At 48.6% G+C, this 68,933-nt stretch overlaps 4 protein-coding genes across 7 annotated transcripts in view; 3 read left to right on the top strand and 1 right to left on the bottom strand.

The window, feature by feature from the left end:
* The first annotated feature begins 16,701 nt into the window (after positions 1-16,701).
* Positions 16,702-26,556, top strand: HTR2C (5-hydroxytryptamine receptor 2C). The gene is made up of 3 exons (XM_070951935.1): positions 16,702-17,083; positions 23,664-23,864; positions 25,727-26,556. Exons 1-3 carry the CDS (start codon positions 16,702-16,704, stop codon positions 26,554-26,556), a joined length of 1,413 nt encoding a protein of 470 aa, XP_070808036.1.
* Positions 26,557-28,926: 2,370 nt separating this feature from the next.
* LRCH2 (leucine rich repeats and calponin homology domain containing 2) lies at positions 28,927-59,869 on the bottom strand. Of its 3 annotated transcripts, XR_011600876.1 has the most exons (23): positions 59,658-59,869; positions 51,713-51,857; positions 50,716-50,842; positions 49,848-49,953; positions 49,480-49,616; positions 48,930-49,063; positions 47,440-47,527; positions 46,238-46,349; positions 45,991-46,088; positions 45,781-45,848; positions 45,405-45,509; positions 44,921-44,998; positions 43,698-43,766; positions 42,587-42,635; positions 41,304-41,420; positions 38,823-38,867; positions 37,850-37,900; positions 37,268-37,325; positions 36,121-36,230; positions 35,752-35,889; positions 35,300-35,377; positions 34,349-34,998; positions 28,927-29,157 (listed from the first exon to the last, which is right to left on the bottom strand). XR_011600876.1 is itself a non-coding variant. In XM_070952062.1 (22 exons), the coding sequence occupies exons 1-22, from the start codon at positions 59,854-59,856 to the stop codon at positions 34,879-34,881; spliced, it is 2,232 nt and encodes a 743-aa protein (XP_070808163.1). In that variant the 5' UTR covers positions 59,857-59,869; the 3' UTR covers positions 33,654-34,878. The 3 variants fall into 3 exon arrangements, 2 of the variants coding, with proteins under 2 accessions (XP_070808163.1, XP_070808164.1); XM_070952062.1 differs by lacking the exon at positions 28,927-29,157 and having other exon boundaries at positions 33,654-34,998; XM_070952063.1 differs by lacking the exons at positions 28,927-29,157; positions 44,921-44,998 and having other exon boundaries at positions 33,654-34,998.
* Positions 59,870-63,217: 3,348 nt separating this feature from the next.
* On the top strand, positions 63,218-68,017 carry LOC139322820 (zinc finger protein RFP-like). The gene is made up of 7 exons (XM_070952067.1): positions 63,218-63,634; positions 64,361-64,456; positions 64,550-64,768; positions 65,406-65,428; positions 65,918-66,033; positions 67,085-67,117; positions 67,524-68,017. Exons 1-7 carry the CDS (start codon positions 63,218-63,220, stop codon positions 68,015-68,017), a joined length of 1,398 nt encoding a protein of 465 aa, XP_070808168.1.
* Positions 68,018-68,722: 705 nt separating this feature from the next.
* FYTTD1 (forty-two-three domain containing 1) overlaps positions 68,723-68,933 on the top strand; it is a 6,560-nt gene continuing 6,349 nt past the window's right edge. For both annotated transcript variants that reach the window (XM_070952005.1, XM_070952004.1), the window contains exon 1: positions 68,723-68,858. In XM_070952005.1, the coding sequence (XP_070808106.1) occupies positions 68,783-68,858 (76 nt within the window). In that variant the 5' untranslated portion in view covers positions 68,723-68,782. The remainder of the gene's footprint in view (positions 68,859-68,933) is intronic.

Below are 68,933 nucleotides of genomic sequence, written 5' to 3'. Positions count from 1 at the left end.
AGAAATATTTCTATTCTCACGTTTCTATTTCAAACAGCCAAAGTGGTATATCATAAATAAAGCCCCACCCAAGGATTTAAAAATAGCACAGGATCCTAACATCCCAGGGAAAGCTGCTAAGGTACTCTTAAACCCCAGTCTCCATTTGCTAGAGCTGGCTAACCAACCGGAAGGATTTGGGTACTGTCTTCAAAATGTCGCAGGCGAATTCCTGGACAATTTTTTGTGTAAGTGGAGCCCAGCTCAGAAAGCTAAATTAGCTTGAACTTGAGACCGACCAGCTGTAAATTTGGAATGCAGACCCTCCTTTTCTCCCGCCAAAACAGCTGTCTGTAGAGATAAAGACCACTGCGTTGTACATGAGCTACATGGGATTTTAGAAAAGCTGGTTTTGATTTTTAATCTTTTTTTCCCCTGTCCTCACAGTTGGATTGGAGATTGAAAATCATCTTAGGTAAATTGCTTTCGGGAGCACTTTAAAGCTATGCTGCTTCCCAGCAAATTCATTTAATGGAAACTTATTTGTAGGAATCATTTTCGGGAGGAGAGCTATGAGACAACGAGCAGGTGGGCGGAAGGAGAAACAGGAGGAGTGGCAGCTTCCTCAAAATGACATCATCATTTGGGCAATGACATCATGACGCACCGAGATGATGTCACTGTGGCTTCTTCTGGACACCAGCTCTTCCCAGTCCAAAAATGGATACTGACTATACTATTTGCAAGGGGTATTCCCAAGTTCACTCCCTCGGCAGTGACCAGTTTAGTGGTCTCTTGAATATTTAGGCCAGAATTCTCTCAGAAAAAGGGAAAAAATAAAGAAAAATAATCTCACTAGCCAGAATATATCTCAGCTCAGTTTTATTCAGTGCACCATATCCATTAAGGGGTGAGGGGACAAAACCCCCTCCTGTGTTTTCTGTTGTCATATTTAATCACACTTCTAGCCAGAGTCAAATGTGGGCTTTCCAAGACTTTATTATTATTATTATTATTTTGGGGGAGCTCTTTAGATAATTATGAATCAGGAATCTGGACTCTCTGTAGTTTACTCCAACTTGATAAACATTAATCGAATGAAAATGTGATGACAGATGATGCCAAAGATGGGAGCAATGGTTGTTCGGTCTGAAGGACTATTGATGAGTTTATTTTATTCCCTGAATGGTAACCTTTAGATTACAACTCTCAGAAGACCTGGGGTATTATGGTCACTGCATTCCAACAGAACCAAAAGGTGAAAATTGGAGAATAGCGTCTGATTATGGAAGTCCAATGGCTCAGCTTGCCCTTTGAGCCAACAGGGGCCTCCTGTCTTTCCTCTTGCATTGTTTTGCTCTGCAACCCAAGCAAGGGACTCCTTCATTAACCTTCCCTCTTGCTAGAGTGAGAAATCGCTGGCGGGCTAAACCTTCTTGGGGGAGACATGCGAAGGAACAGTCCTGAATGCTAATTAACACCCAGGCGATGTCACTGTCTCTGGAGCCCAGGAGAGGGGGCCTTCGGGGGGGGGGCTGTTTGCATTGGCAGAGAAATAACAGGAGAACCTCCATGGGAGGAGGAAGAGTGGAAGCTAATTGAAGATTGATTCCAGCCTGGAGCCATTCTAGAATCAGTGGCTTATCCGAACTACGGGGAAAATAAACACATGCCTTTAATTCATCCTCTGTGAACGATGCTCACTTAGGAGGGATCTGGGTATCACGGTTAAAGAGAAATATAAATAAGCTTCCTATTTCATTGTTCATCCTTCCTCTCCGAAAGAGGCAACTGAAGAACCCTTTGCATGGAAGGCTGCTCCATTTCCAGCTGTGATTATTTTTTTTAAAGAAAAGATTATTATGTCTGATTGTGTGGTATCACAATATGATGGGGCTGAACCACCAGGAAGTAAAATTCAGGTAGAACTCACCCAGGATGTCTGAATGGAGAACTTTTAAAGTTTTGAAAGCAATGGCAATCATGTTGGTCCATGGAGAAGCAGGAACCTGTTGTTGGAAACTCCTTCGTTTGGCCCAATCAAACTGGAGCAAACAAGGATGCAGATTTTGTTCCACTAGGACAATCTTAAACAACCAAAGAGCCATTTGGACCCATTTCCCACAGAAAAGAAAACACCAGGAGCCACAAAATCCTTCCCGTGCCTGACTATTTCTTGAGCGGCCACAAAACTAGCATATGTAGTTGAATTAAATGTTCTGTTTTCTTCTGAATTTTTTGGATTTATCCATGGTTAGCCTACTGGGGGTTGAACAGCTCAATAAATTGCGTGCCGGCAAGGTGTCGCACATTGGTGGTTGTGACGCATATTTTGAGTGACAGGGAGCTGCAGCAGAGGGGTGAAAGAGCCACATGTGGCTCCAGAGCCGCAGGTTGCTGATTCCCGGTCTAGGATGAAGCAGCCTTGAGATTGTAGCCTGGATGCCTTTGGAAAAGGCAGGAGATTCCCCAACTATTTTTGAGGAGCTGTCCAGCAGTTCAGGACTTAAGTGGTCAAAGCTTCAGAGGAGCTGTCCAGCAAGAGCCTAACCAGGATAAGACATCATCTGCCACCATAGAAGCTATGACTGTCCTGATGTGGCCATTTTGGGTTGTCATCAGAACCTGAATCTTGAACAATGCTCAGTCATAGCTTCACTCAAGGAAAATGTTCCACAGCCAGATGGGCAATGAAGTACTGACCAATATATTGATTCTGCTTCCAAGGTCTTAAAGGTGATCAGGAGGCGAAATACTTGTAATCAAGAACCAGTAAAGGTGTCCTGGCCCAGACTCCCCAATTTGATCAACTGCAAAGGGGTGGATATCAGCTTCTGGAATTCTCCAACCATTATGGTCTTTTGGGAGAATTCTAGGAAAGGGTTAGCAGTGGAGTCTTCCTTTTCCTAAGGAAATCCCACTGGATTGAATATAGCCCAGAGGAATAAGGATAGAGTGGTGGAATCTCCATCTGCAGCCTGCCTTGTCTTCTGGTCTTCAGGTGGTGAGAGAGAGATTTTGTGAGCAAGCTTTCTGGATTGACTCCATTATTTTTTCCTGGCCCAGTTCTTGTTTTCAGGCAAAAGTCATCCTTCCATCTGCTTATTAGATGTTCTTTAGACAAGTGAGACTTACTCTCTTCATTTCCAGGGGCCAAATACCAAAAAGGCTTTTATTGGGCACAAAATAAGATGATGCGACATGCACCAATGCTCATTTTGCGAACTGCCACTGTGATATTTTCCCCCCTAGTTAAATCCTTTCTCAGATCCTAGATATTCCTGGAGTTCAGCCAGGAGTTACATTAGCGTATTAAGTGTTGAATTAAAGAGGTGCAATCTGCCTTAATAGAAGTTGCCCTCATTAAAGAACGTGTATTGTTCTGATTTCCATCCCTGAGTTTGGGACACTTCATTTGTCTGCCTTGTTCTCCAACCAGGCATGGGGTAGATTCTAATTACCCACATCCTGCTCGGCGGTTGTTGAGGAGAACTGGAATCCAACCAGCTTCAGGCCTGATTGGAAAACATCTCTGAAACACTCCAAGAAGCACGAGGATCCCTGGGAAGGGGGAGTGAGCCATTTCATCTGCATGGATCCCTCCCCTACCAAGTTCCACATCACTTCCTAACTCCACTAGAGTAGAATTGGACAGCTCAAAGAGAGAAGGATGGAGCATCACTGCAAGGCTTTTGTGGAGAGAGAGAGATGATCAAGAGCAGTAGTGGTTTTCACTTACCTTCGCTACCGGCGCTTTGCTCAAGCGCATGCACAGAGTGTCCGTGATGATGTCTGGGTGGGTGGATGGAGCCTCCCACTGCTGCCACTACAGTTTGCCCGAATCGGGGCAAACTGGTAGAAACCCACCACTGACCAAGAGAACATAAAGACGGGCACCAGATGGGTTAATTTTGCAAAGATGGGTCAATCCTATCTACTTCCTTGCCAATGCTTACTTTATGCCCCAATCCTTTGGCAGCCTGTCCTGAAGGCTCTGCACAGGGCACTTCTCCTGAGACCTGACAATCAAACTGAAGGCTTAAGCCAGGGGTCTGCAACCTTAAGCACTCTAAGAGCCATTTGGACCCGTTTCCCACAGAAAAGAAAACACCGGGAGCCACAAAACCCTTCCTGTGCCTAACTATTTCCTGAGCGGCCACAAAACTAGCATATGTAGTTGAATTAAATGTTCTGTTTTCTTCTGAAACTTTTCTTTTCTTGGCCTACCAGGGGTTGAAAAGCTCAATAAATCGTGTGCCGGCGGGTGTTGCACATTGGCGATTGTGACGCATATTTTGAGTGACAGGGAGCTGCAGCAGAGGGGTGAAAGAGTCACATGCGGCTCCAGAGCTGACCCCTGGCTTAACCTCTGCCAGCAGCAGTAGATTAAAACCAACGTAAGCAATCAGTAGCCTCTCATTTGTCATTCTGGGGCTATTTTTCTATTCAGCCCTATTGGAACACACAAGCACACAATTTCAATTTCATTTGAACATCTTATTTATCTATTAAATTTGTATGCCACCCAGCTCACTCTGGGAAAGGGCTCTGAATTAAGGTCACGGATCAGGTGCAGTTGACATTAATTTGAATATTGGTGGAATTTGCTTCTCAAAATGGATTAGAGCCGGGGTGGAGATGCTGACATGAATGGGCTGATCACTTGAGAAAGCCACCAGGAATTAACGCAAGAGATTTGCTTTTGAGGAATAAAGTTGAGAACTGTGTCCTTGGCTCCTCTTTCCCACTAAGGAAAGCTTTCTTGAGGGTCGTTTGGGAATGAAATGTTGCCTCCTGGGTCAGAATCACAGCTAGGAGCCCCAGAGACGTTCTGAGATGTTTGAAGTCATTGGAAAGTCTGCTCTGAGTTACATTGCTCCACGTGCCATAAATTGTGGAATGACATAGAATGATCACCGTCTGGATTTTGCTGTAGGACTCCAGATTCCCAAAGAATTATACAATCCCACTGTAAGCTGTGTATTTTTAAATGTGAGGCGTTATAAATGTCTTTCAAAGCATGATATTTCAACTTGTCTTTTGATGAATGGAGGGCTTGGGAAGGGATTTATGGCTGAACACGGGCCAAATTCCCAGAGCTAAAAAGAGAGCCTGCTTTGTCTATATTTTAAAAGAGATGGGTATATTTTATATAATGGCTGATACAGTCACAATATGACGCAGATGAAACTTCTTTGATTTAACTTTGTCATCCTGCAGACTATTTATTGCAATTCAGCTTGTTCCTTGCTTCCTTTTCTATAAAAAGCATCCACAGTCAAAATAGATAGCTGATCTTTTTAAAAGCTAACAATCAGTAATTATCAATAAAAGTATAAAGAATAAAAGTATACTGGAAAGGAAGAGATTAAAGTGAACAACAATTTTTTTTTTTAAAAAAACCAGCAACTCAGAGATAAAAATCAAAAACCTCGATCTTGAGTACTACTGATTACTGCTGATCAGTAGTAACACAATTTCCATTTTTCTGCGGAGCTGAGACACCTGGAAGAAGATGTCAGCAGTGGCTGGGTATTCAACCTTTCCTGTTCTCCCCTCTTTCTCAGAATCCTTTGTTGGCCTTTGCTTAAGTCATGCCAACACCTTATGGTTATGTGGGCATGGCTTGATGGGCGTGGTGTGGCTTGGTGGGTGTGGCAAGGGAAGGATACTGCAAAAGCTCCATTCCCACCCCACTCCAAGGGAAGGATACTGCAAAATCCCCATTCCTTCCCCACTCCTGGAAGAAGGATATTGCAAAATCTCCATTCCCACCCCACTCCAGGGGGAGGATACTGCAAAATCCCCATTCCTTCCTCACTCCTGGAAGAAGGATATTGCAAAATCTCCATTCCCACCCCACTCCAGGGGAAGGATACTGCAAAATCCCCATTCCTTCCCCATTCCTGAAGGAAGGATATTGCAAAATCTCCATTCCCACCCCACTCCAGGGGGAGGATACTGCAAAATCCCCATTCCTTCCTCACTCCTGGAAGAAGGATATTGCAAAATCTCCATTCCCACCCCACTCCAGGGGAAGGATACTGCAAAATCCCCATTCCTTCCCCATTCCTGAAGGAAGGATATTGCAAAATCTCCATTCCCACCCCACTCCAGGGGGAGGATACTGCAAAATCTCCATTCCTTCCTCACTCCTGGAAGAAGGATATTGCAAAATCTCCATTCCCACCCCACTCCAGGGGAAGGATACTGCAAAATCCCCATTCCTTCCCCATTCCTGAAGGAAGGATATTACAAAATCTCCATTCCCACCCCACTCTGGAGCCAGCCAGAGGTGGCATTTGCCGGTTCTCCGAACTACTCAAAATTTCCGCTACCGGTTCTCCAGAACCTGTCAGAACCTGCTGGATTTCATCTCTGAGATGAATGGCTTCCTTGCCTTAAATGTCTTAGGTCGGGTTGCCTCGCATTTTTCTACATCCCTCTCTGATATCAATTGCAGCAATTTTATCTGATTAAAGACTTCATTGGTCTCTATTGTGTTGGACTTTTAATTACCTTCCCTGTTATTGCCTGACTTATTTATGATTTATAGTTGGCTTGCCTCCGCCTCACCTGTTTAAAGTTTAAATAAGAATACTTGTGATAGTTTTTGCTAAAAATAGCCCATGTTCTCCTGTGGACTTTTGCTGTCCTGACTTCTCTGCGATGCTTCATTAGGCCCTGAGACCCAAAACAAACACATTTGCAGTCGGATTAGGAGCTGAGAGGGATGAACCACATAGGATGCGTCATATTTTGTGCAATGGGAAAACTGGGAGCAAACATAAAAATCCCATTTTAGGCTCCATTTTCGTTTGTTGGCCTTTCCAACATTTAAACATAATTTGATCGAATTGCTGCTACTAAAGGGGAGGTAAGTGAGTTTCAGTACACTGCACTGAACGCCACTTTCTCTGGCAGTAGATTGCTACCAATAAACAAATTGATTAACTTAATGAGATGCATGCAAATGTCCAAGAGCAATTGGAGCGAAGTTCAGCAGCAAAGCAATATCTTTCTGTGATTAAAATCCTGGAGACCTCTTTACATTCCCTCTGAGTAAAAAGTTGCTGAAACGTTGTGCCTTTGGTCCTGAAAACTCTGCGGCCTGCATCTCAGTCCGTCAGAAAAACGCTTTAAACCTTTCCCTGAAAGGCCCCAAGCTCAGTTATGCTGGGTTCCTCTAGGCTAGCCCATAAGAATGCTTTGCTGCTTCGTTCATAATTCATTGGGAGTCTTTCCCCACACCCTACTCTGTAAACCATGAGTCACAGAACCACAAAATCAAAGGAAGGCAAAATGTAGAGCTTCGCATATTGTGTAAAGCCAGCCTCTGAGGACACACGAGGGTCTCAGTTATGGACGGGACTGTCACCACCACCTCCTCTGGTCTGACAGAGCCTCCTGTTAGGCACAAATTTCTACCCGTGTTTGCTGTTTGTGGAATCAACTGCTGAGGGAGTCGGGTAGGTTTCCCTGCCTTCTTTCGTGGAGTTTAGGGCTAGGGTTAAAAGCTTGTTTATTTTCCCAGGCCTCTAAAAAAGTTTTATTGTTCATGTTTGTTTTCATCTGTGGTCCTTTTTATTGAAGATTTCATAACATTTTTGTAATGCACCCAAGCCCATAAAGAGACTGGATGGGAAATAAATTTCTGAAATAAAAGAACTCCACAAATTCTCCCCCGAGGTAATAAATGTTTTGCTTATGGCTACCCTGAGTAATTGTTTATGCAGCAGATAGTTGCCTTCAGAAAGATTGGATGGCTCTGCAGACATGTGGATTCCACCAACGTACTCTGGGGGTCCCCGCTTCCAGGGCAGGGGTCTTATTTTCATGCTGCCCCCACCGTATCCATGTTTGGCTGCAAGGGATACTGGCTGGGGGTACCAGTTGCCCCCAACCACCTTCTGGAACTCCAACAGCTTTCCCAAGATGGAGGGAGGGAGGGAGGGAGGGAGAGAGAGATTAGATATGGATAGATCAGGGGTCCTCAAACTATGGCCCACAGGCCGGATACGGCCCACCGAAGCCATTAATCTGGCCCACGCGGGACCACCAGGCTGCCCCGCCCACATTGCCCTGCCTACCCACCGGCCCCCACCTGCCTTCTGGACACGTGGAGGCTTCGGGTGGCCAAAAACAGGACCGTTTTTGGGCAGCAGAATGCTACTGGAGGCTGGGGAGGCCAAAAATGGGATGTGCAGAGGCCTCGAGAGGCCAGAGAGAGAGAGCGGGAGGGAGAGAGGGAGACACACACATACACACACACACACACACAGAAGTCCCTCATACACACCCCAAGGCAGCCACATACCTTCACTAACCCACTTTCCACCCCCAGGAATCTAACAAATTAAAGTTTAATTTGTGTGTATTGTTTGAACTGATAAATTGGCCATGCCCACCCAGTCACATGACCACCTAGCCACACCTACTCAGCCAATCTGGCCCCCCAACAGTCCGAGGGACCGTGAATTGGCCCCCTGTTTAAAAAGTTTAAGGACCCCTGGATTAGATAGAGAGATAGAGAGATAGAGATAGAGATAGAGATAGAGATAGAGATAGAGATAGAGATAGAGATAGAGATAGAGATAGAGATAGAGATAGAGATAGAGATAGATAGAGATAGAGATAGAGATAGAGATAGAGATAGGGATGGATGGATGGATAGATAGATAGATAGATAGATAGATCAGTGTTCCTCAACCTAACATTAAGCTGTTTGGACCTCAACTCCCAAAATTCTCTAGGTAGGTGGAATTCTGGCAGTTGAAGTCCACACAGCTCAAAAGTTGCTAGGATTGAGAAATACTGCAATGGATTGTGGGATTTCAAAATCTCTGAGCTGTTTTTGAGAGTCTTTTCTCTTCTGGCTTTCTCGCATCCAAATAGCATCTGACAGGTTCCTCAGGCGCCTCTCCAGCCGCAACAGCTTTTGCAATGGCTCTACCTGTTGAATGCTCCTCGCTTTGCAGAAGCTTCGGGTTGCACATCTCTGCATTGGATGGGAGCCAAAGTCTCCCTTCGCTCCCTGCCTCTCCCTTAGCCAGCACAAATTATCTCCAAGATTGGTTTTTCTGCCAATTTGTATTGTTTGGCATCTGTCAAAAGCAAATAAGTCTCCACAGCCCCTGTTGTTGACATTGTCCAGAGGAGGTTCCATGCTGGACCTTAATTTCCCCAAAGCCTTTTTCCTCCCAGATAATAGAATTTGTCATTTTTTAAAACAACAACAACAAATAAATAAATAAAATGATGCTTTGCTTAATTCATGCCTGAATTAAAAGGAAATGACTCTGTAAATGCATTTTCCTGCCAATTTGTGTCTCCCCTGCTAATAATATGTCGTTCCTTGAATAGATTAAAATTTGGGGGAATTAGTCACCAATTGAACTCACGTAATGGTTTAATGAAGAGGGAGATTTGCTGTTGTAATTGGGCGAATTGTTCCTGGCCAACCTGATTTTTCGGCTTCCGTGGTTGGTTGGTTGGCTGGCCTGCCCTGGTAGGGTTATGGAATCTGCAAACTTGGAAATAAGGAGAAATTTCCTGATAGTGAGAACAATGAATTGGTGGAATGCCTCCAGAAGTTATGGATGCTCCATCAATGGAGGTTTTTAAGAAGAGACTGGAAAACATTTGTTGGAAATGTTATAGGGCCCTTGCTTAAGCAGAGGGTTGGACTAGAAGACCTCTGAGGTCCCTTCCAACCAGGGGTGAAATCCAGCAGGTTCTGACAGGTTCTGGAAAACCGGTAGTGGAAATTTTGAGCAGTTTGGAGAACCGGCAAATACCACCTCTGGCTGGCCCCAGAGTGGGATGGGAATGGAGATTTTGCAATATCCTTCCCCCAGGAGTGGGGAGGGTTATGGGGATTTTGCAGTATCCTTCCCCTAGAGTGTGGTGGGAATGGGGATTTTGCAGTATCCTTCCCCTGCCATGCCCACCAAGTGACGCCCACCAAGCCACACCCACAGAACCAGTAGTAAAAAAAATTGGATTTCACCATTGCTTCCAAACTAGTTATTCTGTTAAAATCAAGCCCTCCTACCCCCAGGCTGTGGAGCAGGTACTACTTGAAGTATCTCCCTCCCTCTGCCTGAGGATCCAGGCTCTTCTGTAACAGGCGACGGTGTCCCGAGGGGCATTACTGAATGGGCAAGTAGTGTGGCTTGAGAGACGGGCCCCTTTGAATTTTGGGGAGGATGAGATTCTGGCCCAGAATCACATCTTGCCTTGGGGGTGGTTCCTCCCTCCCTCTGCTCTTAAGCTCCCAAGGAAGCCTCCCTACAAACTGCCCTCAGGTTATATGGCCCTTTCCCCAACTTCCCTCTGTGGAAAGGCAGATGGAGCCCAGTTGGAAACATGCCTGATTTGTCCTGGCAAATTAGCCTTGCATTTCCTGGTTCCCAGAGACAATTGGGGGAGAAGGTGGAGGGGGTGGTAAAAGCAGGCATCCCCTCCCCCAACTCCTGAAAACTTTTAACCTCCGGAGATAGTAACAGAGTCCAGGCTCCGGGTTCCTTCTATCTGACCAGGGTTTTGGTAGCACCTCTTCCTCCTGTTCCCCAAGGCCACCCCCTCTGCCCATTCCGTCAGTCCATTTCCCCGTGGATGTGGGGAGGTGGGAGTCCCCAGCAGGAGGAAACAGAGGGGGACGTGGCTGACCACGCAGCAGAGAGCTGACTGAAGCGAGCATGTCCATGGAAACTTGCTGACATCTGCTTTGATGAGGAATCATTTGAGGACAAGAAGGCCAATGGATCTGTAAGACTTGGGCGAGATGAGGTGGAGACATTGTTGAGCAGGCAAGAGGAAGTTCTGCTCTTGTTGGGGTCAACAAAGACAATTCTGGAGAAAAAGGAGGAGAACTGTCTCCAGGGTCCTTGACTGGTTGCACTTTTTGTGGCGAAGTGTTTCAGGGAAATCTTCCATGTTTGGTGAAGAGTTTCTGAGGAGGAAGAGCAGTTTCTCCTCCTGGCCCTTTGTGTGCTCAGCTGGCTTAGAACAGGACGCAGGACGATGGATCAGGTAGATTTGGTCTGATCCAGGGAGGATCTTTCTGCATGCTTCTAAATCCAAGAGGTTGAAGGGCTCTGAAGAGCCTTTCTGGGGCTCATCCAAATTGTGAACAAAAAGGAGGAACTATTTCCCTCGTGAGTTATGCAGGTCACCTGGCTGGGCCTGGCTGGCAAATCTCAAAATGAGAAAGTGCTTCATCTGGGAAACGGGCTGCTTAGTTTCATCTGTTCTTTGACAAAATAAATGCTGGTGTTAACAAAACAGGCCTTGTTGTTTCTGGGCCCATTGCCAAAACTGCAGCCTTTGGAACTCCCTGACACTCTTGAACAGACCGATGCCACGATGATTCGGTGGCTGGGCCCTGGCTCTGGTCCCCTTCAGAAGAGCTCCTGGTCGGAGCCCGGTGTGGGATGGCCCTGGATGTTCCTTTCCACACCTGGAAGTGCGACGGGGGTCTCCAGGTGATGGCCTGGGCTGTTCTCGAGGGAGGGGGAGGGGACGCTGAGAACCCCCCTGCTGATTTCTGGGGAGAGATTCAGCTGTCAGATTCTTCAGGAAAGCCGGGTGGATGGACAGCGTGAGGAGGAGGAGAAGCGACAGGAGTGTGAGGAAAGCAGCTTCATTGAGGATTCACACAGCCTGGCAGCACCCAGGGAGCATCTTCACAACCCCTGTTTGTCTGCCGTAGAATGAGGACCTCAGTGCTGGCTTTAAGGGGCCGGCAGCTGTTGGGAGTGTTAAAGCCAAGCCAGTCCAGCTGCAGGGAGAAGCAGTTGGAGGAAGGGGGTGAAGCCCCCATTGGAGCTGCCGAAGGGAAGGAAGAAAACAGCTTCAGTTCTTGAGTCATCGTCGCAACTTGTGGAGCGCTGATTCATGCCACAACTGGGAGCACCACGTTCCAAGTTTGGCTCTGCCGTCTTCGCTGTCGTCAGAGGCAGCCAACAATAGCTCAGGCGGGGAGTGGGGGGGGCACCTGCAGCCACCAGAAAGCGAGGGAGTTGAGCTCTCTCGGACGGTCAGGGATGAATGGACCCCCTCCTGGGATGCTGAGAATGGCTGAGTGGGGTAGCCTAAGGGGACTCAGGCTGCAATCCTGCCTGTTTGAAGCTGGCGTTTGGGGTGGCGGCGGCGGGGGGGGGCTCAGTGATCGTGGCTGCAGTTGAGCCTCATGAGAGTGTTAAGTGCTTGGTTCCTCTGTAGTTTCATACTTATCCCTGGTCTGTTTTGGAGACCAAGCCAAGAGTAGATCAATCAATCAGAATAGAGGTGGAAGGGGCCTTGGAGGACCCTACAGCATCTCAGACAGGTGTCTGTCCAGGCTCTTCTTAAAAATCTCCAGTGACGAAGAACCCACAGATCCTGAAGGCAATCCGTTCCACTGGTTGATTGCCCTCACGGTTAGGAAGTTTCCCCTTAATTCCAGGTTGCTTCTCTCCATGATTAGTTTCCACACATAGTTTCTTGTCTTGCCTTCAGGTGCTTTGAAAAATAAGTTGACCCCCTCTTCTTTGTGGCAGCCCCTCAAATACTGGAATACTGCTATCATGTCCCGTCCCCCCCCCAAGGCCTTCTTTTCTCTAGATATCTGGTACATACCACAAGATGACCACATGACGGGACAAACGATGGGCATGAAATAATTTGTTGTCATATATGACACAGTTCATATCATTAGCACCATGTTGTCACCTGCCAATGAGTCAAGTTCAGGAGAAACTGCTGTGGAAAGCATAAGCAGGAGACTTAGCTCTGTTGAAGGCAGCTTCTTTGTTGGGCAAGTCCTGGTGGAACATGGACAAGTCATAAAGTTGCCAAGATTGGAGACTCCAGTTCTAAAAGCCTTGGAGAGCAAAGTTTTGGAAGTCACCTGTGACTTGGAGTCTGTTTCCAAGCTGTTTTGTGTATTTGCAGTAGAATAGAATAGAATAGAATAGAATAGAATAGAATAGAATAGAATAGAATAGAATAGAATAGAATAGAATAGAATAGAATAGAATTCTTTATTGGCCAAGTGTGATTGGACACACAAGGAATTTGTCTCCGGTGCATAAGCTCTCAGTGTACATAAAAGAAAAGATACGTTCGTCAAGAATCATAAGGTACAAGACTTAATGATAGTCATAGGGTACAAATAAGCAATCAAATCATACTAGGAAACAATCGATATAAATCGTAAGGATACAAGCAACAAGGTTACAGTCCTACAGTCATAAGTGGGAGGAGATGGGTGATGGGAATGATGAGAAGATTAATAGTAGTGCTATAGGAAGAGAGATCTGAACTGTGCCAAAAAGGGGAACAAAAATGTGATGTTTCAGTGGTGATTCCCAGGATTGAAAGGGATGGAGAATCGATTCCCCAGAATGCTGTCTCAACCTTTCCTTCTGCAGGTCAAAGGTCTTAATTTTTTTAAAAAATGACAGAATCATTCTCGGATAACAACAGTTCTTTGAGACTCAGTTCTGAGAAAGCCACTGCAGGGAATGTGTGGAACAAAGTTTGATGTACTGGCCTTGTGTCCCCCCCCACTTTTCAAGACATTCTTTCCCCCTAAAATCAACACATGTGTGCACTCCAGCATGTCAAGAAAGATCAAAGCTGGATCATCCTGACATAATAACTGGGGTTCTACCAATTACAAACCAAAGTGAATTACAAGCCATTAAGCTGAAAATTAACTAAGGAAAAGGAGAAAAAGGTTCTGAGGGTGGACGAGAGGCTTTAAACTTCACAACTAAGGTTGGCAAAGTGGACATAATTTGCGCGTTTATTGCAAGAATATTGCATTCCTCTTTCCTTTAATGTAGTGATGTCAGCCCATTTTAATGAGCTAAGAACAGAGCTTTGCCTCTGCAGAAATGAAGGTGCAGTGAAGACGATGTTGTTGGCCACCCAGTGGTGAAATCCATTTTTTTTAACTACCGGTTCTGTGGGCATAGCTTGGTGGGCATGGTGTGGCTTGGTGAGTGTGGCTTGGTGGGCGTGGCAGGGGAAGGATACTGCAAAATCTCCATTCCCACCCTACTCCAGGGGAAGGATACTGCAAAATCCCCATTCCCTCCCCACTCTGGGGCCTACCAGAGATGGTATTTGCCAGTTGTCCAAACTACTCAAAATTTCCGCTGTTGGTTCTCCAGAACCTGTCAGAATCTGCTGGATTTCACCCCTGTGGCCACCCCATCTTAAAAGGTTCGACCTGTCACTCAACCAGATTCTAGAACGTGCTGACTTGAAATGAGAATATTTTCAAGAGATTTGAATTTGTTTGCTCTCCTTGTTCTTCATTCTGTTGACGGAGGAGCCTTCGGCTCTTGAGATTATGGCTGAAAGTATTTGGGAAAGCAGGATCTGACCCAGGTCACTTTCAGATGGTTCTTAACCTGGCTGGCCCAGCAATTGAAAAAAAGAAAAAAAAAACCCACCTTGGTGCAGAGTTAAAGAGAGGCGGTCAAGCTTAATGTGTCAGCTTTCCGAGTAACCCATCCATTGAAATCAGAACTCTGAAGCAGGTAAATTCCTCAGTGAACAGGTTTACTGGATCAGGGGTGAAATGCTCCCGGTTCGGACCGGATCGGGCGATCCGGTAGTGATTGTGGCAGATGGTTCGGAGAACCGGTAGCGATGGCAGCCACCCATCCGATTGTTGTTACTTCCAGGTTTTAACCAGGAAGTAATGTGTTTTTTACCCTCTGCGCATGTGCAGAGGGTCTGCGTGTGTATGTGATGCGCATGTGTGAGCAAAGCAAGTGTGTGCGCACGGCGTGTGTACTTCCAAACCGGTAAGGAAGGTAAGTAGATTTCACCCCTGTACTGGATACATCATATCAGCACAGCCGGTGAAAACTGACTCTGAAAATTCCTGCGGTTTTCACCTAATTAAAAGAGTAAACCTCTCGCCCCTCCTCAGTGTCATCGGTCCCATTGTCCAATGAATATAGCTAGCTGGTTCCTCTCCTCCTTCTGCAGCCACCTGTGACAATGGTTTCCTTGGTTCCGACAGGAAAACTTTTCATTTTGACTATAAGCTTGGGAAGTCGAAAGTGGTCCCTGGGCTGTGGCTTTTCTGGGTACGGCTGGGGCTCCTCCTCCTGAGCATATCCCTAGGCGAGTCCTTTGGAGGAGGCCCTCGGCCCAGGCTCCCTTCCAAAAGTCAGCTAAATTCACGAAGCCGTTTTTAGAAGAGCAGATCAAACCATCCAATTATGGAGAAAAGCCTTCGGTTAGGAAACTAAAAATAGCAACCGGAGAAAGTTTGAAAGCCAGCGAAGAGGCTGAATAGATGGAGGGGCTTTTGAAAAGATGGGGCCCTCGGAAGATCATTCCCAAGGTAGGGGGCCACCACCAAAAAGGCTTCCAAGGAAACGGGGAAAGTCAAAACATTATTCGGAGATTTGCAACCCATCATTTAGTTACTTTTCAGTCTTACAACAATACTGAAAAAGATGACTTCGGACCGGTCCTTGCACTCTTCCCACTGCATCCCAATGGTCACGGGATAAAAATTCAGACCTTTTGCAGCCAGCAGGTAGAACCTGCAGAACCAGTGGTGAAATCCATTTTTTTTTTACTACTGGTTAGGTGGGCGTGGCTTAGGGGGCGTGGCATGGCTGGTGGGCGTGGCAGGGGAAGGATACTGTAAAATCTCCATTCCCATCCCACTCCAGTGGAAGGTTACTACAAAATCCCCATTTTCTCCTGATCAGCTGGGACTCGGGAGGCAGAGAATAGATGGGGGAGGGGGGGCAGTCAGAGGTGGTATTTACTGGTTCTCCGAACTACTCAAAATTTCCGTTACCGGTTCTCCAGAACTGGTCAGAACCTGCTGAAACCCAGCTCTGGTTTGTGGAGGAGATGTGATGGCCATGTCCCCCCCGCCTCTCCTCCTCCCTTTGCTGCTCTGTTGTCTTGTGGGATGGCCAACCCGTCTCTGGAATTAGACTTGCAGCCGACTTTTTTAGCCAAAAAAGAAATTCTCCCCCTTCCTGAATGGCTGTGCTGTTTCCTCCTCAAGTTCTTTCCAAATGTTTCCATTTAGGGCAATGATTCCTTCCTGGCTTTCTTTGGCCTCTTGGAAGTGGCGAGGCTGAGCTTTCCCCTGGGGCAAGAGCCACGTTCCGTCTGCGGCAGGAAAGACGCAGAAAGTTTTGGGGTGTCTTGAAAGATTGCAGAAACCAAGCTTTTCTGGGCCAGACTGAGCTCTTTGCTGATGGAGAGCCCCTTCTTTGGGATGCTTAATTCTTCCGCTGTGGGGCGCTGTTCATGAGACAAACAGGACAAGGCTTGGAAGCCCACCAGGGACTTCTTCTAACAGGCTTGACCGGTGGAGAGGCTTCTGGGAATAGAGCTGGTGGGACAACCACACATCTGATTTTGCCCCAGTGGCTGCATAAGTGAAGGTGCCTCTTTCTTTCTTTCTGTCTTTCACAGAATGCTGGCCTTGAGGACATGCTGGATATTGCTGCCAAGATCACATTGCTCTTCACCAGCTGACCTTTCCAAGCTCTGGGCTCTGGCCTGCATGGCACCCTGGAAGAACATCACTCTGGCTTCAACAAGCTTCCATCCACTATGGAAGGTCAAGCACCTTTGTTGTGCCAATGCTGGGCCATCCAGTGGCTGCCTTCCGTCTTCTCCCCTCTGAGAAAGGGATTGATTTGCAGGTGCTCCTGAGGAGAGGAAGCCACCTGTGTGCAAAGGATGAGTGCCCTCAGTGGGGGAGGGATTCTTGGCTTGACAACCGTATCCATCACTCTGGACTTCAGCCTGCACAGCAGCTTGATGGCTTGGCCACTGAGTCACAACTTGACTGGGAATCACAGTTTGCCAACAACAGATCCTCTGAATTCCTCCATGGGGGCAGACATCTCTCGGAAGCCCATCAATGAGAAGAACTGGCCAGCCCTCCTGATTCTGGTCATCATCATCTTAACTATTGGTGGAAATATTTTGGTTATCATGGCGGTCTCCTTGGAGAAGAAGCTCCAAAATGCCACCAACTACTTCCTGATGTCCTTGGCTGTGGCGGACATGCTGGTGGGCATTCTGGTGATGCCAGTATCTCTGATCACTATTCTCTATGGTAAGTGCACTCTTGTTAGTGTCAATAAGAGGGCTGTAGCACCTTGAAACAAGTGGCTTTCAAAGAAAGCATGAGAAGAGTGCAATATTTTTTTCACTGCTCTTCCCACAGCCCCTCTGGTCAACCTGGGAACAGAGGGGCACTCAGTTTGAGGTGGGACCTGCTCTCTCCCTCTCCCTAGGGGCACTGTTTTGCATGTGCACTGGCTTGTGGTATCCACAGGAGGAGGAGCTCCAGAGCCAGGAGTCTTCAGGAGACAGTCTACAGATCTGTGGGTCTTCAAAGGGACCAGTGATACTAATGCTGAGATGATGGGATCCTTGTGGGCATCAGGAGAGAAGTGGAGCTTTGTAGCATCTCTTACTTCTGTTCAGTGTTTCCCAACCTGAGCCATTTGAAGATGAATGGCTCCCAGAATTCCCAGAATTCAACTCCCAGAATTCCATGCTGGATGTGGAATTCTGGGAGCTGAAGTCCACCCATCTTCAAGTGGCCCAGGTTGGGAAACACTGAACCAATCGATGCACGCGACTGAGATCTAGGAAATCATTGCAAAAGCAGTACTTTGTGGCTGAACATCCTGCACCAAGGGTGTTGGCCAAGAGAAGGGTGAGGAGATGGGTGGAGCAGCAATCCAGAGGTTTAGACTCCTGTCCCCCTTATTCTGCTTCCAATCTCGGGAGATGATTTCTTGGGGCAATTGCAAAGCTTAGAAGGGCATTCCAGAGGAGAAAAAGCTGCTTGGATCAATTGGCCTTGCTTTGCCCTGCCCATCAGGTGCCCTTCAGTAGGATAGGAGGACCACCACTCTACTATTCTGCACAGAGGAAGGGAAATGTGGTCCTGCAGAACAGCTGCACCAGCTGCAGGTCATGGGGTGGAAGATGGGCATGTCTGGAGATTTCCTGGTTTGAGAGCTACTTGTATAGTTTCCCTCAGTTCTTGAAACAACTGTTCATTCTTTAAAAAAGCTGACATCTTCTCTTTCCCCAAGTGGCTCTTCCCTGCCTCCCTTCATCTCTTCCTCAGCCACCTACTTAGAAGTCAGGATGCAAAACCCCCATGAGATCTTCATTTCTCAGGCCAACTTTTGCCTGGCTGCAGAGCCTTTGAAAGAGGCTGCCAGGTCCATCTGGTGGGAGAAGTTGGAGCAAAGGTGTGAAGCCTTCCCTAGTTCATCTTCCTCTCATGTCTTATTCATGGCCAACTGTTATATTTTACAACAGGACGATCCTGAAGGACTAATTAAAAATCTGTGCTAATTAATACAAGCCAAGGTGGAGACACATGATAAAAACTGTTGAGCTTGAACTCCTGGAAAGCAAAATCGGAGTGTGAAATCTCAGGAACAAGAAAGCAGGCCCAGCCCCTTAAGGAAGGAACATTGTGCGTTTTCTTGGCAAACCATTCTTCAGTCTTTCTCACATATTAGGGCAGAATGTTCTTCAGTCTTCAAATGATCTTGACTTTCTGGAAGAACATGCAAGAACACGGATAATAGCAACAGGATGTTGCAATATCTCTAGTTAGTTGGGTTAAAAAATTGGCAGTCCTCACCTAGCCTCAGAGGTTAAGCAGGGTTTAATACTAACTCTTACCTGGATGAGAGTCCACCAGAAATCTGAAGCTTATCCTGGAAGTTGAAAAAACATCCTGGAGAAAGAGAAAGATGAACTGCTTCCATAATGTTGCCAAGAGAATGTCATGGATGTTTTTCTGTGGAGTTCCCAGGATTTGAATTTTGACTCCAGGAATCTTCTTGGCTTGAGTGCTGTACCTTCTGTGGGAATCGTAGCAGAAGAACAGGGAGAAATGGAGGGCAGAGTAAAACAGGTCATCAGTTTAGAATCTCAGCATTGCCACAAGAGACCCAAGTCCAGCCCACTCTTGAATTTCGTTGACCTTCTCTAGTGCCAATTTAGTGCTGATGGTTAGTGGAACACATTCTTGTGTATAGGCTTCAATTCATCATTCATGCTGTGACCTACACGGATGGTCCAGATTTTTTGGCACCTGATAGGAATGTAGGAATCCGATTTTTAATTTGACTGGAGATCTGCCTCCCTGCCTTTCTTTCACTGAGTTTGTACGATGTGGAAGACCAAAATGTGCTTGGCTAAATGTTGGGGTCAAGAGGTAAATCCAATCTGGTTGGGTAGACTACACTTCAGTGGGTTGTGCTAACTGGTTAAATTATTAGCTAATTTTTTATCTTACCTTTCCTGCAGGAGCTCAAGGCAGTGTCGATAGCTCCTTCCACCCCACAATAACAGCTTTGGGGTTGGAGAAAGAGGGTCGTCCATGGCTGAAGGTGGACTGGAAGACAGTCCCAACCCAAAAGCAAGGAAATGCCCCCTTTAATCCCCTCCGGCCTCATATTTCTCCGCCTTTTGTCTTTAGCTGTTTCACTTGACTTCATGCTGCTCTTTTTATTGCTCTCTTGTGTTTATTGATCATCATTTTCTTTTTAAATGTTGAAACGGCCGAGATTCTTCCCAAGCAAAAGAGCAGGTTGGAGTCACTCCAAAAATACCCAATTACCTCTCTGGCTCTGCAAGGCAGAATATCCTCTGCAAACGTTTTCGCTTTTCAAAACAAACTTTGCGCAGATCACCTGGGGCCTGTTTATGTTGAAGGCAACGGCAAGTGAAGGCTGACTCCACAAAAAGAAGGTTTTGTGCTCTAAATTGGAGCTGGGCTTTTCTTCTTTTTCACCTTTGCTTCTTGCATCTCCTGAATTTCCTCTTGAGAATAGATGCAGAGCTTTAAAATGCCAGGTATCTCCAGATATTTTGCTGATAAACTGATTCACACGCAGAGTCCCTCCCTGTTCATCGTGTAACTTTAGCATTTCCCAAACCTTGGCAACTTTTAGCGGTGTCGATTTCGACTCCCAGAATCCCCCAGCCAGCATAGTAGGCAGAATCCTGGGAGTGAAAGTCCACATAGCTTGAGAAAAGTTGCTTAAGAAATGATCATCTTTCTGATCTGTCTCTTTGGATTGGGGCTAAGATGCCATCTCAGCTCAGGCTGCCAAGGGAGGCGAGCAGAACTGCAGAAGGAAACAGCTTGGCTGAAGCGAAGGGATATTTCCAGGTCAGGCAGCTCCTTAAGACAGATGGCCCTGCTTCTCCCCCAAGGGGACACGATAGCCTGCCCTCTCTTCTCTTGGAGGGACTGAAGCAGTGGTGGGTTTCAAAATTTTTCACTACCAGTTCTGTGGGCGTGGCTTGGTGGGCGTGGCAGGGGAAGGATACTGTAAAATCTCCATTCCCTCCCCACTCCAGGGGAAGGATACTGTAAAATCTCCATTCCCTCCCCACTCCAGGGGAAGGATACTGTAAAATCTCCATTCCCTCCCCACTCCAGGGGAAGGATACTGTAAAATCCCCATTTCCTCCCAATCAGCTGGGACTCGGGAGGCAGAGAATAGATGGGGGCGGGGCCAGTCAGAGGTGGTATTTAGTGGTTCTCCGAACTACTCAAAATTTCTGCTACCGGTTCTCCAGAACTGGTCAGAACCTGCTGAAACCCACCTCTGGACTGAAATGCCACCTTGTGCATTTGTGCCGTGGTGAAAGACTGGGGGAGGGCCAGCTGAGGAGAAAAGTTTGTGGCTAATAACCCAGAGGCGAAAACCTTGAGAGAAAACAGGCAAGGAGAAGGGATCGAGCAGAAAAGTCCCATTCCGTGGCTGGGGCATTTGGTGAGATGAAGTCCACGCATCTTAAAATGGCAGAAATTGAGAAGCACCCAGGGAGAAGTTTTCCCTGTGTGGACGCAGGAATGAACCCAACTCCCAGGGAATAAAAGGCATAGACATTTCCCTTTTTCTTTTAAAAAAAAAACCCCAAGCACTGCTAAGTAGTAAAGACAGGAAATTAAACAGGGCTGGATTATTTCTAGCAGCAGGTCCACAGACGTGTCACTTTGCTCTGAGGGATAAAAGATGAAACACCTGAGTTGTAGAACATCTGCTCCTTCTCCAGGATTTCCAGGCAGGTTTGCTCAACTGGTTCCCTTGAAACCCTGCAGAGCAATCACCACACGGAGCATGGTGGAGCTTCATAATAGGGCATCCTCTTGGCTCAGTCCCTGGTCTGCGGAGAAATGGGATCTGGGATCTTATTTAGGCTTGGGAAAAATCTGCAGCCTTGGAGAGCCACCAACTACCAAAGAAGACAATCCAGGGCTGACGGGAGAAGGAGACACTGTCTTCCATGAGTGAGGCTACCCTTTAGTGAGAAGGGAGAGCTTCAGTCTAGCAGGTGAGCATCTTCTTCAATTTGTAAGAGAATCCATATTTGAACTGAGGAGAAGCTGGAGTCACTGTGGATCTGCTGGGATCAGAAGTGGGTTTCAGAGGTTCTGACCAGTTCTGAAGAACTGGTAGCAGAAATTTTGAGTAGTTCAGAGAACCGGTAGTAAAAATTCTGACTGGCCCCATTTATTCTCTGCCTCCCAAGTCCCAGCTGATCGGGAGGGAATGGGGATTTTGCAGTAACCTTCTCTGGATTGGGGAGGGAATGGAGATTTAACAGTATCCTTCCCCTGCCACGCCCACCAAGCCATGCCCACAGAATCGGTAGTAAAAAGATTTGCAACCCACCACTGGCTGGGATCCTCTGTCTGCCACCTCTTGGCAGTCTGAAACCCTCCTCTGATGCTTCCTCATGAAGCCTTGTTGGGTTAGTTCTTCTCAAGGGCTTCCATCTGGAATTGCCTCCCTTCTCAGTGTGGTTACACCCTTGACAGCTTGGCCTCGCCCTGTGCCAAAAGCAGATATGGGCCAGAGCAAATCGGAGGGAAAGAAGACTGAAAGCCACAACAAATAACCCAGGAGTAATTAGGGTTATTATGTACAAAAAGGAAATGACGGAGTCTGGGACACCTGAGCAACCTGCACGGCACACGCGCCTGGCCGTAACGCTTCAGGGGTGTTGAGAAATGCAAATGGGAGCTGAAGTTCATCCGTCTGTCAACTGCCAGGCTGCGGCGTGCGCTCTTTGCCGCTGGGGAGGACCCATCAGTCCGTCTGCAGGTTCTCGCCAGTCGACTTTTCAACCTTGTCAGGAAAGTGAAATGTCATTAAGGAGGCCAGGCTCTGAGTTCAGCTGGAAAATTAATCCATTACTTCCTCTGAAAAGTTCAGGAGGGCCCTTTGGAGGCTGGAAAGCAGGGCGCCTTAAAATTGAAGCGAGGAACCCCCCCCCCCCCCCGACAAGGGCTTAATTTTCCATAGCCTTAAACAATTTCCTATTTCTGGCGCTTTGATTGACAGCTACCGGTTGCTGTTTTCATCGCAGCTTCTCCCCTCTCACCTTGGGCTCTGCTGGGCCCAGGTGTTTTCTTTGGCACCCGAAAGGTGACTTTGTTTTACAGAGATTGATGGTATTCAGGACACGGCTCATCATTCTACATTTATTTCCTTAAATCATTTATATCTCTTTTGTTTAAACAGGCTGCTTTTGAAAATGCCTAAAACCCGGAATGTGCAATCCAGCTTGTCTCTTGAAAGGATTTGAAACAGCTTTTGTGCATATATATATATATTTTTTCAAAGGGACCTGGAGAACGAAAATGCCCTGGCTGGATGGTCTCAGAATAATAGCAGCCCCTCCGAAAGATGTTTGGGGTGTAGGTGTATAGGTGCAGTTCCTCACTGCAAGGCAACAAGGGAATTGTGGTTTGGAAAGAAAGGTTCCCTGCAAGGCTGAAAATGGGAGGCTGTTTTTTTTTTTAACGGCTTCATTTATTAAAATTGTCCTTTTTCAGATTCATCCTCCTCCTCCTCCCTCCTTACAGCCAAAAGCAGGGAATATAAAGCAGAGATAAAGATAGCCAAATAAAACTCTGGATGACCTCAAGACAGTCAACAAATAAACTGAAACATAACCACGGGAGGCTCTTGACATTAACCTTTCATTACATTTAAGAAACAGCCCCAACGTCCAATGCACAATTTTGCTTGTCACATAATCATGTTAAATCTTGGTACAGATTCCAAAAGGTTGCCTAGAGATTTGGACTCCTCCTTTCGGAAGCGAAGAAGCCGCATCATGTCTTCTGTCTTAAGTTCGCTTGGCAGCCCAAGGAGGGAGCAGGTTCCCCAGCCAAGGCCTTCCAAACTTTTCCGGCAGGCTCCTGCTTGCTGTTTATTGATTTACGATGTTTCTCCTGCAGCTTCTGCTTACTCAGCAGGAAGCAGTCACCAAATCACCCGTGGTGGGAATAGGCAACTGTTAGGATATGATCTTCACACCCTTGTAGTCCACAGGCCTTAAAGTTGCCAAGGTTGGCCCCTCCTGGTCTAAAAGATGCTTTTCTCCTGGGTGGGTTTTTTTCCCCTCGGCCTGTCTGGGAAGTGAAGGTTCCTTTCCGTTTCTGGATCCTTTAGCGGATATGGTCCCTCCTGCCTGCCAGGTGCTTTGCCCTAGCATCACCCAATGTAGTACCCAACTTGTGGTTGAGTGACTGGGGATTTTCCTCCTTCTCCTTCTCCTCCTTCCCCCTCCGTTTTGGGCTGAAGCCCCCTTCCGCTCACATCTCCTTCCTCGCTTCTCCCTTCTCTCTCTTCCAGATTATGCCTGGCCTTTGCCTAAACAACTGTGTCCCATCTGGATTTCCCTAGATGTGCTGTTTTCCACGGCCTCCATCATGCACCTTTGCGCCATCTCCCTTGACCGTTACGTTGCCATCCGCAACCCCATCGAACACAGCCGGTTCAACTCCCGCACCAAGGCCATCATGAAGATCGCTGCCGTCTGGACCATTTCGATGGGTAAGCGGTCCCTCTCGTTGACCGAGGCCTGAAGGACAGCAGATAATCAATTGCCGCGGAAAACCAAAAATATTTTCCTTGAAATGCTTGGAAGAGTTGATTCAAGAGGAATCTTGGTTGCCTTTCCGTGTTACCTGTTTAGTATGTTTGAAATGATGCATTTCAGCTAACCAATCCATCTAGATTTAAACCTAGGTTTTACTAGGCTTAATCTTGTTTTTACAAACTGGAGCTCAGTCAATCAATCAATCAATCAATCAATCAATCAATCAATCAGTAACAGATCAATCAATGCTCCATGAGCAGCTGTCTGGAGCAGAGCTTCCCAATCTTTTCAACGTTAGGAAGTGTGGACTTCAACTCCTGGCTGGAGAATTCTGGGAGTTGAAGCCCACACCTTTTAATGTTGCCAAGGTTAGAAACCGTGCTCTAGGGTAACGTGGGGCAGCTTCTTGCCCCTTTTCTTTCCCTGCTTCGAAGCCGGACCCCTTTGCTATGGGGTGGCCACATGCCCTGGGGCCACAAGGGTGATCTCTCCCACTGGGCCTGTCTTGTCAAGAGAGTCCCCTGAAATGAAACACAAAAGTTTCTACGTCTATGGAGATTCTCCGTCTTCCAGGTCCTGGTTGTCCCAGAGCTGCTCTTTTTCAAGAGGCAACTGCACTTTCTTTGTTTTTCTTTGAAGACATTTCGCTTCTCATCCAAGAAGCTTCTTCAGCTCTTGACTTCTTTAACTTCTTGGATGAGAAGTGAAACGTCTTCAAAGAAAAACCAGAAAGTTCAATTGCCTCTTGAAAAAGCACCTTTGGGACAAAGGCTTCTACGTGATGGGGATGGGAGGGTGGAAGCAAGAGAGGGAGGGAGACGTGGGGTGGGTTCCTGAGCTCCGTAGGGAAAATTAGACCGAAGCTTTTGGCTCCAGCAATGTTTCGGTGCAAGATGGCCGCCTGCCTTCCCATCAGGGCCATGGGCACCATCTAGTGGAGCCAAGGAAGATCACACCCTTTTCTTCCTAAAGTCTCGCAACTTCGTGGGAAAAGGTGCCCATAGCTTTATTTGGGTTTGGTGGATTTTCCTGTACACCAACTCCACCTCTACAATCAAAGTCACGATAGTCTAAGAAGGGGAAGGAAGTTCAGCACAATCAGAGGTGCAGGACTCTGTTAATCAGAACCGATCATCTCAATACAAAGAGATTCAGCCTTTCTGGGCAACTGAATTCCTGGTCTGGTCTACTTGGTGGACTGACTGTTGGACTCCAATTCCCATCACGGTTGCTATATCTGCCAAGATGCCTGGCTGCCAGGAAGTTGAGGTAAGGTCTTCTAAGGAGACAGAGCGGGATCTTGGAGAGTTAATACCAAAGGACCATGGGAAAATGCAGGTTGTCTTGGCCATTTCATTAAACATCTCTAAACTGACCCAAAATCTCTCATTCCCCTGTTGCCCCTGGACCAGGGGTGAAATCCAGCAGGTTCTGACAGGTACTGGAGAACCGGTAGTGGAAATTTTGAGTAGTTCGGAGAACTGGCAAATACCACCTCTGGCTGGCCCCAGAGTGGGGAGGGAACAGAGATTTTGCAGTATCCTTCCCTTGCCATGCCCACCAAACCACGCCCACCAAGCCACACCACGCCCGTTAAGCCATGCCTACAGAACCAGTAGTAAAAAAATGTGGATTTCACCACTGCCCTGGACACCTTCACTTCCTTTGACAGAGGAAGTTCTGGTGGGACTGGTTACTCTGACAGTGCCCAAATCACAGGTATTCAAGGCCCAGTCAAGAATCCAATGAAAGCAGCAGCCCTTTTCTCCATGTCTGCTTCTCTTGATGGTCTTTCTTCTTGGCATGTCTTCTCCAGGTATTTCACTGCCCATCCCAGTCATCGGCTTGCAAGATGATTCTCGGGTCTTTGTGAATGGAAGCTGTGTCCTGAACGACGAAAACTTTGTCCTCATCGGCTCCTTCGTGGCGTTCTTCATCCCCCTGATGATCATGGTGGTTGCCTACTGCCTGACCATCCAGGTCCTGCAGAAGCAGGCGTCTCTCTTCCTGTACGGGGAGCCCCTCAAGCCGAGGAGGAGCAGCATGAGCTCTGTGAGGAAGGACCCCAACGCGGAGAACCTTTCCATGCTGCAGAACCACGAGGCGGCTTCCCACTTAAACTCTCCGGTCAACAAAGAAGCCGTTCTTTTCCGGAAAGGCACCATGCAGTCCATCAACAACGAACGCAGGGCTTCCAAAGTCTTGGGGATCGTCTTCTTTTTGTTCCTGGTTATGTGGTGCCCATTTTTTATCACCAACATCATGTCCGTTCTCTGCCAGGACGCCTGCGACAAGGCGGTTCTCCGTGAGCTTCTGGACGTGTTTGTTTGGGTGGGCTACATCTGCTCAGGGGTCAACCCCCTGGTCTACACACTCTTCAACAAGATCTACCGCAGGGCTTTCTCTGACTATATCCGGTGCCGTTACGAGAGCGGGAAAAGGGCCTCCCAGCTGCACAGCCAGTGCCCCAATGTCTCCTCCACAGCCTTCTACGGCAAGGATCTCAACTTGAACAGTTACCGCCATGAACTCAACAGCACGGAGCTGGACGAGATGGAGGCGGCTTTGGAAATGCACGTAGGGACCCCAGGGACCCCGGAGATCTCAGTCAACAGCTGCGGCGGTGAAAAAACAAGTAGCGTGTAAACTTACACGCTTCTACTCACCTCTGAATCTCACAGCTACGAACAATGTTCCTGCTAGTCAAAGAACAATGTAAATATGGCATTACGAACAAAACCTTTCCCCCCCATTTCCGCTTTCTTACTTGTAGCTTGTTGTTTTGCACCATTCTTAAATTCAGAACCCGTCCCCAGTTGTGGGGAATGGAGCAGGTGGGTCTCCCGTGGGAGCAACTGCAAAACGGCACCCCTTCTTTTGCTTATGAAACTGTTATTTTCATTCTGGTGCATGAACAAAAAATACCGTTAATCTCAGGTGGGTTTTCTCTTTTTTTAATCTTCTTTTTCTCCGTTGGGTCTCAGTGGTCAATTATGAGTAAGTCACATATTAAATAAAGGGATTTGGGCTTGGAGATGTCAACATTTCTTACTGGGATACCTGAAGAAAACTCTGGGTCAACCTCCATCCATCTTCTGGGCTACGCAAGTCTCGATCTTGGTCATGGAGGGTAGTGAAAATGCTCCCCCTCCCCCGCAGTTTGCCACAACTGGACAGGTGATAGTTGGGAAGTGGTCTCCAACCTACCAATATTGTATTCCTGCTGGAGAAACCTTTGTGCTACAAGCACTGGAATGCCGGCTGGGGAATTCTGGGAGTTGAAGTCCGCAAGTCTTAATGTTGCCAAGGTTGGAGACCCCCGTTCTGGAGGATGAGGCCACCTCAGGAGAGGTGCTGCATCCACAGCCCCAGGCATTTTGCTGATCTCCCCTCCGCCCCCCCCCAAAGAATCTTCTGCATACCTTATTGCAACACCCATGAACACATGTGTATGGTCACCAGAGGTGGGTTTGAGCAGGTTCTGACGAGTTCTGGAGAACCGGTAGCGGAAATTTTGAGTTCGGAGAACCAGTAGTAAAAATTCTGACTGGCCCCGCTCCCATCTATTCTCTGCCTCCCAAGTCCCAGCTGATTGGGAGGAAATGGGGATTTTGCAGTAACCTTCCCCTGGATTGGGGTGGGAATGGAGATTTTACAGTATCCTTCCCCTGCCACTCCCACCATGCCACACTCCCAGAACCAGTAGTAAATTTTTTTGAAACCCGATGGTCACCTTGCAGGAGGAAGGGGAAAGAGGGAGAATTTTAATGATGACAGAGTTACATTGATGTGTGTGTGGGGTGTGGGAGTGGGCTTTTCAACGTTTCATTTTAAAGAGTGGAGAAGATAGGAGAATGTGATTAAGGCTTATGGAATCATGCAGGAGGGCACGTAGAGCAAAAAGGGAGACGTTTCCATCTCTCTCCAACTATCGGAACCGGGGAGATCATCCAAGATTCAGGACCTTCAGGCCGTACCTGGTTGTCTTCTGGAATTCTCCAGCACAGGGTGTGGGGATGATCCTGGAGCACTTCTGTAACCAGACTGGAGGAAGGGAGGGTTGTTCTCTCTGCTCCTCAAGAGGCCGCCTTCAGATTGGGATGAAAAGAGGAAGGTCCTGGCTGCCATCGGGGACCCTCCTCCTACCTGGAGATCCGGGGCCTTGATCTCAGCCAACCAACTCTTTGCCCGTTTTGCAAAACAGCCGAGAGGGATGGTCAAGATTATTTTGGGAAGGTCTTCCCAGAAGCCAGAACTTGAAAGATCCCCCAACTTCTCTCAAGAAAATCATTTCTCCATCTCCCTTCATCTCCTGCGGTCTACAGCGAAACATCCATGGCCCCCCTGGACCTGTCAAGCTGGACCCTGCGCATTCTCGGGGTGGGGGGATGGGGGGGTGGAAAGGATCTCTGCTGCCAGGAGTCAGGCAGAGCATGAAGCCTTCCCTCCCCAAGGAGGCTGGTGAAGGGGGCCTTTAAAGCCTTCCCTCGGCTTTCTGACAGCAGAGAGGGGAGAAAGAATCTTAATCGTGGAAGTCTCTTCTCCTCCCCTTTGGTTTCTGGGGGGGCCTCCCTCCACCATGATATGACATGATAGCAGTCTTCCAGTATTTGAGGGACTGCCAGAAAGGGGCGGGGGATCAACTTATTTTCTAAAGCACCAAAAGGCAAGACAATGGAACGGTGAGAACTATTAAACCAGTGGAACATCTTGCCACCAGAAGTTGTGGGTGCTCCGTCACTGGGGTTTTTAAGAAGATATCGGGCAGCCACTTGTCTCAAATGGTATAGGGCGGGGATCAGCAACCTGGGGCTCTGGAGCCGCATGTGGCTCTTTCATCCCTCTGCTGCGGCTCCCTGTCACTCAAAATATGCGTCACAACCGCCAACGTGCAACACCCACTGGCACATGATTTATTGAGCTTTTCAACTCCTGGTAGGCCAACCATGGATAAATCCAAGAAAAGAAAAATTTCAGAAGAAAACAGAACGTTTAATTCAACTACATAGGCTAGTTTTGTGGCTGCTCCGGAAATAGTCGGGCACGGGAAGGTTTTTGTGGCTCCCGGTGTTTTCTTTTCTGTGGGAAACGGGTCCAAATGGCTCTTTGAGTGTTTTAAGGTTGCAGACCCCCGTTATAGGGTCTCCTGCTTGAGCAGGGGGTTGGATTAGAAGATCTCCAAGGTCCCTTCCAGCTGTTCTCTGTTCTGGTTGATTGATTGATTGCTGCAGCTCCAAATATTCGGCCCTTGAGGAAAGTAGGCAGGGAGAAAGGAATGGGCATCCTTTGCCTTCTTCTTCTGGCAAGAGATGAGGCTAAGCGTGTTCAGCAAAGGCAGATGGGCAGGAACCTCATTAAACATTAAAAGCAGCTGGAATTGTCCCTTGCTGAGCTGTGGTTCCTCCTACTAGCTTCTCTTTCACAAGGTTGACAATGTGAAAACAAAACGAAACAGGAACAAGAGGGAGGGAAGGAAGGAACGCCAGGGGTGCAACCCAGGAAGGCCAAATCTAAGCAACTCCTAAAGCTGGATTGGATCAGTTAGAAACACAGCCCTGGTTCCCCCTAAAATGGTGAAGGAGCCTTGCTCCTGGCCGGACCCTCCCCTCTCTCCCTCCCCCCCCCCAGCCGTTGGGTCACCCACCAGCATCCAGACAAAATGTGGAACCAAAAGCTACAGAACACGCAACGCCAGGGGAGAATTACGAAAGACTTTTCATTTTATACACGGAGTATGTACATTAGGTTTATCCATGCAGATTTCAATAGAAAACTCTGTACAAAAGGAAAGAAAACAGGACTGCCGTTCCAGGAAACGTGGACGTCGGAAGCTCCAGCAAGAAGAAATCCAGAAAGCAGTCAAAGGAGTTGTGGAACAATGGCAACCGGTGAGGACAGGAAAGAAGCATGAATGGCAAACGGGTACAAGACACAGAAGAAAAGACGGAGTTCCTGGCTACTTCCAAACTGATTTGCATTTATGCATATAAAAAGAGCAACCCTCCGATCAGGAATGAAAGAAAGGAGATACAAAAGGAATGGATAATAATTAAGTAGTAGGTTTTTTTTTTAAAAAAAAGACACCCACAAAGACAAAACTCATCACCTGGACCCTTTTTGGTCCAAGGAGGGTCCACAGATCATTCAACAGTTTGCACATCTCTGCTTAAACGCCCCCTCCCCCGTCACAACTGAGCATCGACACGGCTTGGCTGGTGGGCATCTCTGGCGCTCCGGCTGGGTTTGCGTTGCTGCCGAAATTCCAAAGAAATGGAAGGATCCGTTGCGGCCCGAGAATGAAGCCTAGGCAACATGGACTGGAGGGGGTGGAGGGCAGTGCCCGTTTCATAATCAACCCATTTTAAGAGCTGATCATTTATTTATTGCATTTATTCATTAACGATATGACTTAGAAACTCCTGGACTTCCTAGCTATTATGCTCTGCACAAGAATCGTACGGAGGCCAGATAGTGAGAAGAGAAAATGTATAAAGGGAGGGGGCAGGAAAATCAGATTCATGTAAAAACAAAATAAAGGGGATTAATACATGGCGCGCGCGCGCGCGCACGCACACACACACACACACACACACACACACACACACACACCAATATGACTTTGCTTTATTTACCCCATGCCTTTGGAAGGGGAGTGAAAAAGAACTAAAAAATTTCATTTACCTCTATTTTTCCATATCTTTTATTCTTAAGTTTGGAGGCCTTCCTTTTGTTTTATTTCAAAGGGATTAAAAAATATCCTAGCACCCGCAACCTTAAAAAGCATCTAAACCAGGGGTCAGCAACCTGCGGCTCTGGAGCCGCATGTGGCTCTTTGGGCCCTCTGCTGGCTGGCCCCACCCCTTGTCCTCCCCTCCCAGTCACCCCTCACCTGGCTTGAGAAGGTAAGGGGATGGAGAAGTGGCCAGGGCAGAGACAGAGAGATACAGAGAGAGGGGGAGAGAGGGAGGGAAGGGAGAGAGAGATATGTCAAAAGGATTTTGTGGTTCCTGATGTTTTTTAACAACTGGTTCTCTGCCCTATGACCAGCTGGGTAGGTGTGGCTAAGGGGGGAGGTCATGTGACTGGTGGAAGTGAGTGACATCGAGTTGGCCACGCCCACCCAGGTTTTGTGGCTCCCGGTGTTTTCTTTTCTGTGGGTCCAAATGGCTCTTTGAGTATTTAAGGTTGCAGACCCCTGGTCTAAACCAACCGGTAATAAAACCAATAAAATAGCTAAAGACCAAATTTTCCCAGTAAGGCGCCCTGAAGCCAGGCCTGTGTCCTGGTTGAAGGTTAGGGCAACTGAACGGCCAATAGATATATATATATATATACAGAGAACAATCAACTGGGGAAGGCTGATCTAAATATAAACAAATCATTTCATGCATTTTAATTTAACATGAGCTCACAATTGCATTTTAATGCAGAACAAATGGAGGAAGGAGACGTCAAGAATTCCAAAAGTCAGGCCCTCAAGGACATTTCGCAAAAGTCGAGAAGGAGCCTTACATAAACCCTTCTGGCTTGGCACCCCCCTCCCCAGTCTTAGAACAGTCTGGAAGGACTCAGCCTGACACCCAGTTAAGGCCACTTTCCAGAGGCGTCTGTTGCAGACCCCATCCCATGGCATTTCGTTCGTTAGAACAGGGGTCTCCGGCCTTGGCAATTCTGGGAGTTGAAGCCTTGGGGACTTCAACTCCCAGAATTCCTCAGCCAGCACAGGAATTGAAGTCCCCAAGTCCTTAAAAGCCTCCATGGGCTTCTCCCGATCGTGCTCTCTTTCCAAAGCTCTCGGCGAAGAATCGCACCTTCAGAGGTGGAAGCTCTGAAGGTGGAGAAATGAGAAGATGGCCCCTCTGAGCCAAACCCCTCTGCTGCCTCCTTTTTAGGGCCTCACAATCTATTGCGTAAAAGACAAGTCGGTTGTGTGCTGAGGAGCAAGGGCCAACTGCAGGAAAAGGAAGTTTAGGCTGAAGACAAAGAGCTGCAGAAGCCAGAAACAAGAGAAGGTTGCCTTTTCCCCCAAAAAACAAAAACTGGGCTCTCCTCTCTGCTTCCAAAAAGGCAGCCTAAGTTTCAACAGGGCTGTCATCATCTCGAGGAACACAAGGCCAGAAATCATTGGCACTGAATTGGATCTAATGGTTGCTGAGCAGGCGTTTTCTGCCTCTCCAAAATCTACCTGCACGCAGGTGTCATACCTATGACTGACACCCCCTCACCTTGTCTCTTCAAATTGGGCTGAGCTCCTCTGCACTGGCCTTCCCCTGATCCCAGCAATTTACCTCCTTGCAGCAAGCAGCAGAGGCCAGCACAAAACAGCTGAGAGTCGGGAGGCCCATCCAATCAACTTGTGCTAATTAGGCTGTGCTGAAGCTGAAAGGAGCTGTTTTTTCCTGCTGCTTGCTGCAAGGAGGTAAACTGCTGGGAGGCAGAGGCCAAAGGGTGGGGGGCCAGTGGGTGGGCAGGGCTACATTCGGTGTATAAGACGCACCTAAACTTTCACCCTCTTTTAGAGGGGAAAAAGGTGCGTCTTATACTCCGAAAAATATGGTATATATTGAGTTAGACTGATAAGATTTGTGTTAATTGGGAACAGGACACAAATTGCCATGGCAAATAGTTTTCTATCTCAAAAAGACTCATTTCTGAGCCTTTTCTTCCTGAAACGGAAATAAATAAGAATGCAATTTAAAAACCTCTTTAAAAGCTTCCCTATATTGAATATGTTTCCCACTTCATCAAGGTGGTCGCTCCCACCACCCCTGCAACGATGGGAAAAGTGGTGCCAGGCCTCACTTTTCACACGGGGGTGGGGGTGGGGGGGGAGAGATCACTGTGTACCTCTACGAGTGTCACCGCAATCCCGCAACATGCTTCGTCAACTAACAGTGGAATTCTTTGGGCTGCAAAAAAAAAAAAAAAAAGTGCAAAGAATTTTATTTCTTAGTAATTCCAACAAGAAAAGATAATTTAGACTCCAACCAAAGGAGTCTACAGGCAAAACCTGAACCTTAATCGCTTAATCGAAGGGGAGCAACGGAAGTGCAGATTTTAGAAACGGAGCCATGCAAAGCTTATTTCTAGGCCTCTCCAAATGCCATGGGGCAGATCCCCTTCGAGATGCTTCCCTCTAATGGGCCCTGGGGCGGGGAGCTCCTCTGCAGGGAAGGGAGGGGAGGACTCTGAATGGAACTTGGAGGGGTTGGGGTCTCTCTCTCTCTCAAGCCCCCAACGGCTCGAGCAGGCAGGGCCTAAAACAGCTCCCCAAAGGAACAGCAACACTGAAAGAACACAGGGAGTGTGTGTGGGTAGCTTGTAATACTGGCTGCTCTCTTGAAAGGTGGCAATGGGAGAGAGCATCAAAGATGGCACTTCTGGAGTTGTCATGCATCCACTCACACGCCCCCCATTCCTCTTTCCCATTCCCCACGGCTGCATCTCCTTTCCACTTACACACACCCTTGGCAACCACGCTGGAGTGGGTTGGGTGGGCAGAGAGGGACTTGGCAGTCAGGGGTTGCGGCCACAACACACAGACGGAACTGCTCCATCCCTTAAACTGGCCGGTGTGGGGGGGGGGGGGGGCGGGGGGGGCAGAGATTTGATCAAGGCTATTAATCTTTCCTCTACTTCATGACGTTCCTCATTCAACAACAACAACAAAAGATTGTATGAAGTTGGGAGCGAGCTATGAAATCCTGGCTATCACAATATAAACCTGAGATTATTATTATTTCTTTAAAAAACCTTTTTTTTTTTTTGGCAGTTTTACTGAAAAGTTTTTAACTAACACTCTTCTGTAGGATTCTCCATTAAAAACCCTACATGTCATTATTTATCCCAGACGAGGAAAATAATCTTTCAAACATCCACCGACCAACAAATACATTAAAAATGATTACATATCAAATTAAATATGATAAATAAAAGCATATTTACATTTTTTCCGCTAAAAACCAAACTTAATAAATTCAAAGTGTGCAAACTGAAGAACATCCAACATTCAGATGTTAGTCCTTTAAACTTCACGTATTACCAATCTTACAAAAACCTAATATTTAAAAATACGCATTGCATCTATTGAGACGTAAAGAAACTGCAAAAATGTTTTAAGACTAGGAAAAGAGTTATTACACAGGCACTTCACAGGTAAACAATCTACAGTACAACTGAAAAATATTTTGGCACCAATCTAGAATACTGGGGGGGGGGGGGGAATCACACAATTTGTCCTTTATATTGTATACTATTCTGTCATCGCCAGCATACACCCAACTAAAATATTGGAAATGATACATTGGTAAGTGGTGCAAAAAATGAAGGATGCAAATCTTCTCAAAACTGGTCAAACTGTTTCTGTGATGCTTGTCCGGATTTTCTACTACGCTAGAGTGATTTCTGATTATTTTGCAAATGTACATGGAAATGATACCTGTCAAAACATTTAATGCAAATGCCGTATTAAGAGCTGCCTTGCTCCATCGCGTCCATGAAAGGAAAATGCATGTCTCCCCAGATGCCACCAAAAAGCCTGCAACGGGTTATGCTGCCCCACCGTCAGCCTTTCTCAAAGCTCCTGTGCCTGGTTTCCTGCTTAAAGGTGTGCTGCGAAATCTAAGAGGAATTGGGATGCAGTCAAATGCTCCTTTAAAAAGTCCGTTAAAAAAAAACGAAGGCTTGACGGATGGCTGCGGGGCAAACGGACGGGTTCTACCTGGGAAGAGAATCTGACGGCCTCGAAATCTCTTATGGCTCTCGTGGTAAACAAGAAAATAGGATTATTATTTTTTTTAAACGCTCCCAGGGAATTGTCAGCTGAAATCCCGGTTCCCAACACACAACCCAGGAGCCCTGGACAGCCCTGACGGCGAATGGCTTGGGAGGTTCCCCTGGACGGAGTCGAAAGGCCTGGGATGGGTCCAACAGGCGCAGTGGCGGCCCGTTCCTTCCGCAGGGGTCCCGTTACAGGCAGGACAGCTGTGAAGCTTTGGAAGAAGGGATCTCAAGCAGAGCCTGAACCGTGAGTCCAACTTTGACCAGTCCTCTCTCTTCCAAAATGTGATGGGGCAAGCAGAGTCTTTCCTGGAAAAGGAAGAGACCCCAACATCAGATTCTCACACGGAAGAAAACCCGAAGTCAAGCGACATAGGAAAAGACCTTCCTTTAAGGGGGTGATTCAAAGACCAAGGTTCCAAAGGAGGAGGACCCAAGGCACCCTCTAAAGCAGGGCTCTCCAACCTTGGCAACCTTAAGCCTGGCGGACTTCAGCTCCCAGAATTCTGAGAGTTGCCAAGGTTGGAGACCCCTGCTCTAAAGGGCATGACTTTCTTTGGGACACAGATGTCCACCACTACCGGCGTTGTTAAGCACCTCAGCAATTTACCTGTGCCACGCCAAGTTTTTTGCAAGCGTCCAGGAAATTTTCAACATTTCTTCGGCATTTTGCCATACTGAGCTTAGGCTGTTGATAGAAAGAGAGAGAGAGAGAAACAGAACCGTCAAGAGAAATAATTCAACCAAGGAGCAGAAGAAGAAAATCAGCTCTGTCTAGTCCTAAGATTAAGAGAGATTTACTTCAAAGCAGGGGTGAAATCCAGCAGGTTCTGGAGAACCGGTAGCGGAAATTTTGAGCAGTTCGGAGAACCGGCAAATACCACCTCTGGTTGGACCCAGGAGTCGGGAGGGAATGGGGATTTTGCAGTATCCTTCCCCTGCCACACCCACCAAGCCACGCCCACAGAACCAGTAATAAAAAAAATTGGATTTCACCACTGCTTCAAATGCTGGTCTGGAGCTCGTCTGGACTTAGGGAGGCAATGCACGCAGCTCACTCACCACAGCTGGTGATGGGACGTGAATGCTGGCCACAGAGCGTGGTCTGATGTGGTTGGCCAGGTGGCAGAGAACCACCCCATCCATGAGAGCGGCTCCGATATCCTCGGGCAAGCTGACCTTCAACCGCGACTCCAAGTTCTAGGGCGAAGGAGACGCACTCAAGGTCAAAAGCCAGCTCCCCCAGGAAAGCAACCTGCAGCCTCAACACCCATCCCACTGAAGGAGGACTCTCCAGCTTTGGCAACTTTAAAATCCTGTGGACTTCAACTCCCAGAATTCCCCAGCCAGCGTTGCTGGCTGGGCAATTCTGGGAGATGAAGTCCACAAGTTGCCAAGTTTGGTGAGGCCCCTGCATGAAAAGAAACTTACACTGCGCAGTTGCTTAATCTGTTCCCTTTCTTCCCGCAGGTGCTCCATTTTCCTCCTCATGGTGAAGCCGGGGTCCACGGTGCTGTAGTCTTGACGAGACCGCCCGAACGCTAAAAAGGGAAGCAGGCCGTTGAAAACGACGCAGAGAACGGCTCGCGCACAATGCTTCTTGCTTGCACCTCCCTCCCTCCCTGGGCAGAATTTGTGCAAAGGAACAAAAACAGGCATTCTAATCGATAAACTCCTTTTCCTTGTGTTGAAACGAAGGGCTCTCGTTCGGTGTGGGAAGAGAAATTTCCAGCTGGACGTGATTTAGGCCATCCACTCCATACTAGCCCAACTCCCTTGATCCAGGAATGGCAGTCCAAGATCCCGCAGCGTCCCAGGGGGTCTCCATGCTCAGGCGGTGGGGGCTGCAAAGCAGGGTCTCTAGAACCGAAGGACTGGCCCTGCAATGCCCTGGCCCAGTTGGCAAGGCAGCTGCTTGGTCTTCTCTTGCTTTGTTCTCTCTGCCCTGCCTGTCACTTAACAGTCTTCCCTTTCTTCTAAACTCAACCTCTCTGTCCTCCGACCCTCCCAATCTCTGTTTTAAACACCCCCACCCCATCCCAAGGCCTGGAGAACGGTTGCAGGATTTGGGTTTGGCTAGTCCAGAGAAAAGAAGGAATAGGGGTGACACGATAACAGTGTTCCAGTATCTGAGGGGCTGCCTCAAAGAAGAGGGGGGGGGGGTCAATCTATTCTCCAAAGCCCCTGAAGGCAGGACAAGAAACAACGGATGGAAACTCATCAAGGAAAGACGCAACCTGGAATTAAGGGGAAACTTCCTGACAGTGAGGACAAGTCACCAGAATTGAGGAACAGAAGTTGTGGGTGCTTCATCGGTGGAGGTTTTTAAGAAAAGACTGGACAAATGGTATAGGGCAGTGTTTCTCAACCTTGAAAGCTTGAAGATGGGTGGACTTCAACTCCCAGAATCGCCCAGCCAGCAGCTGGGAGTTGAAGTCCACCCATCTTCAAGCTTCCAAGGTTGAGAAACACTGCTATAGGGTTTCCTGCTTGAGCAGGGGGTTGGACTACAAGATCTCCAAGGTCCCCCCCCCCTCCCTTCCAGCTCTATTCTGACTGATTGAATTACAGTCCTCACCTGATCGGGGCTTCAGTCCAAAAGGGCCATGAGGACTCCCGTCTGCCCGGTCATAATCCTTGAAAGGAGGGAGGAGAAGCAGAGCTGTTAGATGCCACAGAGGGCACCCCAAGGCATGCAAGCGTCAAGAATCCAGGGACTTTGGGCTCAGCTGGAAAATCGCTATGCAGGGAAGATATTTTGCCATTTCCCAGTATGGAGAAAAAGAGCCTGGATGCCCACTGCCTTTTGGCCACAGCAGGGGGAATTCCTGAGAAAGGGGCACTCACTGCTTATAAAAGTTCAATTTAGTGCCAGGACCAGAGAGCTTCAAGGAAGCGGGAGGGGAGACATTCTCTAGAAAGGTCCCCCCCCAAAAGCCCTTTGATGACATGATTCTTAAAGATGGAAAGAGTTCAGAAACTTTGCTTCTTCTTCCAAGCATACGTTACACCCCTTCCATAATATATTTCCGATCACGCTTGGAGTGAGCTTCCATTCTACAGGCAACACCAATTACACCAAAACTGCATGTCGCGGTTAAAATCCACTTTGTGATACTAACAAAAATAGACAGACAGAGAGACAGAGAGAGACTTGTACCTCGGATGACACAGGAGACTGTGGAGACACATTAGCATGATCACTGTCTTGCTACAAAAACAAAACAAAACCAAAAAGGTGGAAATTGTAAGATGAAATGTTTTAAAACGAAAAGTTTGGTCAGACAATACATTAACGTGTGTGTGCGCGTACAAACACATATTTTCCCAAACAGAGGCACGCGGCTAAACTTATGGAGATGCTTCAGACTTCTCAGGCTTGGGGATGCCCAAAGAGGGACCTCTGAATGTGATCTCCTTGCAGGAGGGCAGCTCTCTGGGCTAAAAGATCAGAGGGACCTCTGGGGCAAACGGGATTCCATCTTCGGTTAACGATCAAAAGGAGTCCCTGCCTTTTCCCTCTCATTGGCTAATCAGAAAAGGGACTATTAGCCTGTCTCTGTTTTTCTGCTGCCGTAGCCTATAGACGGCTCTCGTAGCATCTGCTAAGAAACTTTGCTGGCCCAACATCTACATCTACACTTGTCCTTGCTTACATGATAAGTAGCTTAAAATGTGAGATCAGTTCCTCCCTCATCTGCCTAAATTTCTCCCAGATTTATTTCTGGGAGATAATATCTAAATTTCTCGCAGATCAGATCTTCCTTATTTCTATGCCTGGTTATTTATTAAAGTATGTATAATCTGCCCTTCAGCAGACCCCAGGGTGGCCCCCATTTCATAGAAACCAACGTTTAAAACAGGACAGAGCACTGTAAAAATCAGGAGATCATTTAAGACCGGTTCCTGGCTAGGTCAAGGGAGACATTCAGGAGACTCCATGCATCTATGAGATTATCAAGCCGTGTTGAATTCATGGGCTGTTGATGTAAATTATGCTCAGGCATTATTTCTTCGAGAGGGAAAGGGAACAACTTTGCATGGGAACATTGGGAGGAGAATTTAAAGAACAATGTTACAGAATCCTCCATTTCCACCGTTAAGTTTCAGTTTGTCTTCCACTCCTCACTTACCTCATCGTTTTCATTTCCACTGGAGCTCTTCCGCGAAGACTTGTACTGAAAAAGAGACAGATTTCGGAGCCTGTTTGTGTTTAATCACTTCGGACTCTGAGTTTCATCCTCTCGCCACGTAACCAATCCATCCTGAGACAGAGACCCGGGGCCATTCTGGCATGGCGGCAGAATCTTAGGGAGCTCTCTTGGAGGCTTAAAATGCTAGTTAAGAGGCAATGCGTAACGCTTAGGCTCGGTGACCAGGATAATAAACTGGATTTGGCTTCCCAGAGGAGGAACTGCATGGCTGACAAGCTCTCTAGAGAGAAATGTTTATTCCCAGAATAATCCCAGCTGCATTTCCTTAAGGATAAACTCTGCTACGCTCCAAATAATGCATCCCCTAGCAGGCGACCTTAGTTTGCGCTCTTCGCCTATTACAGCAGGCCTGTATCTCGAGGCTTTGCAGACCCCACCATAACAAGCTCTCTGTCCCTTATGCAAAGGACCTGCAGAGGCAGAAGGCTCAACCACCCGCTCTCTAGATGCCCTGCGGCTGCAAGTTCCAGAGTTCCCACTGGGCCTGGCCAGAGTCAGTGGTGGGTTTCTACCGGTTAGCCCTGGTTCGGGCGAATCGGTAGTGACGGCAGTGGGAAGCTCCGCCCATCCGCCATCAGGGATGCTCTGTGCATACGCAGAAGCACCGCGCACACGCGCCCCCCAGTTCCAAACCGGTAGCAAAGGTAAGAGGAACTCACTAACTGGCCAGAGTCCATATTTTTGCTACCCCTGTAAAAAAAAAATTCTGCACTAAACTCCAGGCCTTCTCTGACCCTGAGGAGAAAGTTCCTGAGCCAGGTGTGGTGAATTCTTCCCTGGCTTCGTTTTACCCAGAGCAGACTTTGCCCTGGGGGGCCAAACTTAAGAATTTCATGGGAGAAACAGATCTAAGGATCAAAGGATCACAGAACCACCTTGGGCAAAAAGTGGCTTGGATCAGGGGTGTCCAACCTCAGTGACTTAGTGGACTTCAACTCCCAGAATTCCCCAGCCAGCTTGTTGCCCTTCTCACGCATCCTCCCTGCGTCAACTGACAAGGCTGGGCTCACAAGGCCTCCTGTTTTCCAGTTCCTCTGTCGAAGCACGCAGCCGCTGTACTCGGCCAGAGACAAACAAACGGAAAGGGCTCCGTGCCCAGAGAAAAGAAGGCAGGGCTGCCCCTTCGTGGGAGGCTTCTCCTGACGGCTTCCTGCTGCTTTCCCTTTCTCGTGGCAGACAGAACCGCAGTCAGAGGCTTCTCAAGGATGCTCTGGACAGGAAATGCCAAGACAGCTGTGGGCGCTGGGGATGGTTGTGCCAGGGGAGATCAGACACACTGCAAGCATCGCTCAGTGGCTGAATCCAGATAATGTTGATCCAAAGCCAGACCAACCGAGAGCAGAGATTCACAGGAATTCGAGTAAGTCAGAATAAGGCTGTGAGAGAGATCTCATGAATGTCACAAGCACAGAGCCATCCATTGGATGGATACGGCACTTCTGGCCTTGGTCAAAAACAGCTGATGCTCACCAACTATTATCCCTCCAGCCCAGGGGTGAAATCCAGCAGGTTCTGACAGGTTCTGGAGAACCGGTAGCGGAAATTTTGAGTAGTTCAGAGAACCAGCAAATACCACTTCTGGCTGGTCCCAGAGTGGGGAGGGAATGGGGATTTTGCAGTATCCTTCCCCTGCCACGCCCACCAAGCCACACCCACCAAGGCACACCACGCCCACCAAGCCACGCCCACAGAACCGGTAGTAAAAAAATTTGGATTTCACCTCTGCTCCAGCCTCCTCCTAGACCCGTTTCTATTGTGTGTATTATTCTGTATGCCAGAGATCGATCTGATCTTTCAATGTAAATACTACCCTTAAAGTATTTTGAGGCGCTTCCTATTTTACAATAATCCTTGGAAACCACCTTCAATTCCATCAAGGCTTGGCTTGCATGAGAAAGAAAAAAAAAAAAAACCCTGCCAGACAGATTTTTAAAATTTCAGTTATCAGGTCTAACTGAGCTTGCTGTTCAAGGCAGAAAAACTAGGTTGCTTGCAGGCATTTTAAAAGGCAGGATGTGGTTCTGTCTGGGACTGGAAACCTTTTATGGACTGAAAAAGGCAACCAAAAAAAAAGTACAGTACGTGAATTGTGGGTTTGATTAGGGGAGTTATGATGTAAACTCAAAAGAGAGAAGATAAAATTCAAACACATTTATAATTGCTGTAAAGAACACTGTGGGCCATTTTTCTCTTTTACTTCTCTATTCTTTTCCAACCAATTCCCTTTTTCTTTTAAAAAATTTTATTCTGTTAATTTTTTTTCTTAGGAAAATAATTACAAACATGACTTAAGTTGCTTTTAGAGGTTTCTGAAACACTTTCTTTCTAAGGGCAGAAATGGTTTTATTTTCTTAGGCTGATATTTGGTTTGTTGGCACACAGAGAAAAAGGGGGGCCTACCTTGAAATACTCCCTCCTGATCTGCTTGCTTCGCCGCCTTTCCTCGTTCTGCCAGATGACCGGCTGCACATCTGGCCAACGTGGGCCGTCCGGGTGGCCCTTCTGATTTTCCAGAGACTGCAGAGAGAAAACAAACTGTAAGGCTTTGAGTCTATTAAGTTTACCAGGATCGCCCCAAATCTCCAATGAAATGAGCAGTGCTTTTCCTAAACTAGCCTTCCAGCTTTTTTGCCATCAAGGCGATCACAAATAAATAAAATTCAGAAGGCAGGGGAGTCACGGATATTTTGCACGCGTGGCGTTCACTCAGGTTCTCTGCTAAACTTATTGCTCAAGAGCGATTAAGAGCTTTCATTGCCAATCAAGAACAGGAGCAGCCCTTGCAAAGAGTGGAAATGGAATAAAAACATGTCCACAATCCAATCAGCATTTACACTGAGAGTGTTATACAGCTGGCAAGGCTTAATTCTACTTCACTTTATTATTAAATCAAAGTACTGACATTTACAGGAAAAACTAGTGACTAGTTGATATATTGTTCCATATATTGATCTACCTATTCTCTGATAAATTGATGCAATTCATGAATTCACCCACTTAATAAACGTTATACTGCATAATTGCTTTGAATTAAAAGTCTATAAATGCCACAAAGGGTATGACTCTAGAGGCAATCTGCAGAAATTCCACTGCAGATCTCATTGCTGGCACAGGACAACTGTGGTTTTTACCTGGAGCACTAAATGGCTGAGGGGAAAATGCATAAATACCATGTTTCCCTGAAAATAAGACCCTGTCTTATATTTTTTTGAACCCTGAAATAAGCACTTGGCCTTATTGCCATGCACTCAAAAGCCCGATTGGGCTTATTATCAGGGGGTGTCTTATTTTGGGGTAAACAGGGTGTGTCCAGCAAAATAAGGCAAATGGTGAAGCATTTCGGGCTGCATTTCTTCATCCAACGTTATTAAAAACTGCTGGACTTGACAAGCTTCCCTCATAACAAGCTGATCAGAATTTGGGGGCAGTTGTTCAAATGCTCCACAACGGCAGAACGTCACGCAATCTGTCACAACTACCGCACAGCACAACAGATGGCGCAAAGGAATCCCACCCAATTATCTGGCGCCAGGCGTACTTTCAACAAGCGAAGGCGGCTCATTTGCAACCAAAGCTATAAAGAGCGATCACACATGGTAGCGAAGAAACATTTGCGATGAACAAGCCGAACAATTACGGCTGCCCAGGGAGAGATGCGGGAGGATTTCACGTCTCTGCATTACCTGCCAGCTGCAGGGGGAAGACGGAGAATTTGCTTCGTCTGCAGAAAGGCTGCACAAAAAAATAAAAATAAAAATATAACAAAACATAAAGTTGTTAGCTTAAAAAAAACCCCAACCCATCTCTTTCTTTCTTTCTTTCTTTGTTAAACGTGTACGGCTCTTCACTCAAAATGTGCAACTTTTCTCAGTTTCTTGGGACCACAGGAATAAATTTCTAATCTGACATGAAATACTACCAATATGTATTTATAACCAAATAATCTGTGCATTGTAGGACTCATTTTAAAAAAATCCCTAAGAAAAAGCACAAACAATGTGGGAAATTATAAAATTTTAAATGCTCACAGTAAAGGAAGTATTTTTTTAAAGAGGTCAGATGTAACTCCTGGGAGGTGTAGTTTTTCTCGTTTCCTCCTTTTCAATAACAACAGGATCTCAGGGTCTCCCTCAGGCCCACCAGGGTTGTTCCATGGCCCCTCTAAAGGCCAACTTCTCCCCTTACGAGCTTTGGTCAGCCAAATTTTCTATTGCGGGGCACAGGGAGTGCTCTGCTACAGAAAAACACCCCTTAATCCATGTTACTTTCGCAGGATTACTTCTCTTTGGGGCATCAAGAGATCTGGAAAGGTGGAACACAGGTGCGTTCCTCCGGATGAATAAACGGAGTGAGGCAGCAACGCTAATTGTTTTCTCAAACACTCCAAAGCAGAGAAAGGTGTTTGAAACGTGGCAGGAATTCTTAAATTACAAATGTTTAAGCAAAGGTTCTGCCCAAAGAGCGGGCTCTCAAAGGCGGGGAGAAACCGGAAGGAAATTCCAACTTCCCACCGAGAGGACCGAACCCTTTCCTGTCAGCCCCAAACCATAAAAATCTGCTTCCTTTAACACAGTGAAATCTTATTCAGACCATTTGTGTGAAAGGATTTCTGGGCTGCACCAACCTCACCGCTCTGGATTCCCTGCAGTCGGATCAGTTTTCAAAGAGTAACGGGGGCCCCTCCAGACCCCCACCCTTTGTTTCGGCCCACCTCTGCAAAATCTTTTCACACAACAGGTTCACACAAATGGCTTCAATCTATTTCCCCCCCACTGCCTAAAGCCCCGTCCATACCTTTTTTCTGTGTCCACAGTCTGTTTTGGCCGGTTTCTTGTGCTTGTTGGGGTGGAGTGATTCAGAAGCCTAAGAACCAATAAAAATGCCCCCGAATGACACACAGGCTCACGTCAGCAGCCTCAGCTCTGGTCTGGTCTGATCTGAGGTTTCCTTCTGCTGAGCTGAGCTCCTGCAGCCTTAGCTGAGGACGGCCCTTCTCCCCAGTCTCCGGTGAAGCCCCCGGCTGGGCTGCCATTCCCTGGTCAAGCTGAGGTTGCAGGGGCCGTCTGGGAAAGGGACTCGAGAAGGAGCAAAGTCACGAGCGAAGGAATAGCAAGGAAAGACAGTCTGGAACCAGGAGTGTGACAGGAAAGGCGGAGAGAAATGAGAAGGAGCTCCCTCAGCAAAGGTTGTCTGAACCGGATCCCACCCTAGTCAGGGCAGAAGAGTGGCAGGAGGGTTGAGTGTCTTCCATCTGGGCAGGGGGCTTCCCAGATGACTAGCAGGGTCATTCTCTCCCCCCCCTCCAGGAAATGGCCCGGAGTGCATCACTGACCCCCGTGTCTCCTTTTCTTCAAATAACGCCAAAGACTCTTTTACACAAAAGCGGCTTTCATCTACCATGGAACAGCACCTTAAGGGTCCGGAATTTGGTTTCCAGGTAACCATTCAAGAGAAACGCATTTCACACTCTGGGCTGCAGATCCCTCCAGATCCTTCTCAGAGGTGGGCGTTTTTCCAAGGTACTGTTTAACCGGGGAATCCCTGAAATGGGGATTTCCACAGGTGTGGTCACCAAAGTTAAGGCGGCCAACGTGACGGTGCAATTGAGGCCCCTGACTGTATTGTAGCGACTGCCCTTTTGACCGCACACAGAGGAGGATCCCGTTCTTATGACAGAGGCAGACAAATACTTGGAAATAAACAAAACAAGTTTGCCTTCCCGGAGTTGTGGTTGCGTCGTCACTGGAGGCTTTTAAAAATAGACTGGACAACCCTTTGAGCGGGTTGGCATAAGGTCTCCTGCCTTGAGCAGGGGGTTGGACTGAGGTCCCTAGCAGTCTATGTTCTAAGATGGCCACCAGGCTTCTTAGGGGAGTTTAGGGCACCCAACCTTGGGGCTTTTCTTCCATTTTCCTCCTCAGACTTTCCCGTTACACCAAAACTGTTATCCAAAGGGTTGTTATGGGCTGGGCTCCCACATGATTGTGTGACATCCCCAGGCCTTGAGTCCCAAGTACCTTGAGGCGCGTCCTGCCACCCTGGTCCTCTGGAAAAGCTTTTCACTGAAGGAAGCTCTATAGCTTAAGGGCCTCCGTCTGAATTCGTGTGCCACGTACCCCAAGATGGAGGAAGGGAGCCGTGAAGAGTGACAGGAGAGCCGTTAGTAAAGTCAGCGGAAGAGAGAAAGAGGAGAGTGTAACACAGTTAAGGCAAGAGAAGACAAAAAAAGGTTTTACGGCCAAGCTGTGGAAGATAATCCTTCGAAGAGGCCAGGAGCTTTTTGAGTAGGGCAAATGTCACAGGCTTTCGGGATCCATTTCAGCAAAGGACCGAGGTGCTTATTTTAAAAGGTAGAAGCCAGATTAGCCCTAAACCAACTTTTCTTCCTTCAGATCATCCTCTCCCAGCTTGGACGGGACAAGTTTTCAAGATGTCATGCAAATACATGGGAAGACCCCCACCGATGTCCCCTGCTTCCGGTGGGACCCACAAGCGTCCTACCTGTTCTTCTGCTCCTGTTGCAAAAGCTGGGCTGCAATTTTCCTCAGGTCGGTCACCTCCTTCAGGTCATCGTCTTCTTCTGCCAGGGCCTTTTCTTTCTGAATACTAATCAATCAATCAATCAATCAATCAATCAATCAATCAATCAATCATCTCGTTGGATAATGTTAGGCTTTCCCAACCTTGGCAACTTTTAAGATGTGTGGACTTCAACTCCTAGCATTCCCCAGCCAACATAGAATTCTGGGAGTTGAAGTCCACACATCTGCCAAGGTTGGGGAAGCGTGATTAGATACGTCTGCCAAACAGATCCTCTGCGTGAATGGTCCCCAGTAGATCACCCGCAAACCCTGCCGGGGTACTGTCAGGGACCCACCTCTTCTCCTCTCGCCAATCTTCACGTGGGTCACTCTTCTGTGGCTTCTCAGCTGACTTGCCTCGTTCCTTACACAGCACATTGGAGGTAGAGGAAAGAGGGGGAAAAAGCATAATGTGTGTGCGCGCAGAAATCACTTTTTTAAACTTTAGATCTAGAAAGTCTCCATGACTCATTCACTTTGCCTTATTACTTTTAAGACGTGGCTACCTTAATGTAAGAGACAGATGATCCGGTCTGGGGATCTCCTTGGTCACATGCAGCCACATCCTCTGAGCTAGGATCCAGGTAATCACACACATCGGGGTCTAGGGATTTGGTTAAAAAGGAAAAAGGATATATGGTTAGATTGACTGTATAAAAGCTTCTAAGGCTCTCAAGCAGGTTTTTCTCAATCTTTGTAACTTTTAAGACGTGTGGTCTTTCTCCCCAAAACCACCAGGACGTGGGATTTTACCTTTATGCAACTCGGGTTTGTTCCCTAGCAACTGATTGTCATTTCGGAGCGTCTGTTCCCTTGTCGATTCCGACACCTGAGAATGGAGGCTGACCGTGTCATCATCGGATGGCTGAGGAAATACAGTGGAATAGGTACATCACAAATCCTTTGCATTTGTCTTTCATTGCAAAACCACCTTCGTCTGACTCTGGGATCCCAACCAGAGCCCTTCTGAGGAGGAAGTGCCCTTGTTCCTTTCATGGAGCATCCAAGTCAGACATTCATTCAGTTAGTAAATAGTTGTCACAACTCACAACACATCCAGAAATGCTTCAGTTGGGTCTAGTTTCATGTGCCTAACGAATAAAAAAAAGATTCAGGGAAATTTGATTCTTTTTTTCTTTTTTGCTATCAAATCTGTAACGTAAGTTAAGGTGGCATTTCCCAGCAACTTGCTCACCAGTCATGCCGTTGAAATTCCTGCACAAGCAGGCCACACAACTGAGAGCTGTGAAATCACAATACACTTGAGGCTGCCAGATTAGGGAAGCCTGAGGTATACAATTTCACTGTGCTTGAGAGTAACTTCTAACACCGTGATGGCAAACCTATGGCACGCGTGCCACAGGTGGCACGTGGAGCCGTATCTGTGGGCACGTGAGCATTGCCCTAGCTTAGTTCCAGCACGCATGCACACGCTGGCCAGATGATTTTCGGGCCTTCCGGAAATTGGGAAATGGGCCGTTTCCGGCCTCTGGAGGGCTCCTGGGGGGGTGGGGAAGGCTGTTTTCGCCCTCCCCAGGCTCCTAGAAAGGCTCTGGAGCCCAGGGAGGGTGAAAAAACGGGCCTACTGGGCCATCGTGTGCCAAAAGTGGGGGTCGCAGGGGGGGTCGCGCACACATTCGCAGGGTGCATTGATTTATGGATTTTGCCAAGCACGCAAGTGACACCCCCCCCACACTCCCCCTGCTTTTGGTACACAACAGCAAAAAGGTTAGCCATCACTGTTCTAACACATCATGTTAATTAAATGGACTGCAAAGATTTATCAGACAATTAATTATCAGGTAGTTCAAGGAGAGAGAGAGAGAGAGAGAGAGAGAGAGAGAGAGAGAGAGAGAGAGAGAGAGAGAGAGATCTCCATCCCAAAACTGATAGTAAAAGGAAAGAAAAACACCCGTTTCTTTCTTTTTCAACAACGTAAAAAAGTGGTGACTTACTTCCGTTGTGGATAATCTTTTATCCCCATTATCACTACCAATTCCAGAGTCTGGGCCGTGGTTTTTATTGGGGTAAAAGTCTTCTATACTGTAATGGAGAAGAACATTGGTTACGGACACTAGGAAACGATTTTCAGTTCCCTTGTTCTAGTCTGCGACGGTAATAAGAGACTGATTGAAATTTTTAGTTCCTCAAAGAATAGCAAACAATTTCCCAGAGACAGGAAATTGAGAGGGGGAAATAAACCTATCCCAAAAGTTCTTTGTTGAAGAGAAGATGTGCTCTGATTTTCTTCGCCTTTGGACTAAAAATATAATGAAATTGGTTTGGCAGTAGATGGCAGCCTTCTCCTTCAGTCGAACTGTTCTGGTTACAAAGAAGAATCCCAAGATCCATTCAAGCCTTCTGGGTATGAGGAAAGCAACACTTAAGTGATATTTAACTTTGGGTGAAGGTAAAGGTTCCCCTCGCACATATGTGCTAGTTGTTCCTGACTCTAGGGGGCGGTGCTCATCTCTGTTTCAAAGCCGAAGAGCCAGCACTATCCAAAGACATCTCCGTGGTCATGTAGCCGGCATGACTCAACACCAAAGGCGCACGGAACGCTGTTACCTTCCCACCAAAGGGGGTCCCTATTTTTCTACTTGCATTTTTTTTTACGTGCTTTCAAACTGTTAGATTGGCAGAAGCTGGGACAAGTCACGGGAGCTCACCCCATTATGCGGCACTAGGGATTCAAACCACTGAACTGTCGACCTTTCGATCGACAAGCTCCCTGTCTTAGCCACTGAGTCACCGCATCCCTTTAACTTTAGGTATAGTTAATTCCTGGCTCTGCTCAGAGGTGAGCAAAGACCTGACCCTCCGTCTATGGTTTGGGCCCCCATTCTCTTATTATGGACCCATTCCGTCTTAATCGAGATCTAACATTATTGTATTCCATTCACGATCTCCAAGGAACCCAATCCAGATCCAAACCTATGCTGATTTAGCAGACAAGAGTAAGTCAGTTCAAGACCCCAAAGGACTCCCTTTCTCGCGTTTTGCTGCAGTTCTGAAGACGAGTGGAGCTCCTGGCCCCAGCCTGGCCTGGCCTGGTTCATTTCAACCGACCGTGATTTGGAAGCCCTCCAGTAGCAGGGCCAGCAGTGAGAGATGACCCAGGCCAGGACTGAGCAGCCTGAACCAGTTTAGACGCCATGACAGGCTGCAGCTGGTGGTGTAGGGGCTCTGCTCTCATCCACACAGAAGAGAACAGAGAGGCCGTCCCTGATCCCAGGCCCAGCAAGCTCACTGAGCTCTGTCTTAGCAATGAGGCCTGACGCGCAAGGGGAAGAGAGAAGGCAGGCAGGGGAGGGGAAACTGGGAACACAGCCAGAGGCAGGGCCAGGAATAGGACATTGGATGACGTTCCTGGCGTGACGTGGGACTCAGAAGAGACTCTCGGCGATCACAAATGCTCAGTTTTGAGAAGGAAAGGCAGCTTTACCTGTCGGTGAGCGGCTGAGAAGGGATCCTTCTCCCCAGGGAAGGCAGATCCAGGGAATCCGGCTTCTTATCCATTCTCAGGCATGCTTGGACACTGAGGAACTTAAAAATGTGCACTTTGCCCTTTAAGCAGATCTGTTAAGAAGCAAGACAGGAAAGAAACCAAAACAAAATTTGAGTCAGGTAGGTTGACAAGAAATCCTCTGGAACTCCTTCGCTGCCTTTGATGTGTCTGACTCTGTGTGTGTTTGCGTGAGTGCATGTGTTGACTGATAACAGCTTCACGTAAATCTCCCGAAACTACCAGCCCAACCTGTTCACCAACTACATCCAGGGAGATGGTGAATTAGGAAACAAAACAAGGCTGATTTGGCACACAAGATTTGGCGGTTCCAGGAAAGACCTTCCAGGGCCCCAGAAACAGAGGCCGGCCCCTCTCCGGCTACCCCCGAGGGAACCAGGCAGAAAAGGTGCTTCCATCTGATGACAGGAGCTGACTGAAGGATGAAGCTGAAGGTCCCCGGGATTGAAGAAAAGGGGGATCAACACACCTGGGCCGGCGGGATCTGCATTGGGTTATTATCCAGAACGATGACTTGCAAGTGTCGCAATTTCCGAAAGCCGACGGGGATCTCTGTGACCTTATTACAGGAGAAGTCCAGCTTGACCAAAGGAAGGTCTCCTAATTCTGTTAATTGTAAAGGAGGAAGACATTACGAGACGCGTGTCTAAACTAAAGGTCTCCAATCTTGGCCACTTTATGACTTGTGGATTTCAACCCCCAGAATTCCTCAAGTCAGCCATGCTGGCTGAGGAATTCTGGGAGCCGAAGTCCACCTGTAGTAAAGTTGCGAAGGTTGGAGACCCCTGGTCTAAATGGATTCAAAGGGAGTCTGGAAGAAGATGGAAAACTGCTTACCGTCAGGTAACATGTGGAGATTGTTTCTTCTTAAATTGAGTTCTTTTAACGAGTGCAATTTTCCTATCTGTTGGGGAAGGACCTGGATCTCATTGCAGCTAATGTCCTAAGGTAAGAAACAGAAAACCAGAATGCCCAACAGTTACAACAAGCATTTTCTGACCTGAATGGCTTAACCAAGGGAAGGGGCTTCTTGAAGAGAGAAACGCCTGTTTTGCTAGAAAGGGAAGGAGGAGGATTCTCTTAAAACAGATTTTTGTTCCAAAGGAAAATGGTTTCAAAAGGCATCTCTCTGATGCAGCCAGAAATCAAGCGATGCGGGCTTTGGTCACGCCTTAAGCATGAAGCCAGTTGGATGACTTTGGGCCAGACATGCCTTCTCAGCCCTAAAAAGAAAACAAGGGCAAACCACTTCCAAAGATCTTGCCCAAAACCTGTACGGACACGTCTAGGCATTCACAAGGTTAAACTAACTCAATAGTACCCACCCACCCCCTCTCTCTCTCACACACACACCAACAGAGACAAACCAACAAACACTGACTCAACCAAAGTTAAGAAATCAACCAGATGAGATTTATGAACCTGGGGCCACCGGACTGGAAAGCTTGAAGCCTGCCCGTTACTGTTCTAGGCAACTAATTTTTCTACACAAGGTGTAGTTCAGTGTTTCTCAACCTTGGTAGCTTGAAGATGGGTGAACTTCAACTCCCAGAATCCCCCAGCCGGCAGCGCCGGCTGGGGGATTCTGGGAGTTGAAGTCCACCCATCTTCAAGCTTCCAAGGTTGAGAAACACTGGTGTAGTTCGATTTGTTGAGTGAAGCCAAATGCGTTCAGGGCAACAAAGGACAGAGCAACGGCACGTACCAATTCCATTAAGTCTTTCGACTTCCCAATTTCTTCGGGAATAGACACCAGCTTATTATTGCTGACAACCAAAACCTTCAGTGGCAGATCGAATAGGTATTTTGGCAATGTAGATAGGAGATTTCGGCTAGGGAGAAAGGAAGACATTGGGGGTTAATATCCGGCAGCTATGAATTCTTCATGTTCAAGAGATGCAGAAGCCATTAAAACTACTCTGGGCTCCACTTAAAAAGGACTCGGTGTTCAGCTCTTCAGTTACAAGCCCTGCTGGTGGATCACAATACCCAAACGGCCTTCCCAGCAATGCGTTTCTTCTCGTGTGCGTTCGCGGAAGCAGAATAACTCAGCGTCTACAAAAGCTTGAATCAGGGGTTTAACAGGTCTTTGTAAACTCTTCCCACGTTTTTTTTTTTCCCTCTCTCCTCCCTGAACAATTTTTGTGGAGCTGAGGGGCAGCTTCACTTTTCTCTAATCCTTTTTTCTGCTTTAATTTTTCCTCCTCTGGTGTTAATTTATCATCTTTGCCTTGTTGTTAAGATGTACAGAACCTGAGTTGAACCCATGCACGTGACTTTCTGGGCCTCCTTGCTAGCCTAACGGGAAAGGAGGCACTGTGCATGCTCTAAACCAAAAATAAAACACAGTGGATCCGAGAGCAGCCGCCACAAAACGGAGCAACATTCCTTCCACTGAGGAAAAAAAGCTGTTCTCCAGTTCTGTGGCCAGCTCAGCTGCTTTCCCACCAGAAGTCAAGAGTAGCAGGGTTCTTTTCAGTATTCACCAAACTCCTAGAAACCGAAACTGAAATGTAAAGAGATTACATCCGCATCTCAAACTTCATATTGTGAAGGAGAAATATCAGGAACCAAGGAAGACTCCCTTATACACATTTATCTTCTGGCAATCTCTGGGCTGCAGGGAGCAGCAAATATTTTTGCAGTCCTCTTGAGCAAGAAGGAGCTCTGACGTGAAACTGGGGGAAGAAAAATGCACCTACCTGATATTGAGATATGTTAACATCTGTAGGTTTTTAATGGCTTCGGGGATAGATTTGATGCAGTTGTGATACAGGTTCAAGGTCTCGAGCGGAGCAAACTGCCACACATCTGGAGGGATTTCAGTAAATCTGTTCCTGGAAAGATCTGAAAAGGGAAAGGAGGAGAAGGTGCTCATCCTGAAGGAGAAGACAACGATACCCAACTGGTCATCGGCCGTTGCACAATCCTACAGTTGGAATTAGAGGCTATAAGTTGGAATGGGTTACTTTCTGCTAGGATGCCAAACCCAACACGCAGGTAGAACTAGACCTGTGATGACGAACCTATGGCACACGGGCCACAGGTGGCACACAGAGCCGTATCTGTGGTCACGCGAGCGTTGCCCTAGCTCAGCTCCAGCGCACATGTGTGCACCAGCCAGCTGATTTTTGGGCCTTCTGAGCCCACCAGAAGTTGGGAAATGGCCATTTCCGGCCTCCGGGAAGGTGGGGGAGGCTGTTTTCGCCCTCCCCAGGCTCCAAGAAAGACTCTGGAGCCTGGGGAGGGCGAAAAAACGGGCCTATTGGGCCCACTGGTAACTTTTTTGCCGTTGCGTGCCAAAAGCAGGGGAGCGCGCAGGGTGTGTGTGTGTGTGTGTGTGTGTGTGTGTGTGTGGTGCGCACATGTTCAGGGAGCATCGAATTATGGGTGTGGGCACGCATGTGCGCAACCCCTTCACGCACTCCCCCCACTTTTGGCACGCGATGGCAAAAAGGTTAGCCATCACTGAACTAGACGCTCACCAGGATCTGCCCTTCTAGGAGAAGACAAGAATCCACTACGGTCCACTGCTTTTCCCCAACATTCCCCTCCAGGAGAAGAAACTGGTTCCTCCTGACCAGCAAAGGCCATCTCCATCCTTCCAACTGAACGGAGCCCAACCACTTCGTTTGGCCTCTCCGTTTCTGCCTAGCCTCATCAGCCTCCTCCAGTTGAGTCAGGGTCCCATTATCTTTTTTGAAATAAAACCTTTTGAACACTGCGTGCGCACGGATGGCGCCGAACAGACAATATTATGAAAATCTGCTTGCTGCCACTACTATTCTACAACAGCCTCTCCCGGCAATCTGGAGCCCCATAAAGCCAGCCTGTGAAATAGCCATATTGCCTTTGGAAGACATGCATTTCTTTTCGAGCCTGCTGGTTTCCTAGGCCTCCCGCAAACAAAGGTAAGAGGCAAGAGCAAGAAGTAGAGCCCCGGTGAATGCCAAGCGTTGCAGAGACAAGACGCAGAGCGGGCAATCTTCGCCTTCATCCCTTTGTGTCCTTTGTTGTCACATGCGCAGCTGGCACAGAAAGCGGATTAATCCTTCCCAAAGTCACCGCTTCCCCTTCCTTGTCTGCAGGCCCATTTCATTCCGTCAGGGGAAAAAAGGGGAAGCTGCTTCCCCCGTTTCAGCTACCAAGAATCGGGGCCTTGTATGGGCTTAGAAATCTCATTTACACACAGAGAGAGACACAAAACTTCATGCAATAAAAATACCCTTTGGTAACCCCCCTATTGAAATACTGTCACACCCCTCGAGATATTTCGGTGGGAAAGGTTTATTGGCCATGCTTGACTCTAGCTGCTCTAGTTAGAATAATTTCTAAGAATGGACAAAAACAATGTTCTGACTATATTAACATCAAACCTAAGTATTTTAAAATGCTACATGGAATAAGGAGGCCCTCCAATGGCACGTCCAGAGGCAGACTGAATGCCCACACTGTCGAAGGACCAAGCTAATCTCCAGTTGGGGTCTTTGAATGCTGGCAGTTCCATGGGGGGAACAGGGCAGCTTCAGGGACCCAGTGCAGGCTCCTGTGGGACACAAACACAGATTGCTGTGTGGTCAAGTGGCTTTCTTCTACTGTTGGGTTCCTCCCATCACTGGGGGGCGGGGGGGGGGCGCTGTATCTATTCAACTGCAGGCAACTGTTGTTGAGTACCGTTGAGTGGCTAGGAAAAAATCTGGAGAAGAGGAGAAGCTAGCTGAGGAAAAAGGGTTGCTAAGGGATGTTCACCCACCTAGTCAAACATTCTCCTCTGAGAGCTTTCTAGTGTATGCAGAATAAGAGGCAGAAGCCCTGAACACACAAAACAAACTGCATTTTCCCACTTTGCCTGAAGGAGATCTCGGGGAATTCTTCAGGGATTGAAGGGCTGTTTCTCCTGCTGGACTTCTTCCCACAATTCTGAAAAGTATTGCAGGTTAAAAGTAGAAGTACCTGGGAACACAAATTCCTTAATTCTTCAAATTCTACATATTATTGTTACCGAGATAATAGCCAGGGGATCAGGGGAACAAAAATATAGACATGAGCGGATTCCAAGAATAAATGCCCTGAGTATCTTGTTGCTGCTATCGAAAGATCAACTGGATCTTTCACTCGAGATCCACCAGGTCGACAAAAACCTTCAGCAGGTATTACTCTGCATTTCTCACTGGAGAGACAGCCTTCAAGCTTCTGCCTGTATCTGAATACATCTTTGTCAGGCTCAAGGCTAATTAGCTTGATCGGGTTTTCATTCAACCAATTAAGTTCAGATTTATTCCTTTGCATGGTGCCAAACCTATGAGCCACCAGGATCAGAATCAGAAATCCGTTTAATCTTAGTACTTCTGCAGCAATGAGCAGAAAGAAATAAAAATAAACCACCAGCAATAATATAATTAGGTGCAAACGTTTAATGGGAAGGGGGAAAAAAGATATTGCACATTTTTAGCACAATGCCACGTGCATGTAAATTCAGGAGAAAGTCACATGGATTCAGTTGGGTTCCTTCCTAATAAGGGTGCGTAAAATTGCAAATCACATGCAAATTTGTTGGGAGGTTCTATTTAATATGGCCAGGCTTATTTCTGAAAAATAATATGCACATTACTGATGTTAATCAGGAAAGGCTCGGCTTGATTTGCATTGCATTGCAAGACTGACATTCCACACACAGCAATTTCTGCAATCCAAGTTCCGAGCATTAGTGACACCGATATTATCTTTGTTAAGCAGCTGAATGAAAGCTACTTAGTGGGAAACCGCCACAATAGATTAGGGTTAGGCAGGATGAGTTTGTATCAGTTGTGCCACTCACCCTTCCATGGGACGAGACGTTTGTGGTTGAACAACACAAAAAAGCTGGCTCTACCACCAGCTGCAGAGCTACCTTCCTTCGACTGCAGTTAAATTAAAAGCGCCAAAGTTACGAGGATTGCAGGTTCACTAGCAGTCAACTGGCCAGGAAGTCACCAAAGCCTTCTAGAACTGCCCTCCATCTTTCTTTCAAACGCAGATCCTCGGGCCTCACCTCCCCAGGACAGATACGGAGACCTTTCCATCCACATCCATCAGCAAAGTTCTTGAGACCCTGATGCGACCTTTGCATCTTTACAGCACGCAATGAGAAGGGATGCGAGGTGCCTGCTACCCACTTCGGAAGGAGCTCCTTTCCCGAGAAGCCTCCCTCGCCTTTGTTCCAGAGTAAATCCCCCCCCCCACATTAGTAACAGCTCTGCCATCACGTTCCTAATGCAACCTGACATGCTGGCAAGCAAAGCCTTATAATCCCAGAGAAGGCCTCTTTGCTGCAGGAAGGAACAGGAAGGAAGCGTAATTCTGCACTTTCCCAGATCCCCAGCGCGTTTTCTTCCAGATCAGGCCTTAAAGCGGAGGGAGGCTGGGAACACTGAGGGCAAGCAGCAATGAATGGCCCATTTCTGGGCAGTTTTTGTAATTCTACTTCAAAGTAACATTTTTGGTAAACAGTCCAGCACATTGTTTCCTTTGAAAGCAAAAAATATCACCCCCTAACTCTCTCTAAAATTTGTCCACCCTGAGTGAAGAGGCAGATGTCATTTCCCAAATCTGACATTTTAATTACAGAGAATAATTGTTGTTCCGGGTGCAGATAATGCTGGGAAGCTTCTGGAGTGTGAAAGGAGCTTAAGCAGCTAAATTACAGCTCAGTGCATTAAGTTCAAGGTTGCTTCTCCCTCTTTTGAGGAAGCTAAATTCAGGCTGGATTCTCCCTGGGGTTCAACTGAAGTCTCCCATTGTCAGTTAACACAAAGGGAGGAGAGGCATTTTTAATCCATATCCAGAGGAGAAGCTACCTTAACTCCAAGAAGAAACAAAGAATCTTGTGTGTCTATATGTTCTCACCATGGGCAGCTGAAGCCAGGATTCATTTTTTGGCAGGTGGAGGCCCAGAATCCCAGGACAAACACTTAAAAAAAGCCATAGAGAAGCTTGCCTATTTCTTGACTGTAGAAAGAAGCGGGGTGGGGGGGGGGGTGGGGGGGGGAGGTGCCCCAATTCGTCTTTGCTCTATCATCATCCTGAGCTACAATCTCGACTTACTTACTGTGATCTGTGAAAAAGCTTCAAGGATTATGCAGACGGGGGGCAAACCGAGATTATGGCCCACAGTCTCCCTAACAGAATTATTTAGGAAATTGCACCTGTCGCCCTGAACGGATCTCCTCCTGGAAATCGAAGCCTCTCAGATCCCCAGGGCTCTTTGCAACCTTTTCGCCCACATCCACTATGCCATCTTTGGGGGCCTCCCTTGGACCAATCCAGAGAGGCCCCTTTCTGCAGAAAGTCAGCCTCCTTAGGAGCTTTAAACCAGGGGCTTCTACCCTCTGTCCCCAATGCACGTTTGAGCCGAGATGCTGGTTGTTCTCAGCAAGCTTGCATGCCACTAAAGATCACGTTTCCAAGGACTCAGCTGGTGTTAAATCACGGCGTCAGGCATTTCTTTCACATTTTCTTTGGACGTCCTTCTACCAATCTTTGGAGAGACTCTTTACAAAACTGACATTTTGACAGTTTGGACAGCAAAGGCAACATGTATGACGACCGATTTAACAACGGCTCATGCACGTTCAGGGCGAGTACTTTGACGTCTGCAGGAAGGAAGAACACGTCAGGACTGCCAGCCGTGCCACTGCCCTAGAAGGCCCAGAGATCCGCTTGAGAGCTGCTTGCCTGGCGCAGGGCTCCGGCCTGGCATGCCTCCCACCTCCCGAGCTTTATATCCAAAGGAGGCAGCTCCATCCCTCCACTCTAGCTCACCACTTCATCCCAGCCAGCCTCTAACCGCCGGCAGGGCCTCTGCGTTGCTCTCTGGGCCTTGAGGGGAAAAACTGCCTGCAACGTTCAATTTCGCCTCTCTGTAATTATCAGCCTTCCAAGTCCTTTCAAAAGAAGGAGCCTCCAGGAAGCCACAGTCTATTCCTGAAGAACAAATGAAGACATGGGAAAGGGACCTCTCCCTGCAACAATAAATCTGCCGGCATAATAACTGGCAGCTCTTAGCTTGCCTTTTTTTTTTTTTTTTTTTTTGGCATTCTGCTGGATAATGGTCTTTAAGATTTTGTCTTCAGAAAAAAAAAAATACATTCCAGCAATGCCTTGGATGAGCTCTTCACGGACAGATGCTCCAGGCAAGCCCTTCTCAGCATTTATTCCTACGAGGTGTATATCCCACCTTTCCGTCTGACGGAAGTCTCAAGGGGAGCAAAATAACAAAACGGAGCAAACTTTTAAAAGAGACGCTTCGATAATAAAGTAATTATTAATTCAAACGACCGAGACAAAGATGTCACTGTTGCTGGCAGGATTTCTTCTGGAAGGAGGTTAAGATTAGAAATGAAACAGACTGGAAAACCAAGGAAGTACACTTCAAAGCTACGGAACGGAAATTCATCTGTGTGTCATCCAAGCTTCTCTGCTTATTATTAATGATGTCTTAAGATTTACAGATAGAAGAATTTTGAAAATGGATTTTTACTTCAAGCTAAGCAAGGCCTGATAATACAAGGTTTTAGGCCAAATCTGATTCATGGGGCTTCAGCTATAGTTAAGGGAATCCGAGTTAACTTAGTCAAGATTAGACGGGCTGCAATTGCTGAACCTGAAGATGTCTACGCTCTTAAGCAGTAAGCAAACTTACCAGTAACAATGCAAACCATAATCTAATTCAGTGTCTCTCAACTTTAGCCATTCCAAGCCATCTGAACTTCAACTCCCAGAATTCCCCAGCCAACCATGAATTCTGGGAGTTGAAGTCCAAACAGTTTCAAGTTGCCCAAGGTTGAGAAATCTAATTTTTCATCTGACGCACTCAGGTTTTCAGAGCAAAATTTTTCTGATGTGACTGCAGAACAAATTAGGACTCAACGGAAACCACCAGAGCACCGAGCAAAGTCACTTTTGAGGGACAGAAAAGCAAGAGGATAGATTTAATGTAATTTACATCGCTGAAGGATACCAGGTCCAACTTCGATCCAACTACTGAGGCTCGCATAGCATAACAAAGTGGTTTTGACTCACTTTCTCAATGGCTCCATCGTAACCCTCCTCCGCAGCCAATTTACACCCCACCATAATATCCGTCTATATTAGAGGAAATGGCCACTGAAGGGAGCCTCCTCCCATCTTCGGACTAATCTGCTATTATCCACTCTAATGATCCAGCCTGCTGCTCCCCCTCCCACAATTCCTTTTGCTTAAGCTCTTCTCCCATGACCTGCCTCCCCTCCCCTGTATCCCAAACTACCCCAAGCGCTTCTACCTGCTCACTGCCAACAGCCCACCTCCTTGGGCATAATTCTCCATCTCCTGCCCATAACCTGGGCATGTGATCCCACCCCAGCCCTCTCCTCACTTGCACCGGCCAGCAGAGTGAAATACCCCCTTCCCCCATTTTTCCACTGTCCCACCCCTCGTTCTTGCACACTTTGGAGGCCACCCCCATGGCCACCCTGCCCGCCACACCCTCCCGGCATCCCCCCCCCAAAACGATGCCAGCCCTGTGGGCATTCCAATGCAACTTCGGTTAGGAGGCACCTTATTATCTGTTACGTAGGGCTGCCTTGCCCCCCCTCTTGCAGACCCCAGCCCCTTCCCCCGTCTCTTCCATCCTGGAAACCACCCTCACTTAAACCCCTTCCTCCCCAGATGCTAATATGCATGGGGGGGGATTAGCACCCCTGAAGGCAAGAAATGGTGCAAAACAAGAGCCCCTCCAGCTCCCCCCCAGTTAAAGAGCACAGGAACATAGCCTATACAGTCAGGCAGGGCATGATGGGGCCTGGTCAGCAGGGCATGATGGGTGTTGGTAGAGAATTGGGCAGTACAAGGGGTGATGGGCCTGGGGGCAGCCCTTTCGGGGGGGGGAGGAAGAAATGGGGACTTGGGTTGAGGGGATCTGCAAAGCAGGACATGGGGTGAGACTGGGGATGGGCAGGGAAGTCCCTGGGTGAGGATGATGGGACGAGGTGCCAAAACGGCCAAGGACTCAGACAGGGAGGAAGGGTCTGGTTGTAGGTGGGGATGATGGGTCCTGGGAGAAGAAAGGGGGGAGGGGCTGGGGTTTATGGGACTTGCAGGAGCGGGGATGAGGGGTCCCGGGAGCAGAAGGGGGGGCTGGGGTTGATGGGACCTGCAGGGGCTGAGGCTGGGGATGATGGGTCCTGGGAGCAGAAGAGGGGCTGAGGCTGGGGATGATGGGTCCTGGGAGCAGAAAGGGGGGCGGGGGCTGGGGTTGATGGGACATGCAGGGGCTGAGGCTGGGGATGATGGGTCCTGGGAGCAGAAGAGGGGCTGAGGCTGGGGATGATGGGTCCTGGGAGCAGAAAGGGGGGCGGGGGCTGTGGATGATGGGTCCTGGGAGCAGAAGGGGGGGCTGGGGTTGATGGGACCTACAGGAGCTGTGGATGATGGTTCCTGGGAGCAGAAGGGGGGCTGGGGTTGATGGGGCCTGCAGGGGCTGAGGCTGTGGATGATGGGTCCTGGGAGCAGAAGGGGGGCTGGGGTTGATGGGACCTGCAGGGGCTGAGGCCGGGGACGATGGGTCCTGTGGGGGAGGGGAGGGGCGCCGCGCACCATGGGCCCTCGCTCGTTCGCTCGCTCGCTCACCGGCCTGCGTGGTGTCGCTGAGGTCGTAGGCGGCGGCGGCCGAGAACTCGCGGAGCTTCCTGCCGCTGAGGCAGAGGAGGCCGGAGCTGCCCGCCTCCTCCAGCGTCTTCTCCAGGCTGCGGCCGGGCGAGGGGGCGGCGGCGGCGGCGGCGGAGGCCGAGGAGGCCGGGAAGAAGGGCGGCGTCAGGTGCGGCGGCATCAGCAGCGGGAGCCCCGGGAAGGCCGCGGGGGGCTCGGCGCAGGGGGGCGGCGGGGGGGGGCGGCGGGGGCGGGGGGGGGCGCGGGGGGAGGGGGGCCCGGCGGCGGCAGCGACGACGAGGAACCGCCCCCGAGCCCCCCTCCCGCCCCCCCGCCCCCGCCAACGCCCCCGCCGCCGCCCCCGCCTCCCTCGCTGCTGGCCGCAGGACCTCCGCCTTGACCGGCCGCCATCGCCGCCGCCGCCCCGCCACAATGCTCGCGGCGGCCGCCTCTGCGCAGGCGCGGCGGCGGCGGCGGCGGCGGGGCGCGGCCCGTGCGCAGGCGCGCGTCCAGGAGGCGGGGCCGGCCGGCGGAGGGGCGGGGCCCGGATTGCGCGGGGCGGAGTTTGGGAGTTTATTTCTTTGCTTATTTGATTCGTGCCTTTATTGAATTTATACGCCGCCCATCTCGGCTTCCCCTTCGCCCTTTTGCTCCGATGCACGGAAAGGGGTTGGCTTGGAAAGACGAATTGTGGAAGCGACCGCCGCTGCCGCCTCCGGCTGTCAAAATTCGGGGTGGGGGGGTGGGATTAAAAGTAATTTAATTTTTTTTAATTAAAAAAGGGTAATTAAAAGTCCATTGAAATGTCCCAAAGGTGCTTTCCCCCTCCCCCCACCCAAGAGGCAGCCGGACTTTCTGGTTTTCCTTTGAAGAGGTTTCGCTTCTCATCCAAGAAGCTTCTTCAGTTCTAAGTGAAGAAGCTTCTTGGATGAGAAGCGAAACCTCTTCAAAGAAAAAACTTGAAAGCCCAGTTTGACGCTTGCAGGGAGAAAAAAAGCACCTTTGGGACTCCAGTACTGGAGCAGCACAACCCACAACTTTGGAAGGCAACTCCTTCCACTGTTTAATTGTTCTCCTATGTTGTGCCCTGCGGTTATTCCCTTCCCATCATCCAGTCAGAGCTGAAGAAGCTTCTTGGATGAGAAGTGAAACGTCTTCAAAGAAAAAATTAGAAAGCTCAGTTGCCTCTTGGGGGGGAAAAAGCACTTTGGGAAAACCGTCACCTGGAGGACAGAGAATCTCCATAGATGTCCGGTGAAATGGAGAAGATGCCAATTTAGGACAGACGCTAAATGTCAACAGCAATCGAGAATAATTAAAAGTTGCATTGATGGTTAGAAAATAAAAATAGGAAATATATAGATCAAAACAAGGCATAAATTGTGTTTATATATATTTGATCAAGAAGGAATATCTGAGGATATATGAATAGAGCTAAGATTTGTGTACTGTTGGAAAGACGAATTGTACAAGTATCATGGATGTATTTTTGTTACAGATGTATTTATATTAGTATTTTAATATTTTAAATTTTAATAAAGATTTTTTAAAAATTAAAAAAAGTTGCATTGATGGGCTGATCTTGGGGTCCTCCTGCCCCAGATCACTTTAAGAAGTGCTGGAAGTCCTCCTGGTGCTTCCTCTGAAATAGACCCACCAATCTATTTCTGACCTGGAAGGAAAACATCCCCCTCCTCCTCCTCCTGGCAGCTCCCCTGTTACTCCAGGAAGGCCAGGAAAAAAGGAGGAGTCGACAGCGCCCTAAAAAGTTTTAAAGCTGAATCGGTCCTTCCTTGCCCCCTTCCTGGGTCAGGGGGCATCCCAAGCCACAAGGCTCAGACCAACGGGTCTCAAACCTGGCAACTTTGCAACGGGTGGAATTTCTTGCTGCATCTTTTTAAGGGGTGTGTTTAATTTCTGGCTGGGGAATTCTGGGGCTCTCAAATCCACACATCTTAAAAGTTGCCAGGCTGAGATTGTGCCAGTATTGCACCACCAGAAGTGTTTCAGAAACAGTCCTGATACAAGACAGCCACTCCGTGTGTTTAACATGGGGAAAACATTTATCATGCATAGATATCAATAAGTACATTTCAATCAATATAGGCTTCACAGGAGGGTTCAAACTACACTGGGGCTTTAGACGACAAAGGAGAGTGTCCTGTCCTCTGGCCAAAGCTGAGAAGGTTTAAAGTCCATTTGTGACCATCATCCTCAGGTTCCCTGTGTGTCCAAGTTTGAGAACTTGGTTTAGTGTAATGTGGGAACCTGGAATGCCCGTAAAGATGAGCATTCACTAGAAGGATCTTGCCCTGAAGACCTGCAGGAAACACAACCAGGTGAGTAATTCAACTTTATTGTAAAGCTACATTGACAGAACATTGAAAGTACTGAAAGTAAAATTCTTAGACACCAAGCATACTTTTGCTCTATGGGCCAAGAAAGTAGGGATGAGGGTCCAAGTGGGTTTCTAGATTTTTGCAGGAAAGTTGTGGAAGCTGGATGTTTTGGGCACCTCAAATGATACATCCAGAACAACTGAAGACTGAAAAAGCCAACATTTGTAAGCAGATAAGATGTTTTCCAGTATGATACACACTAGAAACCAGTGGTGAAATCCACCTTTTTTTACTATCGGTTCTGTGGGTGTGGCTTGGTGGGCATAGCTGGGGAAGGATATTGCAAAATCTCCATTCCCACCCCACTCCAGGGGGAAGCATATTGCAAAATCTCCATTCCCACCCTACTCGGGGGCCAGCCAGAGGTGGTATTTGCCGGTTCTCTGAACTACTCAAAATTTCCGCTACCGGTTCTCCAGAACCTGTCAGAACCTGCTGGATTTCACCCCTGCTAGAAACTGCTTAAACTTCACTGGGTCAACTCTGGGACCCCCAAGAGGTTTTTCTTGGCTTCACTCCAGGTTGAATTGAAACCAAAATCTGATGGCCATAATAGCTGAGAAATTCTGTAGGGCTAATTATGAGGGGTGGCAGCAGGTGGGAAGACCCTGGTCTCCAGCTCCCCTCCTTGCAAATCTCTGTACCTTTAGGAGCAGGGGGTCCCATACCTGAAGCAGGTGAGCTGTTCTTCTAACTTCCCTCCAGGCCAAGGCCCTTCACCTGTTTTTTTGCTGCTGTTAAAGGACCGGAAATGGGGCCTGTTCCAAACGCAGAACTCAAAAGGGGCTTTGAGAGAAACCTGGAGAGACTCGGCTGCAGAAACCCAGAGAGGACCTTTGTTGGGAGAAAAGCCCAGGAGGCTGAAATGAATGTTTCCCCCTGTCCAGCTCCAACCTACAATAAAAGGGGCTCATGAAAACTCAACTCCCCCCAGAGGACACAAACCTAAGGCTGCAGGGCGATTCTTCTCCCAGCAGGACCAGTCCTGGAGAGATCCAGGAGGGGCTTAACCAAATAATTAGGAGCTCATTGGCAGAGAGGAAATCACCAAAGGCTCTTATTTATTTGGGGGGGGGAGCTATAAGGAAGCAGCCTGACCCATTTTTGAGAAACCGGGTTGGGGGCATTTTTGGGGAAGGCACAATGGATACGGGAAAGATCTCAGAATACCTTCCTGATGCAGCTACCTGTACTTTATGCATGAATGTCTTCCACGACCCGGTGACTTTAACCTGTGGCCATAACTACTGCCACACTTGCATCCAGAAGCACTGGGGAGGGGCTCAGAGCAACGTGGTTTGCCCTCAGTGCCAGCAGAGTTTCGATAACGTGACCCTGACGGCCAACAGGCAACTGGGCAACGTTGCCTGGCTAATCAGAAAGCTGCAAGAGAAGGGAGTGCTGAAGAAACCCAACCGGGGAGTTTGCGAGGCCCACAAGCAGCTGTTGATTGTCTTCTGCCAGAATGACCAGGCTCTCCTCTGCGCCGAGTGTCAGAAGTCCCAGGATCACACGGACCACGTCCTTGCTTCTCTGGAAGGGGCAGCCCAAACTGCCAAGGTAGGGAAGGTCTCCTCTGGCTTCAGGTGAGGCGAACAAGCCTTCTTTCAAAGAAACCTGATTCCCACAGGCGGTGGGCTTGGGCCTTGTGTGTGGCTCCTGTGACTCCAGCAAAAATGGGCTGTCACTTGTTGGATTAAGATAAGGTTTGCTTAACCCTGGTGAGTTTAATAAGCCATGGGGGTTGAGTTCATGGACAACCTGTTAAGGCAACAAACAAACCATGTTATGCCTTGGGACAGGGCTCTCCAACCTTGGCAACTTTAAGCCTGGAGGACTTCAACTCCCAGAATTCCCCAGCCAGCAAAGAATTCTGGGAGTTGAAGTCCGCCAGGCTTAAAGCTGCCAAGGTTGGAGACCCCTGCCTTGGGATGTTCTGTAGTCCTGTTTCAGCTACACAGAAGTAGCTCATGTTTGCTCAGAGGGCAGCAGCCAGTAAGCCCAGCAACTTCACAGGGTGAAGGGATGTACTAAAACTTTGCCCCATGTAGAAGTTACCTGCACTCAGGTGCAGGCATTAACTGAGGAGGTTGTTTGTCTCCAGACTGGAATTCAGGGTGCAGCCAACTCAACCACCTTCCTCTGGCCTGGTGGTAGCTTTGCCAGGGCCACCAAAAAAAAAAAAAAAACGAAAAACCCAGGGCTGGGAGGGGCCTTGCTCTGCGTCTCTCCCAGATCAAAAGCAGCACCTGGTCTCCAGTCGCAATGACAGCTTCTTTCTTCCAGACCGAAGTCCGAGTGTTTCTGGACCTTCTGAAAATCCAGAAGGCCCACATCCGAGACAGCTTTTTAGATGCGAAAATGGAAAAAGAAAACCTGGAGGTAGGGTTTTGCTTGGCTTCTCTCTGGGGAGGAGCCAGGGCTGCCTTTTCAGGGGGGGTCTCCTTCCTTAAGATGGTTTGGGGTTATTTTTAGAAACTTACGGACCGTGACAATCAGAAGTTTAGCTCGGGATATAAGGAGATGTATGAGATGGTGAAGACGGTTCAGCTGGACCAGATGAGGGCAGCCAAATGGATCAATGAAGAGATGGAGCAAGAGCTGGCCATCCTGGCCAAGAACCACCACGAAGTCCGGGCCTTCACGAAGGAGCTGGAGAGGAAATTTGAAGAACCCGCTCATGAATTCCTGAAGGTAGGCTGGTCGGGAGCCTCCAGGAAGCGGGGTGGGGCGGCAGAGGTGCTATTCAGCAGGTTCTGACAGGTTCTGGAGAACCGGTAGCGGAAATTTTGAGTAGTTCGGAGAACTGGCAAAAACCACCTCTGGCTGGCCCCCGAGTGGGGAGGGAATGGGGATTTTGCAGTATCCTTCCCCTGCCACGCCCACCAAGCCATGCCCACAGAACCAGTAGTAAAAAAAAACCCAAACCCAAACGAATGAGGTTCAGGGATGAGCAACCCCCTGCCTGGGTGGTGGTGGTGGTGGTGAGAGAGCCAGGCCTGGCCTCCAGCTTTCTGTGGACTTGTTTTGCTCCTCTGTATTGAGCGAGAATTCCATTCCAAGCCCAACGGATCTGAAAACCTTGGGGAAAAAAGGATTCCGAGCCCTTCAATGCCGGGGTGTCCATCTTTGGCCACTTGAAGACTTGTGGCCTCCCAGAATTCCTGAGCAGCCACGCTGGTGGGGAATTCTGGGAGCTGAAGTCCACAGGACTTCAAGTGGCCAAGGTTGGAGGATAGCCCTGCTTTTGATCAAAAGGGAGGATGAGCCTTGCTTGCCCTTGCTATTATGCCTGTTTTACAGCTGATGACTTTCCTGTCTTTCCTTCCAGGATATCAAAGAGGTGATGGCCAGGTACGTTAAAATTTTCCCCCTCGCAGACCCACAAAACCTGGGTGGGCATGGCCAACTCAATGTCACTCACTTCCACCAGTCACATGACCCCCCCAGTCACGCCTACCCAGCCGGTCATTAGGGTAGAGAACCCCTGATTTAGTGCAATGCATGAGAATCTACCAACTCGATTTTTCCGGTTCTTCTCTTAAAGCTGGGCTCCTTCCCAAATCTGACTATTCTTTTTTTTTTTCTCCAATTTTTATTTATAAGTATAAACTAAACAGAACAATTAAACGTACAAAACATAAAAACATATAAACATCCATTTCAATACATGTCCAGTTTCTTGAGGCACATTATTTATTTCTCCCTTTGCTCTAGATAGAAAGATTGCTTGCACACTCGTGGGCAGGGAAATTCTACAATCCGCCTGCTGTTTCCCGAGTCCTGAAGGTTTCCTGCCCACTCTGGCAGGCAGATAATCCTTTCCCTGCTGGGTGTTTCTAGGTGCAAAGAACTTCTGGCTCAGTTTCCCGAAGGAATCTTCCCTCCCTTCAAAGAGAAAATGTGGGATCTCTCCCTCAGAAGTCTTTTTGTGCACAATACGTTGAAGAGGTGCAAAGGTAAGGATTTGCTCTGGAGCCGTTTTGGAAGCCAGGAAGACAAAGAAAGTCCTGCTAAGCAAATACCACGAAGCAGAGTGCAAAATCTAGGGAATTTGAGGGAAGGTGTGAATCAGGGCAGTGAGGTTTAGTTAAGTGCAGGCTCTAACCATTGGGCAAAGAGCCACTTGGGGTGCTTTGCTGCACCCCCAGAATTTCTTGGGCAAGGGCTGTACCCTCATGCTTGGATCTCACAAGCCCCACGAGCAAATGTGTTTGTAATGCATGATTGAGAGGGACCCCATCCAAGGGTTTTGCTAAATTGTAATCTGTTGAATAAGCCACGATTGCTTGGATTGTGGTAAAACAGGCTGAGATGGACAGATCCAGGGACATTTGTGGTGTTTTGTGTATGTGAAGGTGGCCGCTCTTGTCAGAGTGACTTGTGGGGGGGGGGAGTGTTGAACAACTGACCACCCTTGGCCAGGCCAGCCGGAGGGTGGTGCCTTTGAGCTGTGCAAGAAAAAAAAGCAAAAGGGGGGAATTCTGGGTAGGGACCCCCCTCCCCAGGTGATTAGCCAATAGTAGGCCTGTGTGCAAACTGCTGTCCAAAGAGCATTTTTTCCTCTCCATACTAATTGGAGCAGGAGTCAGCAACCTGCGGCTCTGGAGCCGCATGTGGCCCTTTCATCCCTCTGCTACGGCTCCTTGCCATTCAAAATATGTATCACAACCACCAATGTGCGACACCCGCCGGCACGCAATTTATTGAGCTTTTCAATCCCGGGTAGGCCAACCATGGATAAATCCAAAAAAGAAAAGTTTCAGAAGAAAAACAGAATGTTTAATTCAACTACATATGCTAGTTTTGTGGCCTCTCAGGAAATAGGCAATCATAGGAAGGGTTTTGTGGCTCCCGGTGTTTTCTTTTCTGTGGAAAACGGGTCCAAATGGCTCTTAGAGTGTTTAAGGCTGCAGACCCCTGAACTAGAGGGAATGGCAGGTCTCTGCATTTCTTGCCATTTTTCCCAAAAAAATACCGTCTTTCTATTTCTCTTGTTTGTCTCTCCAGATGCCCTTCCACTGGTGTCCCTGACGGAAAGAGGTGAGTCCTTGGAAGGGTTGAGGGTGGGGAAAGTGGACCCACCATCATTTAATTGGCTAACTCAGGGACTTCAACTTGTCAACTTTAAGACCTTGTGGACTTAAGCAGCCCGCAGGTGTAGAGGGGAGGGCCCCTTCCTCCTGCCATGCCTGCTGGCTTCCGGATGGGGAATAAAGGTTGCCCCCCACGGGCCAAGGCTTCCTAGCCTATCTCGTGGGACAAAAGCCAATGCCTCTCCAGGGATACCTGGACTACAACTCCCAGCAGTCCCAGCGATCGGAGCAAAGCTGGAGAGATTAGGATTTAGCTCCCTTAGTGGTGGTGGGGTGTCAACTTGCCCTCCCACCCCACGAGGCTGTTCCCCTTGCCCTTTCTGACCCGTGTGTCTCTACTCCTCCTCCTGAAGCCGACGTGACCATGGACCGCCTGACCGCTCATCCCCACCTGCTGCTGTCCGCCTCCAAGAAGATCGTGACCCACGACGCCACCCCCAGCGGCCTGCTCCCCGGCCGCCAGGCCTTCGACACCACTCCCTGCATCCTGGCGGAGAAGGGGTTTGCGGCGGGACGGCACTGCTGGCAGGTGGAGGTGACCTCGAGCGGCCGGGGCTGGGCCTTCGGGGTGATGAAGGACTCGGTTTGCAGGAAGGGGCCAGTGACCATCTCGGAGGACAAAGGCATCTGGGCGCTGCTGCCCGAGCACTTGCCCCCCACCGAGCCCAAGTCCGGCACCTGCCGCTTCCGCCTCTACCTGGACTACGAGGGCGGCACCGTCCATTTCTTCGATGTGGCAACCCGGGAGCCGGTGGCGCTGCTCTCCTACGCCGTCTTCCTGGGCGAGAGGATCTTCCCCTTCTTCAAGCTGGAGGAGCCCAACTCCCAGATGTGCATCGTGCCCTGAGCGCCGCCTCGCCTGGGGATGGGGGAGATGGGGGCTGGCCGCCTCAGTCTCTTCTGGAGGGACGAAGGCACTTCGGGTCTCTAACACCGGGGTGGGGCAGGGGGATTTGGTGTCTGCTTGAAGGGGGACCGTGGCCACAATTTGGAAAATGAAATGAATAAAGGTGACGACGTTTTTAACCTCGGAGCTTGGCGGGGCTTCCTTTCCCCCTGGGAGCTGGGCGATCGGTGGAAGGACAGGTGGGGCCGTCGGCCACCCGGAGTTCCCTTTGGTGGGAGGGGGAGCGGGTGGGTGGGGGCTGCTGCTCCTCAAATGGGGGAGCCCCCATTGCACCAGCTGCAGCGCCTGCCTTCTCCCTCCCCCCTCTAGCAGAGGAAGGGGCGCGACCCCGGCAGCAACTTCTTGGCTTCTGCCATGGCAGGACAGCCTGGGCTCCACTCCTGGGGGCGGGGGGGGGGACCGGCAGGAAGCCCCCAGGCCACTCGAGGGGGGCGAGCCTTCGGCCGGAGGGGAGGCACCTTGGCCGCGGTTCTGGGGGCTGCCCCCCCTTCATCCAAGGGAGCTGAATGGAAGAGGGCTGGAAGGGAGCCGGAGGAAGGAAGGAGCCCGCTCCGTCCGCGGCTGCTCGCCTGGCTTTGCGCTCTCCGGGCCGGGACGAGGCTGCTCCGAGCGGCCAGGCGGGCGACCCCCGGGGGCGGGGAGGGGGCGGGGGCTGGGATGCCCCACGGCGGTTAGGCCGGCCCTCTGCCCCACCCGTCGCCAGCCATGGAGGTGCCGGGCATCGGGCAGCAGGAGCCGGGCGCGGCCGCCGCCCCCCGCGAGGAGATCGACCTGTCCCTGGGTGAGATGTGGGCTCCCGGGGAAGGGTCGGGGGCTGCGCCTCATTTGGGGACAGGATCGGGAGGGGGAAAGGGGG

Source organism: Pituophis catenifer, unplaced genomic scaffold (assembly GCF_029215685.1).
Source record: "Pituophis catenifer annectens isolate HBS135680 unplaced genomic scaffold, rPitCat1.0.hap2 SCAF_11, whole genome shotgun sequence".
Classification (NCBI taxonomy): domain Eukaryota; kingdom Metazoa; phylum Chordata; class Lepidosauria; order Squamata; family Colubridae; genus Pituophis; species Pituophis catenifer.
Note: the sequence above shows the minus strand (reverse complement) of the source record. Positions and strands in the feature narration are given on the sequence as shown.

Bases quoted from the DNA above. Each gene is read 5' to 3' on its own strand.
- LOC139322820 (XM_070952067.1), top strand. From the start codon at position 63,218: ATGGATACGGGAAAGATCTCAGAATACCTTCCTGATGCAGCTACCTGT. The intron at 64,769-65,405 runs GTAGGCTGGTCG...CTTTCCTTCCAG, and splicing joins CCGCTCATGAATTCCTGAAG to GATATCAAAGAGGTGATGGC. The intron at 67,118-67,523 runs GTGAGTCCTTGG...CTCCTCCTGAAG, and splicing joins GGTGTCCCTGACGGAAAGAG to CCGACGTGACCATGGACCGC.
- HTR2C (XM_070951935.1), top strand. From the start codon at position 16,702: ATGAGTGCCCTCAGTGGGGGAGGGATTCTTGGCTTGACAACCGTATCC. The intron at 17,084-23,663 runs GTAAGTGCACTC...TCTCTCTTCCAG, and splicing joins TCTGATCACTATTCTCTATG to ATTATGCCTGGCCTTTGCCT. The intron at 23,865-25,726 runs GTAAGCGGTCCC...TGTCTTCTCCAG, and splicing joins CGTCTGGACCATTTCGATGG to GTATTTCACTGCCCATCCCA.
- LRCH2 (XM_070952062.1), bottom strand. From the start codon at position 59,856: ATGCCGCCGCACCTGACGCCGCCCTTCTTCCCGGCCTCCTCGGCCTCC. The intron at 51,858-59,657 runs GTGAGCGAGCGA...TTCCCTTTTCAG, and splicing joins CAGCGACACCACGCAGGCCG to ATCTTTCCAGGAACAGATTT. The intron at 42,636-43,697 runs GTATGGACGGGG...TTTTTTGTGCAG, and splicing joins ACTGTGGACACAGAAAAAAG to CCTTTCTGCAGACGAAGCAA.